The sequence below is a fragment of the Bufo gargarizans genome, chromosome 1 (assembly GCF_014858855.1).
Source record: "Bufo gargarizans isolate SCDJY-AF-19 chromosome 1, ASM1485885v1, whole genome shotgun sequence".
NCBI lineage: Eukaryota > Metazoa > Chordata > Amphibia > Anura > Bufonidae > Bufo > Bufo gargarizans.
The window spans coordinates 597,380,952-597,443,274 of record NC_058080.1 but is presented as its reverse complement, the minus strand read 5'-3'; the positions used below and the strand labels follow the sequence as shown (position 1 = coordinate 597,443,274).

Below are 62,323 nucleotides of genomic sequence, written 5' to 3'. Positions count from 1 at the left end.
AACATATTAAAAATAACTGGATCACTCCCAGGCTGTAGGGATACATGAAATGGAAAACGCATGTGCGTTTTCACTGCGTTTCTTTTGGGGGGAAAAAACTGACATGAAGACAAATATAAAAAAACAAATATCTATATATAAACATGGACCATACCACAAATTACATTAAAAAAAAGCTTATATAAAGAGAATATATGGGATTAGCAAATTTAATAGCAATCTGGAGAATTCATATCCATATTTTGTACCGGAGGTAAGTTACACATCAAATGTAACAAATATCTGCAGTGTTTTGTATTGTAGATCTGGAGGTAAAGCGATTAATGATGCTGTTGGCGAGGGAATCGCATCGCACAAATGTCCAGATTAGAGTCCAAAAGGATTTTGACTTCGATATTCTCATCCCAAGAGGTTTAAATGCTGAAATGGAGCTGTTTGGCTTTTTGTAGGGGTGTGGGCCTATTTAGGGACGGTACATCTGTGTCAGGCTGTTTTTCCAGCACCCATATCTCCCTTCCCGGGTGGGCCACCACACCCTCTACCATCACCAACAGCATCATTAATCACTTTACCTCCAGATCTACAATACAAAACACTGCAGATATTTGTTACATTTAATGTGTAACTTACCTCCGGTACAAAATATTGGATATGAATTCTCCAGATTGCTATTAAGTTTGCTAATCCCATATATTCTTTTATATAATCTTTTTTATGTAATTTTATACAGTTATTTTTAATATGTTCTTAATGTGATATATATTTTTATTTAGTGTGATATATACTTTTATTCATGTATTTATATGTGAGGTTGTCTTTCGAAGGGATAGGGACCTTTGTAGGGCACCAACCCCTAAGGTACATTGATGTATAGAGACTTTATAGTTCAATTCCGATCAGGAGCTGATATCTGTATTTCTGAAGATCCCTCACTGTCCCAGAATACACCGCCTTGGTTGACGGTTACCATATAAAAGGAAGCCTCCCTACATCTACTGTTCAGCCACTGAGGAAGGGGTTGCTTTTAACCCCGAAACTATTCTGTTACTGAACAGTGAGGGACTGAACAGAAGTGGTGTTTATATAATTGATTCCTTTGGAGACACTTACAGTACTACCCCTCTACATCAAACTGGGACTATCGCTCAATCTGTGGATTCAAAGTAAGTTCCTCCCGAGTCAGGTGACACATCACGGGGAGAGCTGCGGACCACGTGGGATGCCTCTTAGGTCCTTGCAGGGTAAAGCAGGAATTGGATCCTCTGTCTCCTGACCAGTTTCCAGCTATGGAGCTCTGATAAGTGACGAGACCTGGAATGGTAAGGCAAACTATATGAATGTGGAAATACTGATATTTATTGCAACTCCGGTACAGTTGAAGCACGGGGACTGGTACAAACTTTAATATAATCCCCAGTCTACGGAGTACTAACATCAGACACTCTGTATCCACTTATACCTTCAAGATTTATGTATCCAGTATCCCACAGGGATTGGTATAACCCTAACTACACCTTCCAACCGACTGGTCTCATATATGAAGTATTAGTGCTTGTTATTGCTCTACAGAGGACCTCTGCTTACAATATATATACAAGAGGAAATAGTATCCATTGAGGTCGTGTTTGCCAGATATCAAGTGCCCCCCCCACCTATTTATGTATTCACCCTATGAAATTTAATTTTTTTTTGTTTAAAAAAAAATTCTGTTATTGTGTAAAACATAAATAAAATTATAGTTATTGGGTATCGCCGTGTCCGTAAGAACCTGCTCTATAAAAATATCACATGAACTAACCCCTCAGGTGAACCGTAAAAAAAGTTTGTTTTTATATATATCTATTTTTTTTTCTCTTACACATAGAGATATAGATATATATATATTATATATATATATATATATATATATATATTATATATATATATATATATCTATATCTCTCTAATCGGTCACCTTAACATCACAAAAAAGTGTAATACCAAGCGATCAAGAAGCCATATGCACCCTAAAATAGTACCAATCAAACCATCATCTCATAGTGAAAAAAATGAGCCCCTACATAAGACAGTCACCCAAAAAATAAAAATAAACTATGGAGACACTAAAAAAATGCTTTATAATGTAAAACTAAAACAAACAACCAAAAAAAGTTTATTTAATATAATAAAAACTGTTCCAAAACAGCTATTTTTTGTAACCTTGCCTCACAAAAGAATAATAAAGAAGTGTAATAAAGAGCAACCAAAAATCATCTGTACCCTTAAAATAGTACCAACGAAACTGGCACCTTATCCCGTAGTTTCCAAAATGGGGTCATTTTTTGGCAGTTTCTACTCCAGGTCTTCAAATGTGACATGGCAACTTAAAATTATCCCAGTGAAATCTGCCCTCCAAAAACCATATGGCGTTCCTGTCCTTCTGTGCCCTGCAGTGTACAGCAGTTTACAACTACATATGGGGTGTTTCTGTAAACTACAGAATCAGGGCAATAAATATTGAGTTTTGTTTGGATGTTAACCCTTCCTTTGTTACTGGAAAAAAATTATAAAAATTTAAAATCTGCCCAAAAAAGTGAAATTCTGAAATTTCATCTACATTTTCCTTTAAATCTTGTGAAACATCTAAAGGGTTAAGAAAGTTTGTAAAATCAGTTTTGAATACCTTATGGGGTGTAGTTTCTTAAATGGGGCAATTTACGGGTGGTTTCTATTATGTAAGCCTCACAAAGTGTCTTCAGACCTGAACTGCTCCTTAAAAGTGGGTTTTGGAAATTTTCTAAAAATATCAAGATTCATAGCCTTCTAACGTCCCCAAAAGAAAATGTAATTTACAAAATAATCCAAACATGAAGTAGACATATGGGAAATGTAAAGTAATAACTATTTCAGGAGGTATCACTATCTATCTGTTTCAAAAGCAGAGAAATAAAATTTTGAAAATTGCTAATTTTTCCCAATTTTTGGTAAATTTTGTATTTTTTTTATAAATAAAAATGAAATATTTTGACTCAAATTTGCCACGGTCATGAAGTACACAGTGTGCAGAGAAAACGGTCTCAGAATGGCCTGGATAAGTAAAAGCGTTTTAAAGTTATCACCACATAAAGTGACACTGGTCAGATTTGCAGAAAATGGCCTGGTCCTTAAGGTGAAAACGGCAGGGTCTTAAACGGGTTAAGACGATTACCGTCCAGATTTGTATAAATTTTACTTGGTTTTACTACTTTTTAAAAGAATAAAAACCTTTGCAAAAAAACTATTTTCTTTGTATCGCCATAACTTTTGTTAAAAAAAATTCCCATCCACAGAGCTGTATGAGAGCTTGTTTTTTGCGGAATGAAGTAGTTTTGTCTACTTTTTGGGGGGACAAGATAACAAAAAAATTGCAAATCGCATGTTTTTATATTTTATTTTTTCTGTTTTGGCCTACACTGCACAGGAAATTTGTTATATTTTTATACTTATGTTTGTTTTTGTTTGTTTTTGTTAGTTTTTATATGTAAACTTGTTAAAAAAAAATTTTTTTACATAATTTTTAGCCCCCTTAGGGGGCTAGAACCTGTGATCTTCTGATCGCTTGTCTTATAATGGAGACCCATGACAGGCCTGGGAACAGTTGGCATTTCATCATGCAGGATGCTTTATTCTCGTTAGTTCTGACGCCATGGTTACTCCTCTACATACCACATGGCCGTGGGCAAGGTCTATGGTTAGACCGAAAAACACTAGTGTTCGCCTATAATTTTGTCTGTTTTGGAGTGCCTTTAATAAAACAAAGACATACTCAAGCATCATTTGAGTGCTGTGGTATTCTTATACATTTATGTGGTAACCTTCAGCAGGCCCTAGGCTGCCGTGGTGACCACTTAGAGCCTCACACTGCATTTTACTACAGGGGGCTGATCAGAAGACAGAGCCCCCTCCCTCTGCCTAATTCCACAGATGCTGCGATTACTATTGCCTGTGGCATGTGAGGGGTTAAATGACTGGGTTCAGCGTCGCTGCCGTACAGCTGGCCTCCGCTATGTATAGAGCAGGCTCAGCATAGCAGCCCACTCCCAGCATACAGTCCCTTACACATTATCATGTACATGTACGTGATAATGCTTGAAGGGGTTAATATCCACCTGGACATCCACTAACAGTTAGTCCATCCAGTTGGATAAAACGGTACCCTTTCATTTTTCTGTACCCGCGCTCTGTTGGAGGCATCAGTAATGCAGCAAGAAGGTCTACTGTGGCCGAATGAGTAGTTCGTGTAAAGATATTAACAAAACGAGCCGAGTGCATTGTACTTACTCCAAACGTATTTTAAACCTTTTGTTTTTTTTCCATTTCTTTGCTGCAGTGATGCTTTTGATTTCCAGTATGGTGTAGTTGTGATTCGTCTGAGAGAAGGTCTAGATATTTCTCATCTCCAAGGTCAAGGTATGGAAGTCTGATATGTGATAAACCAAGTACACTGTACAGAAATTATCCACAGGCCGTTAGGATAGAGAAGTTCTTGTTAGGCCCTGTCCACGTTAACAGTAATGGCCTCCATTTAATGTATACTTTGGGAAAAGCTCCCGACGTGTACCTTTTTAATGGAGGTCTGTGACATATTCCACTGTCTAGTGATACAGTGGGTTATATTACCCATAGAGTCCGATTGTACGAAAAAAAATGAATATCGCGTGGTATGCTTTTATTTATTACTGCTGTTATATAGAATGTAGAAGACTATGGCAAAATTCCATACATGCCTAACAAGCGGCCAGTGACGGGGAACGCCCATTACCCATCATTGCCCAGCGATATCGCCTGTCTGAATTGACGAGACTGGTATAAATGTTTGGTCCACCAGCTTGAGAGAGGCTGCTGGCATGATCTGAACAGGACCTTAAAAATATTCTGGGATCTCTTCCTTTTTTTTTTTTTATGCTTGTTTACACCTTATATTATAACCTGGCTGCGGCTATGTGATGACTAAAACATACATGCAAAAGAGGACCATATAAAAAAAAAAAATGTGATCTCGACTCTATTAGGGTCCATTCACACGTCCGCAATTTCGTTCCGCATTTTGCGGAACGGAATTGCAGACCCATTCATTTTTATGGGGCAGCACCGTGTGCTGCCCGGATACGGAATTGCGGACCTGCACTTCCGGGTCTGCAATCCCGTTCTCGAAAAAAATAGAACATGTCCTATTCTTGTCTGCAATTGTGGACAAGAATAGGCATATTCTATTTGTGCTGGCAAATGCGGAACGCACATTGCCGCTGTCCGTGTTTTGCGGATCCACAAAACACACACGGATGTGTGAATGGACCCTTATCCATCGTTTCAGCTCCTATTCATCAGTGATAAATTCTTGGGGCATCTCATGGCTTAAACGTTTGTTCAGTTCTCCCTTCCCTCCAGCAAATACCATGTTTATGACTTGATCAAATAGCTGCTAGAAACTTTCCTAATGTCTTGACATGTAGAGACAAGAATACCACAAAGATCATGACGGGGATGTCAGACGGAGGTGTGACAGGACGTGCTCTCATTGAAGGGTTTTCACCACGCCCTTCTGGCGTAGGACTGTACGACAGCAGCAGAGCGGAGGGTTACTCATTGCAGGGCAGGGTGGAATTGGTTCACAAAGACTTTGCTGACTGACAGCACAAACTGTAAATGTTACCTTCTCTCTCTAACGAGTAGACAATGGCGGGAATGTGTGACGTGGCAGATATGTTCGCCTACCCTTTCACTGCCGTGTGTCCTCAGCTGTTTGTGCTAAGCGTCTACATGGTGAAACTATGTGCACTGTAGAAGTACATATGAAAGTGTTACAAGTGTTCTAAGTATTCTGACGTCAAAAACATTCCACACAATTAAGCCAAATGTAATACGGCATACGTTCAGATGTGGTGCGAATGTATTAAAGGGGTCTACACATGGGTCCGGAGAGCTCCAGATTATCTTCAGCCTGGCAGGTGTGTCCTTTCTGCCACAGCACTCTCCCTCTAACAGAACATATAAATGGTGGCAGGTGAAGATCAAAACTGAGTGTATGTGACGGCCCAAAAAATAAGGAAAAGAGCAAAACTGCAGGTGGCACTGTATAGATACATTTACTCACTGGTTATAAAATTATTAATTGCATGCAATTACAAAAGTATTCAGATCCAGGTGCTGGTTTGAAAAATGTAGAATGTGTTCTGTGATACAACCCTTTTAAAATGGCTGCAGGTGGAGAGTCACGGGACTAGTCTTTCTGCCTCACCTGTCATCAGCGCCTGCGCAGGTTCTGTACGCCGGTAATCTCACAGACACAGTGGAGGATGCTGAGTGAATTTTCTGGTCACATGCCCCTCCATCAGCAGTCACCATATTCACCTATAACACAGATTTTATTAACGTGACAAACCTATTTAATGACACACTAACACTTTTCCAGTGCAGAGGCACCTTTCTGAGAGGCTTCATTTCCCAGCTCTGTAGACATGTGGCTGGGGGTCATTTGCACCGCTCTGGCCAGTCACTGGACTCAGTTGTGATGTGTCCATCAGCGGCACGTAACCCAGCAGTGATTGGCCACAGCTGTGCACATGATCCCGTCTGCAAGTGTACAGACCAAGAACCGGAAGCATCTTGGAGAGGAGCCTTCTGTGCTGGAACCAATAGGATTGGAGGAGGCAAGTGGGTTTTTGGTTTTGTTTTCTAAAGCTGGAATAACCCTCTTAGGTTGTGTTGAAGATTTAGAGGGGTTGTCTCATAAACACAACCTCCATCCGTAGGCCCTATTTTGCCATCTATGTTCCCGACCAGAGATCTTATCTGTATGACCTGCTCCAGTTCTGGTGGATTCAAGCCTTCTTTGTATTACATGAGCAGCCATTATCTGCTGCTTCACAGGGGTGCTAGAAGGAGGGCCCACGGCCATAAGCTAAACTCCTCAGCATCTGCTTTTTGAAAGGGGTTGTCTCTGATGAGAGGCAGTCTTGTCAGAAATGAAAAGAACTTGGCAGAGAGATTGTCCTTTTTTCTGTGTATGCATAAGCATAAACCCTTAGGGTGAGTTCACAAGGGAAACTACAGTGCTGAGATGAGTGGGAAAATGGAATATCCTGTGACAGTTTAGTTTTACGTGAACAGGGACTTGTTCACTGGGGAAGTTTGTCGTTTTCTGTGTTATTTTTTATTTTTTGCACAAACTTAGTTGGTAATTACTCTAAGATATTTACTTACATGTCACTGCACAGGAGGCTCTGGGGATTGCTCTCTGCGGATAGCTGAGGTATCCATAATATGGGGACCCTAATGCTGGCTCCCCTGAGGTTTAAATACCACCTGCACTTACCCCTCCTGTTGCCGCCAGGCTTCTGTTCTTCCTTCCAGGACTCATACTAGGAGAGTCAAATTACGTCAGACGCCCTGCGCCGCGTGCGCAGTCCCGGTGTCTGTTAGTGAGGAGTAGGAAGCCTGGTGCCCACAGCCCCTCCGGGGTTACGGCAACCAACTCCCCAGCCCACGGCCTACTTGGACTCTACCTTTCTATAGCCACTTGGCCATCAGGTACTGGAGGGGCTGGGGAAACAGCTAAGGGACCCCCAGTTTAGAGGGTTTTAGCATGGCACCTTAGCGGGAGAGGGAAGAAAAGGAACATGCCCCCTGATCCAACCCGTGCCAGTATCCAGGTTCAGGGAACCCTCTCTGTCCCCTCTCTGAACCTCTTTGTTCCTGTCCCAATAGTGGGCGGGGAGACCTTCTCCATGTGGGGCTGTCATGGAGGATGTCCTGGAAAAAATGTGTCCGTTTGGTCCCCGTGCATTCTGAATGGAAAGAGATCTGTTCAGGATGTCTTCAGTTCCAGCAGAATTCTGTTTTGTGACCGGATACAAAACCGCTGCAAGATGCGGTTTTGTGTCTGTTCATAAAAACAGAAGAAAAAAACAGATCCGGCACTCAAAACAATATGTTAATGGTGACGGATGTGATTTTTAGGAGCCTAAAAAAACCGGATCAGTCACCAACTGACTTTCAATGCATTTACTGAAGGATCCCTTTTTTCCTTTTTTTTTTTTTTCCCAGTTGTGATTTCACACAACCGCATCCTAATGGATCAGATGCATCCTGATGTGCAAAATCAAAATGGATCCATTTAATTAATCTACCGAATCTCAATACCGGAATTAACTATGCAAGTGTGAAAGTAGCCTTACCCAGCTTTTTAGTGACTTGCGTTTTTAGTTTTTTTTTGCAAGACAATTGATAATGAAAACTGGTTGCATATGTGGAATCTAGGCCTACAGCTGTTTAAGAGAAAAGCCCCTTTACACATTTATAGTTCTATGGCATTTTCTTTTATTCCTGGCAAATAGTTATCCACTGGGATTTCTTTACGAGCAGCTGCATCTGTGGCTTATTTATAGATGAATGAAATACCACAGGAAAGACTAGTTTCCGGCTAGAATAGCTATTGTGTGTGTTCAAAAGGCTGCAGTGACCGTTTTATGGGCGTGATATGATGTAGAAACCATGCAAGTTTTTCCCTATAGCTATCATTGTCTGATCTGGACGACTGTGCCTGCTTTTCCAGGAAGACGTTTGATGATTCACTTATTATTCTGCTACGTGTTTGTCTCCTAAATCGGGCCTACAAAGAGCAACTTGTGCGACTTCGTGTTTCAGTGTTTCTGCACTGCTCAGATTATTTGTGGTCACACTGTTCTATGGATTTGGTGTCCTCAACATCACATAAAAAATGGCAGAAAAGTCTAGTTAGGCCCCATTCACATGACCATGGACCGCCGTGCCAGTGTTGCTGACCGCCAACTGTGGGTCTGCAAAACACTGGCACTGACCGTGTAAACGCCACATCCCAGTGTGGACCCAATGACTTCAATGGGTCAGCGATCTGTAAGATCTTTTCCCTTTTGCGGCACGGACCCCGAAACATCTTCTTGAAGTCAATGGGTCCGCACTGCGATTCAGACTTCACACTGCTGGTGCGGTTTGAAGTCTGAAACAAGGGCACAAGGGTCGTATATATATATATATATGTGTGTGTGTGTGTGTGTGTGTGTGTATGTGTGTATATATATATATATATATATATATATATATATATTAGTGTGTGACACTAGCATCACACTGTCTCAGTGGAGCTCCCAATCTAAATAGTTTACTTGTCATTTTAATTCTGCCTGTGATTATAATGCAATAACTGCTGGAAAAAAAGGCTGTAGAACAAGACCTTTCAGCCATTTATAAGGCTCAGTGGGCAGTGTGTAAGCTGCAAAATTTGAGAATTTCTTTATGAAAATTCAGCATCTTGCTGACTCACCTTTGTGTCAACTAAGCACATGTGGCATTGGCAATCACTTCTCCAAGATGCTCTCTATAAGCTCTAATAAGGCACTTTCATATATTATTGATGTTACTGCCTTCTTGGTGGTGATAGTTGTTTCTCCATAGGCCTAGTCTTAACATATGATTTGCAGCATTCTTTCCATGCCAAGGAGGCTGAGATAGAGCTGTGACTTTGTCATGGCAGACATAGAGCTAAAATACCTACCATCCATTTTTCAAGAAGCCCATATGGGATATAAAAAAAAATATTGCAGGTCTCATTATTGAAATTGCAGCATCAAGAAGGACAAGCTATAAGGTTATGCAAATTGAGGAAGTAGCAGGATTTTCTTACATTTGCAGATCGGATTTTCAAGGACCTTTCTCCAATTTGTGGCATGTGAGAGGGGCATAAAAGCGAGATTGAAAGAAACGTTTTTTTTTTGTTTTTTTTTGCCACATGATCTGATTCTTGAGGTTTTGGCCTAGGCAAGTAGCGATAAACCAAGGGTCTCTCGGCTCAAGGATTCTGTCCCTATCAATTTGCAATAACTGGCACGACAGCAAACAGGAGGCACTGCATTATCACCCCACACGACATGATCAGATTTTTGAGGTTTCAAACAGTGTGGGGTGATGATGCTGTGCCTCCTGTTTCCTGACGTGCCAGTTATCGCAAACTGATAGGGACAGAATCCTTGAGATGAGAGACCTTGGTTTATCGCTACTTGCCTAGGCCAAGATGTCGGCACTCTTCATCATTGCATGTCCAGGTGGTTGGGAGAAAAATGGCAAACTGGAATGACAGCAAAATGTGCACCGAGGAGAACCTCTGCACGAATTGATCAAGAATGGAGCGTAGTCATCCATTGTATACTGCAAATGAAATTGGATGTCACATGCCAAGCCTGGGGCAGCAAACAGAGTCTGCACAAACCATCAAAAGACGTTTGCACTACATTTAAAAAACGAGACAGAAGTCCAGTTACAGGTGTTCCACTGACTTCACGCCACAACTCTCAAAGGCTATCAAGGTAGCACAGTAAGTCGGCAATGGAGGTCTATCCTTTTCAGTGATGAGTCACAGTTTTGACTCGAATGCAATGATGGCTAAAGATTGGTATGGAGGCCATGTGGGCAACACCATGAAGAAAGCAATGTCACGCCGGTCCTTACACCCAGGATTATGGTGTATGGTGGCATGATGTACGGTAGATAGACCCCACTAAGTCTTCATTTGATGTACACTAACAGCTCGGCTTTAAAGTTATTTGATCGTGGAATTAGTGGTGTGGCCATTTATCCATAGTGTTCCTGTAGAAATTTTTCAACAGGACAACGCCAGGGGTCGTTTTACTGCCTTTGTGTCTTAAACATGTGATCATGACTGCAGCGCCTCCAGGCTTCATTGGTATGCAATTGTAAAGGGATCTGCGAACAATGGATCTTGATGATTTGTGTGCCCAGTTGCATTCAGCATGGAAGAACATTCTTCAGGCAACTATTAATAACATCACCAATAGCATGCCAAGTTGTGGAAGTGTGTGATTGATTTATTTTTATTTTATTTTTATTTTCCGGCTTGCACTCATACTCAATACTGAATAAATAAAGATGTTTTTAATTTTATTTTTTATCATTTACTTATCATTAACATGTCTGTTGATCCTGTGATTTCCATAATTCCACAACTTTTCCTTCTTGGTGTTGCAATTTCAATGTTATGTTTGACATTGGGACCGTTTTGAATTGACATATGAGCCTGAACCTTGTCAGACACCATTCCCGGACAGACTGGTTTCAGTTGGCTGCTTATTATGGTACTGTCACTAGAAATGTGATTATATAGGGAGGTTATTTCTTGGAGATGGATAATTGGTTATTCTATCACTAGACATAAAGTAGGCCATGCTTATGTATTCACTTAATGGGCCGAGGATACGGCATTTATGAGGATGCACCAAGACATGAGTAGAGAGATTGATGACTCACAGCCTGCACATTATGTAGTAGAATTTCCTGCAGGAATATTTCTCTTTACCAGCCTAATTTATAGCTCAGGAGGAGAAGAAAAGAATTTCCTGTTGGTTAGTGTTGGTATGCGAATAGAATCTCTCCTTGGTTTTTTTTTTCATTGTCTTTTTTTCTTCAGAAAGTGCAGGATATTGTTCCCCCTGCAAATCTATACTAAGGAAGGTTTATCTTATCTGTCGATCTAAGGCTACTTTCACAGTCGCATTTTGGCTTTCCATTTGTGAGATCCGTTCAGGGCTCTCACAAGCGGTCCAAAACGGATCAGTTTTGCCCTAATGCATTCTGAATGGAAAGAATCTGCTCAGAATGCATCAGTTTGCCTCCGTTCAGTAAACATTCCACTCTGGAGGCAGACACGAAAACACTGCCTGCGGCGTTTTGCTGTCCGCCTGACTAAGCGGAACCAAAGGGATCCGTCCTGGCACACAATGTAAGTCAATAGGGTCAGATCCGTTTTCTCTGACACAATCTGGCACAATAGAAAACGGATCCGTCCCCCATTGACTTTCAATGGTGTTCAAGACAGATCCGTTATGGCTATATAAGACATAATACAACCGGATCCGTTCATGACGGATACATGCGGTTGTATTATTGTAACGGAAGCGTTTTTGCAGATCCATGACGGATCCGCAAACAACGCTAGTGTGAAAGTAGCCTTAGACACCTACCCATTTCACAATCCTTGGCGATAATGTAACCAGACTGGTTGAACTTTGCTCTTTGCACGACTTTTAGTGCAGATGAACACACCATGTCGAGATCAGGGGCAGAATGTGTGACTATTTTAGCTCCTGCTATGCTCTGGTTTGTCCTGGGAGCATTTTTTAATTGAAATCTTAATTACTACAAATCTCTTTAGCTTGTCTGAGTGGAAATCAATGGTGTCTGGTCAATAGCTGCCTGAGTCTGTGGATGTCATCGTGGCTTCAGAACGCAGTGGCCCAGATTTTATTCCAAACTTGCACCAAGTTGGGGATTTACTAATCTCTACTGCATCTGCTATGGTAGTAGTGCGTACATTGTTAGTATGTATGAAGGAAAAATATAGGCCTGTTAGTAGAAAGGTTTGTGGTGTTTCAGACCTCGGATAAATGGGAAAGCAGAAGGTTCTATTTTCCTTTTGTAGGCACTTTATTTACTTCTCATCTGATGTCAATGGGGGTCACTCGGATTTAACAAAGTCCTCTTTACTTATTCAAGCTCATGTGGTGTTTCTTTTCTTCTCCAGAGGAGCTGCTGTCATCACAAGAGAAGTCTCCAGGCACCAAAGATGTAGTGGTGAACGTAGACTATAGTAAAAAGGCAGAGTCTTCAAAGCCTTTCTCCAGTGACACCAGTCCAGTGATGAGGAAAGGTATAAATCACATTGGAACCATTTTATGCTTTATTTTTGATGGGTTTATCCAAATTCTGTGGGAACTGTGGTGGAAAATTAGCAGGTACACAGCTAATATTCTACAGAAAACATGACATAAAGTTTTGCTATTCCACGAGTCTTATTATCTATTAAACCAATTCTAGTTGTTTGGCAATCCCCATCCCTTTTGGGATCAGTACCAGGCTAAGAGGGAATAGTTTCTAGAACATCAGTATTTCCACACTTGGGTCAGAACACTCTTCTGATCTGTAGTTGTGTAATGTTGACTTGTAGCACCAGCCCAGAAAATGAGTCCTTGCTGTTCAGTCAATCATTTCGTTTTCATCTGTACATTGTAGAAAAATGTGATTCAGACATTTGCTACAGTACCTGTATGTTTTGGTTAGTGCAGTAGCCTTTATGTTGTGTGCTTTATTTAAATTTTTATTTTTTTTAGTTGTTTTCTCATAATTTCCACTGACTGTTAACACAATTAACATTGACTTTCATGTTTCTTTTTAAATAATATCCAGATGAGGAAGACGATGGAAAGGCACAAACTACACAACCTCTGTTGAAAAAAGGCAGGCATTATCATATTTTTTTTTTTTTTGTGCCATCCTTAATTTTGTCTTTGGTTCTTTTCCAGCTTCCTTCTTTTTTGTACTGTCTTGTTTCTTTCATCTTTCCTTTTCTGATCATGAAATACCGTAGAGGCTAAAACATACCTGATGTACAAAAGGCCCTTAAAAATACATCTAGAGACTTATCCACTGAATAGCTAATCAATGTATGATTGCCGGGACACCCGTGATCACTAGAACAGGGGTTGAGTGTTTTCCATCAGTCCCTTACACTTTAAAAGGAGCCTGAATGCATGACCACCAGTCCATTCAACTTCTCCTTGCCACAGAAATGGGGGACTGGAGATCTTTGTTCTATTGACCGTGAGGTCCCAGCAGAGAGACCCCCAGCAATCGTACATTTATTACCAAATGTTATTTGTGGGAAATAGATTTGGGAAGAATCTTTAATGCTCTGTAACTCCTTAATCTTGAACTGTTCTTTTTCCAGCTTATAGTTCTTCCACTCTTTCTAACTTTTGTGTGACTTTCTGTGAGAAGGCTTATCTTCAGACATTCTCATGTTATTTGTGTCATTTATACTGCAAGCAAGTTGAATTTGATATCTTTTGTATAATTCATGCTTGTTTCAACTAGATTTGAAATTCTTCACATCTAAGTTACTTCAAAAAGACTGAACATGTATATAACTATGAGGACTTGTGTGGGCGTATTATTTACTGTATATATAGCGCCAGCTTAGGCTTGTTTCACATTTGTGTGCACGCAGAGGTATTTTTCCGGTCGCTCTTCGGCATATTTGTTGGGTTGTGGCTGGCAGGGTTCACCTGCCCCCATTATAGTGAATGGGGCCGGACGGAATGCTGGCAGCGCGTGGCTGCGCCCGGCAGGGACGGATCTGACAGTGTGAAATAAGCCTTATTCTACAGCGCTGTACAGAGATTGTCTTGGCTTACATTGATCACTGTCCACACTAAGCGAATCATTCTCCATTTCATTTAACCTACTGGTTACAGCTTAGGGGGAGGTACTGGTGCTCCTTTTAAAGAGGTTGTCTCACGTCAGCAAATGGCATTAATCACGTACACATGACTACTCAATCTCATTATACCCTGTGCGTATCCATTGTTGCAGCAGTGGTGGTCGTGCTTGCACACTATAGGAAAAAGTTCCAGGCCTGTGCGCTTTCCCGTGGTACCAGCCACTAGGGAGGCTGGTGCCTTTTTCTATAGTGTGCAAGTACATCCACCACTGCTGGATTTCAGGGTGGTCATAACCCCTGGAAAAGAGCAGTGTATAATGTGATGGAAAAATGAATCAAGCCAGTAAAGGAGGCAATATGGACAATCACAATTCATTAGGAAGTTGCTTGTATTAACTTTCTCTACATGATAAATGTCATTTGCTGAAGTGACAAAACTCCTTTAACATTACCAACTGGGTATGGAGACTTAGTAGCAATGCCCCATTGGAAAATAATATGCACAGAGGTATCTCCCAAAGAAAGAGACCCATCTTTTATGTAGGAAACCTGAACTGACTCGTGCAAACATGGGGAGGATATCCAAACTCCTTGTAGATATTACCCTTGGGTGGATTTTGATCCAGCTCTGCAATGCAACATTGCTAACCAGTAAGCTGTGGTGCTGCCCATCTCTAAGGGATGTCATCAGAAAAGGTAACTCTATAGCCATTACCTACGAAAGTTCAATAGAGCTGAACTGCAATACCAGACGCAGCGCACGGACAGGTTTTAGCAACGTATCTGAAAGAAAGCAGCCATGTGTTTCTAATTCTGTACAGAGAATTAAAAGGGCATCTGTCACCAGTTTTATGCTGTCCTAGTGGTGGCCACCATTATCAATTATCTTTGGGAACTGAATGATCAGCACTTGTTCCTGGTAATCTTAAAAGAACTGCTGGCCTTAGAAACATCTTCAAGTGATTCCTAATATAATGCTTAAAGGGAATATGTCATCAGTTTTATGCTGCCTTATAATAACAGGGCAATAAACTGGCGACAGACTCTGATTGAAATGCCGGGTCACTTACTCATTTTAGTCCAGTCATTTTATGAAAATACCTGGTGAGAGCTGCACCTCCCCTTCCATTAACAGTGTCTATGCGGCAGGAGCTCAAAAATATGAGGACTCCCAAGCTGGTGCCCTGTATTAAGCAGACTCCAACTTTCCACTCCCAATGGAGCTGTTCAATAAGGATTTTAATGAGAACCTGGCACCACGAAAATGCATGAAAATTAAGCAGCATGTTATAGAGGAGGAGCAGAGTGACTGACGGCTATCTTTGTATGCACCGACCTAGAGGAAGGCTGTCAATCACTGATGGGATCTCCTCCTTGAGGTCAAAGCCCAGAATGAGCATACATTAGAGGGAACCTCTTTTTTTTTTTTTTTTTTTTTTTTTTTTTAACACAATAAAAGCACACAGAGCTATGGGGACTGGGTATTGCGGATGTGCTAGCGGCCATCTAGCAACCCATGTCCTCAGCTCCAGGTTAGGCTACTTTTACACTTGCAGCAGAGTGAATACGGCAAGCAGTTCCGTCGCCGGAACTGCCTGCAGGATCCGGAAAAACGTATGCCAACTGATGGCTTTTGTAAGACTGATCAGGATCCTGATCAGTCTTGGAAAAAAAAGGTATTGAAATGCCGGATATCTCTTTCCGGCATTTTTTTTATTTTTTTCACCCTATTTTTCTGCGCATGCGCAGACTGGAAGGACGGATCCGGCATTCCGGTATTTTGAATGCCGTATCCGGCACTAATACATTCCTATGGAAAAAAATGCCAGATCCGGCATTCAGGCAAGTCTTCCGTTTTTTGGGCCGGAGATAAAACCGTAGCATGCTGCGGTTTTATCTTTTGCCTGATCAGTCAAGAAGACTGAACTGAAGACATCCTGATGCATCCTGAACGGATTGCTCTCCATTCAGACTGAATAGGGATATAACTGATCGGTTCTTTTCCAGCATTGAGCCCTTTGATGGAACTCGGTGCCGGAAAAGAAAACCGCTAGTGTGAAAGTACCCTTATATAGAGCCTTTTCCCATACAACTATATATTATTCTGTTCAGCTCATTCTGCTATGTAATATAACTGCAGCCCATGTTCAACATGACTGATTTTGTTAAAGAAAATAACTGGGCCCAAAAAATTGTAAGTGACACTGCAGTCAGGGTCTTTCTCATCCGTTTATGCTGCCCTCAGAGCATCAGAAAACTGGTGGCAGATTCCCTTAATGTCATATGTTAGGAAACTCTTGAAGATGATACAGTTCTTCTAAGGTTATGAGTTAATTGCTGATAATTCAGTTCCCTAGCATAATCGATAAAGGCGGCTACCACCATTAGAATTACTAATGCTCCTGGAACCTACCAGTATGTCTACACAATCCATTAGCTGATGAAGCTGACTATTTGCAGTCACATCAGCTGCACTCATCCTCCAGAACTGTTATAGTATTAAACTGCTTTTATTTAGCCAGTGCTGAAGGGTAGCGGATTCCAGATGATGGTAGGAAATGTAGATTGTCGTCTTGGAGAACAATTCTGTGTCCAGCTGGCTCGACTGACCTTCTAAAGTAGAAAAGCCTTTAATATGGCTGCTTATTTGTCAACCTTCTGGCTAGGTCAAGATGTATGACGGATGGTGTGATCGAAAAAAATTTTCCCCAAAATGTTACTCCTTTTTTAAATAGATCTCTGCATACAACGTTATTCGACGTTATTAAAATGTTGCTTCTTTCTGCAGACTCTAAAGGTCAAGGCGTTGCTCTGAACTCTGCAGACCAGAGACTTTTGGATGCCAGCTTGCAGTTCCAGAAGACGCAAGGCAAAAGCACTATTGATGTGTGGTGGCTCTTTGATGATGGAGGTAGTGCCAGTCATATGGACTATACACCAAAATGACTATGCTGTTATTATAATATTATTGTCAGACAACACAAAGATGTTTGCTGTAGGCTAGGACTGCACGGCTACCCTGGCCATGCGACAGTAAGTCCCACAGCTATGACGTATTGTCTAAGGAGTATTATCACGGTTTAGTATTTGCAACACCCATTATACAGAAAAAAAATACTAAGTCTAGACTGATAAAATTGCATGTAACCTGCAATCAAAAATCCAGCAGGTTTGAATGTTTTGGGACCTGTCATGTCAAACATGGTCAAATTCAAAATCCGCACTTGCGATGTCGTAATACTAAAGTTGCCATATTGCCCTAGATTTACCAGATTCTATTGTATGTACTTGTGTACATTACTGTAAATCATATACAGGTGATCGCTTCTCTCCCCTCATTCTAGAGATCGTCGGGAGTCTCGGTGCTCATACCCCCACTGATCAAAACTTTTGATATGCCCCTGTAACACCTCAAACGTTTTCTGAAAGCGCAGTGACCCTTTAATGCTCAGCAGGCTTTGTAGATCTTGGCCCTGGAACAAATAGTCCAGTGGGGAAGTTATCTGCTGCTGATGACCATTTGGTTTATATTCAGCCGCTGTGCAGTTTTGACCTTCTTTACAATGTTACTCCCTGAGGATAAATTTGACTGCTTTTGTCGATTTGAAGCTGGAGTCTTTCTGTGCTTCCTAGCATAGGCTATGAAGCTTGTGCATAAAATTGATTTTTTGTTTTTATGCAATCTCTTTTGGTCAGTGCTGTCAAGTGGAGGAAGGCTTGAGTCATGTCAGTTTTATAATTGTGTGGCAAAAACTGTAGTTACATTCCTGTTACACGTTGAGTGGTAGTCAGCCAAACTACCGGGATGTCACTGCGGATGCATGCCTACAGGCGGTGTGTATACAGGGGAAACTTGAAGAATACCGTGCAAAGTTCATTTATTTCAGTAATGCAACTTAAAAGGTGAAACTAACATATGAGCGACTCATTACATGCAAAGCGAGATATTTCAACTCTTTATTTGTTATAATTTGGATGAGGTCCAACTCCTGGCTGATCAGCTGTTTGAAGAGGCCACAGCACTCTGGTGGCCATCGTGGCCTCTTTCTAGGCTAGTGATATCATATTTATCGGTTACATGACCTATTGGTAACTCAGTCCCATAGACGTGAACGGGCCTGGGGCTGTGATACAATGTACGCTGCAGCACTCACAGCCATGGCCTCCTAAAACAGCTGATCTGTGAGGGTGCCGGATGTCAAACTCCCATTTATCGAATATTCTTGGCCTATCCTATATATGAATACTATATTGCAAGATAACATTTCTATTAACCTCTTCAGGACACATGACGTACCGGTACGTCATGATGCCCTGGTACTTAAAGGGGTTGTCCCACTTTGCTTTTTTAATCTTATCAGCAGTAGATGTCCTGATAACTTCCTGGTTCTCAGGCAGTTGAGTGAAGGCCACGCCTCCTCATGACTCACCCTGCGTGCTCGTTCATGTGTATGAGGTCATCCACATGGAGCCGTATGTGAGGTCCCGCCCCCCCCCCAGTATAATAAACATTGAGTGCGGCCCCCCCCCCCCAGTATAATATACATTTAGTGCGCCCCCCCCCCCCCAGTATAATATACATTCAGTGCGGCCACCCCCCCCCCAGTATAATATACATTCAGTGCGGCCACCCCCCCCCCAGTATAATATACATTCAGTGCGGCCACCCCCCCCCCCAGTATAATATACATTCAGTGCGGCCACCCCCCCCCCCAGTATAATATACATTCAGTGCGGCCACCCCCCCCAGTATAATATACATTCAGTGCGGCCACCCCCCCCCCAGTATAATATACATTCAGTGCGGACCCCCCCAGTATAATATACATTGGTGGCGCAGTGGGAAGTGCCAATGAGGGTTAAAAAAATAAATAAAAAATTAACTCACCTCCTCCAATTGTTCGCGCAGCTGCCGGTCTCCTGTTCTATCTTTAGGACCTGTGAAAGGACCTTTGGTGACATCACTGTGGTCATCACATGGTACATCATATGATCCATCACCATGGTAATGGACCATGTGATTAGCTCAGTGACGTCACCAAAGGTCCTTTCACAGGTCCTAAAGATAGAACAGGAGACCGGCAGCTGCGCGAACAATTGGAGGAGGTGAGTTAATTTTTTATTTATTTTTTTAACCCTCATTGGCACTTCCCACTGCGCCACCAATGTATATTATACTGGGGGGGTCCGCACTGAATGTATATTATACTGGGGGGGGGGTGGCCGCACTGAATGTATATTATACTGGGGGGGGTGGCCGCACTGAATGTATATTATACTGGGGGGGGGGGGTGGCCGCACTGAATGTATATTATACTGGGGGGGGGGGGGGTGGCCGCACTGAATGTATATTATACTGGGGGGGGGGGGGCGCACTGCGCCACCAATGTTAATACAAATGCAGGAGGTGGGTGCCGGAGTGAAATAGCCGGCACCCGACCTCTATGATAGGGGGCTGCGATCAGCGGCAGTTAACCCCTAAGGTCCCGCTCCCTGTCATAGAGGTCGGGTGCCGGCTATTTGATTCCGGCACCCGCCTGCTGTATTTGCGCATGCGCGGGCGTGCGCGTACTTGTAGGAATGGAGAGGCGGCCCGAGTACTTGTTCAGCCGTTGTGCGCAGGCGCGGCACAGCGATGCGGCCGGACGAAAGAGGCCGTATCCATGGGATACAGAAAACAACAAAGGAATCGCTTTACATGATTTTTTGAATGAAAGGTAGCTTTTGGATAATAACATGGATAGGAAGATATGTTGTGTGGGGGTAAATAGATTAGATAAAACCTATTTTATGAAGTGGGACAACCCCTTTAAGGACACATGACGTACCGGTACGTCATGTGTTGTTCCGATCACTGCCGCCCGGCTGGCAGTGATCGGAACAAGGTGCCTGCACAAATCATTGAGCAGGCACCTAGGCTAAATGCGCGGGGGGGTCCCGTGACCCCCCCATGTCGGCGATCGCAACAAACCGCAGGTCAATTCAGACCTGCGGTTTGATGCGCTTTTTGCCGTTTCTGATCTCCGCGGTCCCTGACCGCGGGGATCAAAAACTTTACAATGCCCAGAATATATATGTTCTTCCTCCCCCTGCACCCCTGAATGATATTATGTGGGTGGGTGGTGCAGGGGGAGGGTTGCGGGCGGTGCGGGAGGCGGGCGGTGCGGCAGGCGGGATCGCGATCCCCCGCCCGCCTCCCCTTGAATAATCGTTGGTTTCTAGTGGGTATACCAGGGTGCCAGCACATTGCTGGCACCCTGGTATAAACGGCTGACATCGTTGATGCAATGTCAGCCGTTTAACCCTTTCCATACAGCGGTCCGTACGGACCGCTGTATGGAAAAGGTTAACAGCGCAGGGAGCTCCCTCCCTCTCCGATCGGGGGACTGCTGTGCCTTTGCAGCCCCCCGATGGGAGAGGGAGAGAGCCCCCAGACAGCCCCCCGACACCCCAGTCCTCACCCTTCCCCGTCTGCGAAGTTGTGGCAGACGGGGAAGGTTCCCATGGCAACAGGACGCCTGCTCAGGCGTCCTGCTGTCCATGGTGCTGAACAGATCTGTGCTGAAAGCATAGATCTGTTCAGTGTAAGTAAAATACAGTGCAGTACCCTATATAGAGTACAGTACTGTATTATACAGACATCAGACCCACTGGATCTTCAAGAACCAAGTGGGTCTGGGTAAAAAAAAAAGTGAAAAAAAGTGAAAGAAATGTAAAAATCAAAAAACACATTTATCACTGATTAAAAATTAAAAAATTTAATTCCCTACACATGTTTGGTATCGCCGCGTCCGTAACGACCTGATCTATAAAACGGTCATGTTACTTTACCCGAACGGTGAACGCCATAAAAATAAAAAAATAAAAACTATGATGAAATAGAAATTTTGCCCACCTTACTTCCCAAAAAAAGGTAATAAAAGTGATCAAAAAAGTCGCCAAAATTGTAACAATCAAACCGTCATCTCATCCCGCAAAAAATGAGACCCTACTTAAGATAATCGCCCAAAAACTGAAAAAACTATGGCTCTTAGACTATGAAAACACTAAAACATAATTTTTTTTGTTTCAAAAATGAAATCATTGTGTAAAACTTACATAAATTTTAAAAAAAGTATACATATTAGGTATTGCCGCGTCTGTATGGACCGGCTCTATAAAAATATCACATGACCTAACCCCTCAGGTGACCACCGTAAAAAAATAAAAATTAAAACGGTGTAAAAAAAGCAATTTTTTGTCATCTTACATCACAAAAAGTGCAATAGCAAGCGATCAAAAAATCATATGCACCCCAAAATAGTGCCAATCAAACCGTCATCTCATCCCGCAAAAAATGAGACCCTACTCAAGATAATCGCCCAAAAACTGAAACAATTATGGCTCTTAGACTATGGAGACACTAAAACTTTTTTGTTTTAAAAATGAAATCATTGTGTAAAACTTACATAAATAAAAAAATTGTATACATATTATGTATCGCCGCGTCCGTGACAACCTGCTCTATAAAATTACCACGTGATCTAACCTGTCAGATGAATGTTGTAAATAACAAAAAAAAAAACTGTGCTAAAAAGGTATTTCTTGTTACCTTGCCGCACAAAAAGTGTAATATAGAGCAACCAAAAATCATATGTACCCTAAACTAGTACCAACAAAACTGCCACCCTATCCCGTAGTTTCTAAAATGGGGTCACTTTTTTAGAGTTTCTACTCTAGGGGTGCATCAGGGGGGCTTCAAATGGGACAAGGTGTCAAAAAAACCAGTCCAGCAAAATCCAGCCTTCCAAAAACCGTATGGCATTCCTTTCCTTCTGCGCCCTGCCGTGTGACCGTACAGCAGTTTACGACCACATATGGGGTGTTTCTGTAAAGTACAGAATTAGGGCCATGAATAATGAGTTTTGTTTGGCTGTTAACCCTTTCTTTGTAACTGGAAAAAAAAATATTAAAATGGAAAATCTGCCAAAAAAGTGAAATTTGGAAATTGTATCTCTATTTTCCATTAAATCTTGTGCAACACCTAAAGGGTTAAAATTGTATGTAAAATCAGTTTTGAATACCTTGAGGGGTGTAGTTTCTTAGATGGGGTCACTTTTATGGAGTTTCTACTCTAGGGGTGCATCAGGGGGGCTTCAAATGGGACATGGTGTGAAAAAACCAGTCCAGCAAAATCTGGCTTCCAAAAACCAAACGGCGCACCTTTCACTCTACGCCCCGCTGTGTGGCCGTACAGTAGTTTACGGCCACATATGGGGTGTTTCTGTAAACGGCAGAGTCAGGGCAATAAAGATACAGTCTTGTTTGGCTGTTAACCCTTGCTTTTTTAGTGGAAAAAATGGGTTAAAATGGAAAATAAGGCAAAAAAATGAAATTTTCAAATTTCATCCCCATTTGCCAATAACTCTTGTGCAACACCTAAAGGGTTAACGACATATGTAAAATCAGTTTTGAATACCTTGAGGGGTGTAGTTTCTTAGATGGGGTCACTTTTAGGGAGTTTCTACTCTAGGGGGGCATCAGGGGGCTTCAAATGGGACATGGTGTAAATAAACCAGTCCATAAAAATCAGCCTTCCAAAAACCAAACGGCGCACCTTTCACTCTACGCCCCGCTGTGTGGCCATACAGTAGTTTACGGCCACATATTGGGTGTTTCTGTAAACGGCAGAGTCAGGGCAATAAAGATACAGTCTTGTTTGGCTGTTAACCCTTGCTTTGTTAGTGGAAAAAATGGGTTAAAATGGAAAATTAGACAAAAAAATGAAATTCTCAAATTTCATCCCCATTTGCCAATAACTCTTGTGCAACACCTAAAGGGTTAACGACGTATGTAAAATCAGTTTTGAATACCTTGAGGGGTGTAGTTTCTTAGATGGGGTCATTTTTGGGAGGTTTCTATTATCTAAGCCTCACAATATGACTTCAAACCTGAACTGGTCCAAATTTTCAACATTTGCTTCTAAGCCTTGTAACATCCCCAAAAAATAAAATATCATTCCCAAAATGCTACAAACATGAAGTAGACATATGGGGAATGTAAAATCATCACAATTTTTGGGGGTATTACTATGTATTACAGAAGTAGAGAAACTGAAACTTTGAAATTTGCAAATTTTTGATTTTTTTTTGTAAATTAGGTATTATTTTGTGCAAAAATAATAATTTTTGACTTCATTTTACCAGTGTCATGAAGTACAATATGTGACGAAAAAACAATCTCAGAACGGCCTGGATAAGTCAAAGCGTTTTAAAGTTATCAGCACTTAAAGTGACACTGGTCAGATTTGCAAAAAATGGCCTGGTCCTAAGGTGTAAAAAGGCTGTGTCCCTAAGGGGTTAAAGCATATAACATTAACTTAAAGTGGGAGGAAGATGCAACAATCACTATACTGTCGTAATGTGATTTTAAAGTAGAGAATGCATCCTAGACAGAAAAGGGAGATAAAACTTTCCATAATTTTTCTCCTTTGTTTTGTTCTGTGCACACCATGGCTGATTTGTGTTGTCTGCTATCACATTTCTCCTGTCTGTCCTACATTTTTAATTGATGGCTCTAGCACATGATTGTCTTCCATTTTAGTAACTCATGCATTATCACCCTTGCTCAGGATTGACATTGCTAATTCCATACTTGCTGACTACCAAAAAGAAGTGGAAAGACTGCAAGATCAGAGTGTTTATCGGTGGAAAGATTAACAGGATAGATCATGACCGCAGAGCGTAAGTTTGTTGATTTTGATAACATACATATATGTAAAGGGTTGTACTGTAAGAACTAGTAGAGCATATGGACATCCTAGGGGGAGGTCCTCCTCTCAGACTGTCTTGTAATACTAGTTCCTTCTACTGCAGCCAATATATCTGAGTGGTCCCCATTTTCCCAACAAAATCACCCATGGGATCCAGCAAATACTATGTTTAGGGTGTATTCACACATAAGTTTTTAGTGGCGTTTTTCAGCATTTGATGTCCAAATGTTACCTTAAAGTCTATGGAAAACATCTAATGTCAGACATACAGTGGTCCCTCAAGGTACAATATTTATTGGTTCCAGGACGACCATTGTATCTTGAAACCATGGTATGTAGAGTAATTGGTTCCAAAGCCCCAAAATGTCATCCAAGATGAGATCCAAGAAAAAAATGAAGAAAAATAAGCAGATAGCTAAGACAGATAAAACAAGTCATTACACATAACAATCGGGAATAGCGGCTAACTAGCAACTAATACAACTATTTTACCAGAGAAGTGGCCTGGATTGGTTGGGTCTGAGTCTCAGGCATTGTATGTTGAGTTTAGTTTCAACTTACGATTGGTCAGAAAAGACCTTTGTATGTTGAAAATATTGGTTCCTAATATAGTGTTTTCTACTGAAATTTTTTTCTCTGGTATTTTTTTATATATATTTTTTTTAAACTCCGCATCTTAAAGGGAACCTGTCATCTCTACTATGCTACCCTCATTGAGCGTTTCATGTTCATTGTGTTACCCTAAACATATAAATGACACTTTTAATTTCATTTGCAGACTAATTCAATAAGAATTATGCATTTTTGTACTTCCCGCCTTCTATGCAAATTAACATAAGAGAGTCATATCTTACTTGTGTGACCAGAGAAGAGTCATATTTTCAAGCTCAGACTCATCTCAGGTTAATTTGCATATGTATGAATTTTTTTTTTTCCCCCACAATAAAAGCGGATGTGCTAGTGGCGATCTAGCAAACCATGTCCTCAGCTCTATACATAAAATCCCGGTGACAGGTTCCCTTTAAGTAATGTTGTTTTTTCCAGCTGGTTTTCTATCTGCTTTTAGAGAAGAAAAACAAGCCATTCATGCTTTTGTTTTGGAAAAAAATGTACATGGTATGGAAAAATCTGCTTCTATGGCGGGAATAAAACACCATTTGTGTGTGAAGAAATCCTAAAGATGGTGTCGCACACACAGTAATGCATTTTTCTATGGAAAAAAGCACAGCTACAGAAGTTAAATGGAAGTCTATGGGAATTATTGAATACGGCACAGTTTTTTCACTTGAGTTGTGTTTTTTGGGGTCCATGGCGATTTTATTTTATTTTCTAAATCACAGAGATTGTAATGTCAAGTGACATTACAACGGAATACATACTTTCCTATATAAAATGTAAGGTATTCAAAAAGGTTGTTAAAACACTAGTGGGGACATTTATCAACACCAGGGTTTTATGACTTGCTCCCGATCCCTGAGGGGGGCTGCACTTGGATCTGTGCTCTATTGGAAGTGTATGCCTGTACAATTCCCTCAGCTGTATCATTCCCTTCATACATATTGGGGGAGATTTATCAAAACTGGTGTAAAGTAGAACTGGCTTAGTTGCCCATAGCAACCAATTAGATTCCTCCTTTCATTTTTTACAGCTTCTTTGGAAAATGAAAGGTAGAACCTGGTTGCTATGGGCAACTAAGCCAGTTCTACTTTACACCAGTTTTGATAAATCTCATCCAACTATAGCTTTGCCTATATAATTCTCAAAGCATAGTATTGCTGCTCTGGCTAGGTGCAGGTGATGGTGCTCAACTTTGTTGCACACTATAATTCGCAATGTTTCATCAGGAGCTTCCCGATAGTATAATGCCCTATCATCAAGCAGATCACGGTGGGCTGCAATGATGGTTTGCAGCACAGCCTCCGACGTTCGTATGGCCGAGGTCTCCTGAACTGAACACACTACTCCACATGTGGTCTCCCACAATTTAAATCAAATATGTATACCCTGTTAGAATATATATATATATATATATATATATATATATATATATATATATATATATACACAGTACAGACCAAAAGAATTTTCTTTATTTTCATGACTATGAAAATTGTAGATTCACACTGAAGGCATCAAAACTATGAATTAACACATGTGGAATTATATACATAACAAAAAAGTGTGAAACAACTGAAAATGTCATATTCTAGGTTCTTCAAAGTAGCCACCTTTTGCTTTGATTACTGCTTTGCACACTCTTGGCATTCTCTTGATGAGCTTCAAGAGGTAGTCACCTGAAATGGTTTTCACTTCACAGGTGTGCCCTGTCAGGTTTAATAAGTGGGATTTCTTGCCTTATAAATGGGGTTGGGACCATCAGTTGCGTTGTGGAGAAGTCAGGTGGATACACAGCTGATAGTCCTACTGAATAGACTGTTAGAATTTGTATTATGGCAAGAAAAAAGCAGCTAAGTAAAGAAAAACGAGTGGCCATCATTAGGTCAAATGAAGGTCAGTCAGTCCGAAAAATTGGGAAAACTTTGAAAGTGTCCCCAAGTGCAGTCACAAAAACCATCAAGCGCTGCAAAGAAACTGGCTCACATGCGGACCGCCCCAGGAAAGGAAGACCAAGAGTCACCTCTGCTGCAGAGGATAAGTTCATCCGAGTCACCAGCCTCAGAAATCGCAGGTTAACAGCAGCTCAGATTAGAGACCAGGTCAATGCCACACAGAGTTCTAGCAGCAGACACATCTCTAGAACAACTGTTAGGAGGAGACTGTGTGAATCAGGTCTTCATGGTAGAATATCTGCTAGGAAACCACTGCTAAGGACAGGCAACAAGCAGAAGAGACTTGTTTGGGCTAAAGAACACAAGGAAGGGACATTAGACCAGTGGAAATTTATGCTTTGGTCTGATGAGTCCAAATTTGAGATCTTTGGTTCCAACCACTGTGTCTTTGTGCGACGCAGAAAAGGTGAACGGATGGACTCTACATGCCTGGTTCCCACCGTGAAGCATGGAGGAGGAGGTGTGATGGTGTGGGGGTGCTTTGCTGGTGACACTGTTGGGGATTTATTCAAAATTGAAGGCATACTGAACCAGCATGGCTACCACAGCATCTTGCAGCGGCATGCTATTCCATCCAGTTTGCGTTTAGTTGGACCATCATTTATTTTTCAACAGGACAATGACCCCAAACACACCTCTAGGCTGTGTAAGGGCTATTTGACCATGAAGGAGAGTGATGGGGTGCTGCGCCAGATGACCTGGCCTCCACAGTCACCGGACCTGAACCCAATCAAGATGGTTTGGGGTGAGCTGGACCGCAGAGTGAAGGCAAAAGGGCCAACAAGTGCTAAGCATCTCTGGGAACTCCTTCAAGACTGTTGGAAGACCATTTCAGGTGACTACCTCTTGAAGCTCATCAAGAGAATGCCAAGAGTGTGCCAAGCAGTAATCAAAGCAAAAGGTGGCTACTTCGAAGAACCTAGAAAAAGAACCTTTCAGTTGTTTCACACTTTTTTGTTATGTATATAATTCCACATGTGTTAATTCATAGTTTTGATGCCTCCAGTGTGAATCTACAATTTTCAGTCATGAAAAAAAGAAAACTTTTGAATGAGAAGGTGGTCTGTACTGTGTGTATATATATATATACATACACACACAGTCACATTCAGGGATGAGATTCTGTTAGGCCCTAGGATAACATCAGAGTGTAATTCAAGTTGTCACTTACCACCGTCATGATTTTTAATGATTCTCATGATCCATTCTTTCTTGAGCAGTGTGGGAAAGCTTCTGTTCAAAGGGGTGTACACTCAGCTTAAAGCAAATTTAAATCAATTTATCACCAGACAATCTGCTGATGACATGGGAATGACAAAAGCATTAAGTAATAAACCCTAAGCCACCAAAACAATTTGTACCGTGACATTATGATCTATACGCAAGAATTTCTAATATATTATTTCAAACAGAGCAGAGAAGAAATGGCTTTGTGAGAAGAGCAAACCCTGAAAACCAGCACTTGTGTAGTGTCTGGGTGCACAGTAATAGCTATAGTTGGAACTTGCCTCGTTCATGTCAATTGACGGCATCATCTCTGGGGGAAAGTAGTAAATCGAGCAAAACTGTGGCACCCTCTTCTCCCTAATGCTATAATGCCTGTGTTTAATTTCATTGTCTGTAATGCTGATATCTGGCATGGTGTTTTTCCAGGATGGCAACATTGTTGAGCAAGTTCAGAATTGACTTCTCTGACATCATGGTTCTCGGCGATATCAACACCAAGCCAAAGAAAGAAAAGTAGGTTTATTTTTGGTTTATGACGTGTGTACCGGTGCAGGATCATGTGTGTACTTCTTTATAATTCCGTTTTTTAATATTGCAAGAGCATGCAGTTAATCCTCTGTTGCTTTTTTAGTTGTTGTGATTTTGTGAAGATACACAGATCCAAGAATACTGTATGCACATTTCGATTTTTTTGTTTCCTTCTTAAGAAGGTCTAAAGCCTGTGTTACACAGGCCTGACTGAGCAAGCTATTGTCGGGGAAAGAAACGATTGCTGTGCCATCAATCATCCCCATGCTATCTAGTGGTTTGCCAGCAGTAGATCGTAATTAAACAGTGCGATCTGCCACCGGCAAACTATGGTTTTTAAGCGTGCTTAAAAATCACTATTTACCGATGAACAAGCAATCAGCAGCAGTATTACACTGCAAGATGATCGCTAACAAGCGTTCAAACAAACGCTCGTTAGCGATCATCTGCTGAAAAATCGGCAGCCTTAAGTCTCTGAGTCACAGGAGCATTTCTTTAATTAATTTGTGTACAAGATGATATGTGTTTTCATGGGGTATAATAGATTTTATTTTTTTATGATAATTTTATCTGTGTGTGACAAAGTGTACAGAAACAACCCTCCCCCAGCAGTTAAAGGGTTAAAATGTTCAACAAAAATAAGGGCAGTTGTACATGTGGATTAGATGTAGTTGGCCAGAAATGCTGCTTAGTGGCAGAACCCAGGAAGAGTAATGGAATATATTGTCCTCCATCATGGATCATGTATATTTGTGGAAGTTACCTAATAGTGACCGGTAATCTACACTCTGCTGGTAGTCTGCACTCTGCAGGTTAACTGTTCCCACCGTGTAAGTATAAAGAGACATTTGACTGGTATAAATAATAGTAATATATTTTCAGAAAATATTCTTAGGCCGCTTTCAGACGAGCGAGTGTCACGCTCCGGACTCACATTGCAGCACCTGTCTTGAACTTCCAGCACATAGCATTATATTGGTTTATGATGCTATCTAACCCTTACAATTCTGCAATATTGGATAACACTGACAGCATTAGGTCAGTGTTATCCAATACATTCCAGAACTGTAAGAATCATAACTCGATCCCGGCAGTGCTGGAAGTTCACGATGGGGGGCTGAGCTGGGAGTCCAGAGCATGACAGTCGCTTGTCTGAAAGCAGCCTTATAATGCTTAAGGTTAGAATTATTGGCGTGGCTGCCGACTTCTTATTTTTTTCAACATGTGTTTGGGTACTTTGTAGGTTTAGAAATTGCTGTTACTTCCGTAATGCTCCATGACATACTATTAGGTCCCAGCAGCAGAGTTTTTCCCACTGCGTGGCATAATAGTACATCGTGGCAATGGAGTGGGCTCAGGAGCTGGGCCCGCGCCATAGTTTGCATGTTTACGTTATATTGCACATCAGGCATCCAGCTCTCACTGCTGGGATCAGAGAGAAATCTGATGCAGCAGTTTAACCCCTCAGGTGCCCCTCTGGATCTGAGCAGTTAGATGAAGGGAGCTCCCTCGGTCCTCTGATTTGTACCCCTTGAAAGCTATTGTGAGGTCCTGGGTACTCAGCTTGGCAGCTGGGGGCCTTCTGAAGAGCTCCAGGCCTGCCATGTTCAGGGCCACTATTACATCATGCCTCCAACATGATGTAGTAGTGTGCCTGTCAGAATGACTTTGCAATGTAATACAGGAGTGTTACCATGCATAGTACAAGCCATAAAAGGACTGCAGCTTCAGTTGACCCAATCTATCAAAATATCCTATTTAACCTGCACTGTGAACTCTGTAACAGGAAAAAATAAAATAAAAATGATCAATGTATCCAAAAATGGTATCATAAGAAATTATACCTTGTCCCACGAAAATGAGTTATGACACAGCAATGTCAGCAGAATATAAAAATGTGGTCAAATATGGGGAGACACGGCAATAAAAAAAATTTGAAAAATTGTAAAAACCATATAAATGGAATCACCTTAATCATACTGACCCACAGAATAAATGTCAAATATTATTTTTACCATGCAGTGAATAGCATAAAACAAAACACTAAAAACAATGGTAGAATTATGTTGTATTTTTTCAAACAGGCCCCAAATAAAAAACATTTCCCCAAAAATATAACTTGGGCCGAATGCACACGGCCGTTAGCGGTCCGTGGAACCGCGGCCTGGATTCCTGCTGAAAGCAGGAGCGCACGGCGTCATTGGTTGCTATGGTGCCGTGCGCTCCCTGCTGCCGCCACAGTACAGTAATACACTGGTATGATCTATACCAGTGCATTACTGTACTGTGGCGGCAGCAGGGAGCGCACGGCGTTATAGCAACCCATGCCGCCGTGCCCTCCTGCTCTCAGCAGGAATCCAGGCCGCGGTTCCACGGACCGCTCACGGCCGTGTGCATTCGGCCTTACCCTGCATAAAACAAACCCTTATACAGCTATGTTTTTTTTGTTTGTTTTTTAATAGCTTTGGGTAAATGGGTTAAAAGGTAAAGGTTTAGATAATCTGTCTGTGTTGTGTGTTCTTGTAAGGAATTCTATAATCTTATTAGCTGTAGATGTAAGACACTTCAAAGCTGAAGGTGGCACCTTCCATTTATTACGATAAAGAAGCCAGGAGCTTGCCAAGTATGTATCCCGATTTCTTGGCATAGTGTTTGAGCTGTGTTCATTAGCTGCTGTTGCTTTGTCAGGATCACTTTTGGCAAATCCTGGATTTGGCTTTCATTTCAGCATATCCCCCCCCCCTTAATGTTATTTTCCCTCGCCTGTAGCTTCAAACGCATCAATCGGATTTGTCATTTTGTAGAATAGGTTTGTATGGGAATGATCTGATTCCCATGGATGTCAACAAATGAAGCTCCTTGTCTGTTCACATTCAGTAGTGGAATGATCAATTGCACGTTTTGGATTTCCAACAATTAAACTGTGACTTTCAAGGTTTTTGGGAATCTGCAACTAAAACCTGAAGTGACATTGACTGTTACATTTCTACTACTACAATGAGATAGAATTGCGGTTAACAGTTTTTTTTTTCCCTCCGTTGCCTTCAGTGTGGCAGCTTTTGAAGAGATGATTGAACCGTTCAGGCTGCGGGAAGACGAAAAGGAACAGGATGTCGCTGACAAAATGAAAGAGGAAGAGCCATGGCGAATAACTGATAATGAGCTAGAGCTTTATAAGACAAAGGTACCTTTTATCTGATCAGCAATGCCAATAGCAAGATGTCAGATATCCATTTCAGGGAATGAACTCTTAAAGTTCTAGTATATTAAAGGGGTGATATCATAAAGACATCTCCTTTCTATGGTGTCCTCGCTGGGGACTCCTCTCTTCAGACCAGAATAGAAAGCTGATGTAGAAGTGTGCCTTCTCCATTGATTGGCCAGCTAATCATTCAGTGTTTATCAGCATGTGGCTTCCTCCAGCAATGCATGGGGTTTGAGAAGGTGGCTTCTTCTTAAAAAAGAGACAACTCCTTTAACTTACAGACACATGATGTATTAAACGGGGGTATCTGCCATCCAGTGATCTGTCATATGTCCTGTTGGCTAAAGCTTACAGCCAGCTTTGGCATTGGCGCACTGCAGCAAAATCAAATAGACTGCAATATGGAAACTGCAATGTTAAAGGGGTTGTCTCACTTCTGCACATGGCATTTATCATGGAGATGAAGTTAATACAAGGCACTTACTAATGTATTGTGATTGTCCACATTGCTTCCTTTGTTAGCTTCATTCATTTTTCCATCACATTATACACTGCTCCATGGTTACAACCACCCTTTAATCCAATAGCAGTGGTCGTGCTGGCACAGAATAGAAAAAAGTGCTGGCCTCTCTGGTGGCCAGGACAATGGGAGCAAGCATAGGCACTCATGCGCAGCAGCTCCCGTTCTGCGCTGCAGTGGTGGCCGTAATGAGCAGTGTATAATGGGATGGAAAAATGAATCCAGCCAGTAAAGGAGACAATATGGACACAATACATTAGTAAGTGCCTTGTATTAACTTTATCTAAATGATAAATTCCATTTGCTGAAGTGAGACACCCCTTTTTAATGCTTGTTTTCCTCTAAATGGCATAACTATACCTCACAATCTTGAGCGAGGTGCACAACTTTTTTCATACGAATGCTTTTTAGCGACGAATGATTATATTCCCCCTTAATATAAGCTTAAGACAATTGCTGTCATTTCATTCCAGCCATTTAACCAGTTTCTGGGAACAATAATGGCATTAAAGGGAATGGATAGGTCCCTAATTAGCCATGAGCTAGTTGATCTGAAGAGTATTTTACATTTCATACAATTGGCAAAACCTGGAGCATGTCAAGAAGAGTCTAAAATCCCTAGCATGAGGTGTTACTACCTAGCTTACTTTTACATTGACAATTCAGGATATTTCCTTTAAAGGGGTTCTGGCTTTTATTATTGATGACCTATAGGTCATCAATACCAGATTGGTGGGGATTCGATACCCGCGCCTCCAACGATCAGCTGTATGAGGAGACGGCGCGCGCAGTGTGCACGTGCTGTCTCCCTTCTATCTTCCTGCTCGCTGCTGCTTTACCATAGACATAGCAGCAGCAGAAAGACTGCGCACACAGTCTCCTCATACAGCTGATGGGCAGGGGTGCCAGGTGTCTGACCCCCTGCTGACCTAGCCAGGAAAATCCCTTTAAAAGCATTTTCCAGGTTATAGGTATTGATGCTTTTTCCCAATATCAGATCATTGGAGGCCGGACACCAATCAGCTCAGCAGCTGCCAGTGCAAGAACTTACACAGCAGATGGAGCCAGAAGCAGAAAGCGTCCTCTGTGCCGGCTAACTGCTCCCATTCACTTCAGTGGGAAATGAGCCGCAGTAACCCGGCATGGCCACTACACAGGACAGAACTGTTCTCCTAACCCCATCCTTTGTTGGTTCCGGTGTCAGCAGCTGCTGAGAACAGCCGATTGGTGGGGGTGCTGGCTGTTGAAACCCCACCATTCTGCTATGTATGACCTATCCTATGGATGTCATTAATATCTATAGCCCCGAAAACCCCCTTTAAACATAGTTTGATATAAATGAGGTGAGTAACAGCAATCTAAAGTAAATTTGCCCTCACTCGATGTTAATTCATATGGGAGGGCAAATGTGACGAGCCATCTTTAAAACTGTATGCTAACAGAATCTGTAAGACATGGTTATTGTAATAGATCTTCTGTTCCTTTTCCAACTTTGTTTCGTCTACTACATGTTGTTGAGTATTCACCATGTCTCACCCTCTGCCTTGTATTAGACTCATCGTCAGATCCGGTTAAATGAATTGTTGAAGGAGCACTCGAGCACAGCCAATGTTATTGTCATGTAAGTTGAAATATGATCTAGACTGCTATGTACATGCTGCTCGGGAGTGAGCTTTGCCTCTCCTATGTGCCAGTACTGTTCGTATGAGCCTGTATAGAAATGGGTCTGAAATACTTTAACAAGAATTCCAAACATGTTCTGCTTATACCATGACTCATGGCTCTGGAGAAAAAGGAAACTTGCCGAATTGTCACTTTCAGCTGTTTTTTGGTTCAGAGCGTTTGAAGCCAAATGTTTTATCTTTGGTGTAGTTTTCCCATCCCATAGATGACACAAAGCAAACCTATTTTAAAAAAAGGCGTGATGTGAACCTGACCTAAATGTGATTAAACACAACATTATGAATAATGGCCTACAATAATATTTTGAGTTCATGTGGTAGCGAAATATTGGGGTTATCTGGGACTATAAGAATGATGGTCTGTCTTTACCAGGCTCTGTGCCATACTTGTGCCCAAGGTTACTTTCACTACACCTTCATCTGGTTCAAGTGAGAGATACTAAGCTGTAATACCAGACACAGCTTCTACTAAAAGTGTGATGTGGGCCCTTCTATCCTAAGGATAGACCATGAATTTTAGAGTCCCAGTTAACTCCTTTTTAAAGGGGTTGCAACACTACAATATCCATGACTAGGGATGAGTGAACTTGTGTTTTACAAGTTCAAGGTTCAGGTTTTGTTACAATTCCGATATGGATTACGTTACAACAGGCCGTAATGGAAGGCCTTTAACCCCTTAAGGACACAGCCTTTTTACACCTTAGGACCAGGCCATTTTTTGCAAATCTGACCAGAGTCACTTTAAGTGCTGATAACTTTAAAACGCTTTGACTTATCCAGGCCGTTCTGAGATTGTTTTTTTGTCACATATTGTACTTCATGACACTGGTAAAATGAAGTAAAAAAAAATATTTTTTTTGCACCAAAAAATACCTAATTTAACAAAAATTTGGAAAAATTTGTAAATTTCTAAGTTTCAGTTTCTCTACTTCTGTAATACATAGTAATACCCCTAAAAATTGTGATGCCTTTACATTCCCCATATGTCTACTTCATGTTTGAATTATTTTGGGAATGATATTTAATTTTTTGGGGATGTTACAAGGCTTAGAAGTTTAGAAGCAAATCTTGAAATTTTTCAGAAATTTACAAAAAAACAATTTTTAGGGACCACTACAGCTCTGAAGTCACTTTGCGAGGCTTACATAATAGAAACCACCCAAAAATGACCCCATTCTATAAACTACACCCCTCAAGGTATTCAAAACTGATTTTACAAACTTCGTTAACCCTTTAGGTGTTGCACAAGAGTTATTGGCAAATGGGGATGAAATTTGAGAATTTCATTTTTTTGGCTAATTTTCCATTTTAACCCATTTTTTCCACTAACAAAGCAAGGGTTAACAGCCAAACAAGACTGTATCTTTATTGCCCTGACTCTGCCGTTTACAGAAACACCCTATATGTGGCCGTAAACTACTGTACGGCCACACAAGCGGGGCGTAGAGTGAAAGGTGCGCCATATGGTTTTTGGAAGGCAGGTTTTGCTGGACTGTTTTTTTGACACCATGTCCCATTTGAAGCCCCCTGATGCACCCCTAGAGTAGAAACTCCATAAAAGTGACCCCATCTAAGAAACTACACCCCTCAAGGTATTCAAAACTGATTTTACAAACTTCATTAACCCTTTAGGTGTTGCACAAGAGTTATTGGCAAATGGGGATGAAATTTGAGAATTTCATTTTTTTGCCTAATTTTCCATTTTAACCAATTTTTTTCCACTAAAAAAGCAAGGGTTAACAGCCAAACAAGACTGTATCTTTATTGCCCTGACTCTGCAGTTTACAGAAACATCCCATATGTGGCCGTAAACTACTGTACGGCCACACAGCGGGGCGTAGAGTGAAAGGTGCGCCATATGGTTTTTGGAAGGCAGGTTTTGCTGGACAGTTTTTTTGACACCATGTCCCATTTGAAGCCCCCCTGATGCAACCCTAGAGTAGAAACTCCATAAAAGTGACCCCCATCTAAGAAACTACACCCCTCAAGGTATTCAAAACTGATTTTTACAAAGTTTGTTAACCCTTTAGGTGTTGCACAAGATTTAATGGAAAATAGAGATACAATTTCAAAATTTCACTTTTTTGGCAGATTTTCCATTTTAATATTTTTTTTCCAGTTACAAAGCAAGGGTTAACAGCAAAACAAAACTCATTATTTATGGCCCTGATTCTGTAGTTTACAGAAACACCCCATATGTGGTCGTAAACTGCTGTACGGGCACACGGCAGGGCGCAGAAGGAAAGGAATGCCATACGTTTTTTGGAAGGCAGATTTTGCTGGACTGGTTTTATTGACACCATGTCCCATTTGAAGCCCCCCTGATGCACCCCTAGAGTAGAAACTCCAAAAAAGTGACCCCATTTTAGAAACTACGGGATAAGGTGGCAGTTTTGTTGGTACTAGTTTAGGGTACATATGATTTTTGGTTGCTCTATATTACACTTTTTGTGCGGCAAGGTAACAAGAAATAGCTTTTTTGGCACTGTTTTTTTTTTTGTTATTTACAACATTCATCTGACCGGTTAGATCATGTGGTAATTTTATAGAGCAGGTTGTCACGGATGCGGCGATACCTAATATGTATACAATTTTTTTTATTTATGTAAGTTTTACACAATGAATTAATTTTTAAAACAAAAAAAAGTTTTAGTGTCTCCATAGTCTAAGAGCCATAGTTTTTTCAGTTTTTGGGTAGGGTCTCATTTTTTGCGGGATGAGATTACGGTTTTATTAGCACTATTTTGGGGTGCATATTACTTTTTGATCGCTTGCTGTTACACTTTTTGTGAAGTAAGATGACAAAAAATTGCTTTTTTTTACTCGGTTTTTTTTTTTTTTTTTTTTACGGTGGTCACCTGAGGGGTTAGGTCATGTGATATTTTTATAGAGCCGGTCGATACGGATGCGGCGATACCTAATATGTATACTTTTTTTTATTTATGTAAGTTTTACACAATGATTTCATTTTTGAAACAAAAAAAATAATGTTTTAGTGTTTCCATAGTCTAAGAGCCATAGTTTTTTCAGTTTTGGGGCGATTATCTTGGGTAGGGTATGATTTTTGCGGGATGAGATGACGGTTTGATTGTTACAATTTTGGAGTACATACAACTTTTTTGATCACTTTTATTAACTTTTTTGGGAAGTAAGGTGGGCAAAATTTCAATTTCATCATAGTTTTTAATTTTTAATTTTTATGGCGTTCACCGTTTGGGTAAAGTAACATGACCGTTTTATAGATCAGGTCGTTACGGACGCGGCGATACCAAACATGTGTAGGGAATTTCATTTTTTTTTTTATTTTTAATCAGTGATAAATGTGTTTTTTGATTTTTACTTTATTTTTACTTTTTTTCACTTTCTTTATTACCCAGACCCACTTGGTTCTTGAAGATCCGGTGGGTCTGATGTCTGTATAGTACAGAACAATATATATAGTACTGTACTGTATTTTACACTTTGTCTGAACAGATCATTGCCTTTCAGCACAGATCTGTTCAGCACCATGGACAGCAGGACGCCTGAGAGGCGTCCTGTTGCCATAGGAACCTTCCCCGTCTGCTCAGTTATGGTCAGAACTGCGCAGACGGGGAAGGGTAAGGACGGGGCTCTGGGGGGGCTGCCTGGGAGCTCTCTCCCTCTCCATTCGGGGGGCTGCAAAGGCACAGCAGCCCCCCGATGGGAGAGGGAGGGAGCTCCCTGCGCTGTTAACCTTTTCCATACAGCGGTCCGTACGGACCGCGGTATGGAAAGGGTTAAACGGCTGACATCGCAGCACAGATGTCAGCCGTTTATACCAGGGTGCCAGCAATGTGCTGGCACCCTGGTATACCCACTAGAAACCAACGATTATTCAAGGGGAGGCGGGCGGGGGATCGCGATCCCGCCTACCGCACCTCCCGCACCGCCCGCAACCCTCCCCCTGCACCTCCCACCGTGCTCAAATAACTCAGGGGTGCAGGGGGGAGGGATGCAGGAACATTTTTGGAATCCTAAAGTTTCTGATCCCCGCGGTCAGGGACCGCGGGGATCAGAAACTGCAGAAATCGCAGCAAACCGCAGGTCTGAATTGACCTGCGGTTTGCCGCGATCGCCGACATGGGGGGGTCACGGGACCCCCCCGCGCATTTAGCCTAGGTGCCTGCTCAATGATTTGAGCAGGCACCGGGTTCCGATCACTGCCAGCCGCACGGCAGTGATCAGAAATACACAGGGCGTACATGTACGCCCTGTGTCCTTAAGTACCAGGGCACAAGGGCGTACCTGTACGCCCTATGTCCTTAAGAGGTTAAGAGGCATTCTGTTATAATAGAAGTCTACAGGCTGCAAAACAGATCCGTCTGGTTTCCATTATGCAGGAGTGGACTCCTGCATAACTGAAACCAGACATATCCGTTATGCGGCCCATAGACCTCTTTTATGACTGAATGCCTCTTAAAGGCATTCCGTCATTGAATTCCGTTTTGGCCCGTGGTAACGGAATCCATATTGGAATTGTTATAAAACACAAACCCTGAACTCGAACGTGTAAAACACAAGTTTGCTCATCCCTATTGATGAACTATCCTCAGGATGGGAAATCTATATCAGATCGTGGGGGTCTGACTTCCGGCACCCTTGATGATAAGCTGTTTGAAGCGGTAGCGGCACTCATTGGAGTGCTACTTCTGCTTCAAAATTATCTGCACGTCATCTTGCTCTTGCAATTACACTGAGCCGTCTCTATAAACAAGACGACACTCAGGTAATTTTAAAGCTGAAACAGCGCTTGCCCGAGCGCCGCTACTGCTTCAAACAGCTGATTGGCTGGGGTACCAGGTGTCGGATCCCCGCCGCTCTGATATTAATGACCTATCCTGAGGTGAGGTCATCAATATTGATTGCAGTGTGGCATAGCCCCTTTAAGGTGTTCAGTAATACTTCCTATGATTACCTATATTGCTCTGTTATTACTCTGTATTTCAGCCTAAACATATCTGCTTTACTGTTTTGTGACAGGAGCCTTCCAGTTGCGAGAAAAGGTGCCGTGTCCAGTGCACTTTACATGGCTTGGCTAGAGGCACTTTCTAAAGATCTCCCACCCATCCTGCTTGTCCGTGGAAATCACCAGAGCGTCCTTACTTTCTACTCCTAAAAGCTGACAGCCGCAAAGCCCCCAAAGAAATGGTACTTCAGTGGCTGGGATGCAGGCATCATCACGTTCTCTAAAGCCCCTGAACTTCTCTTTCTGAATTTCACAGACTTGAAAGCACATGGAGGAAAGTAACTTTTTCCACACTTGAGCATCTGTTGCAGTTTTACTGCTTCTGTTACATTACCGGTGGATCCTGGCTTCATAAGGGAGATTCCGATGTATGGGACTCGAATACATGGAAGTTTATTTCTCTGCTACTTGAAAAGCAGCAATAAAAGCGTGTTTCTTTTTATTTTGACCAGTGAAAGGATTCTAGATTTGTAAAAGCCTTTAGCCTTGAGGTGCCTTTTTGAAAATTAACCAAACTTCATCCATACCCCCCTTTTTTATAAACTTGTATAGAATGTACAATCTGCCTTTCAGCTAGGACTTTAGATCAAAACCTTTAGTTTCTAGTTTCTTCCATCTTGACGATAACTTATGCTGCTGCTTCGTCTTCCACCAAGCTATTCACTCTTGTATTGCGTCATAAATGTTATTATTTTTTTATATTCTTCTTCTTTTGAATGTGTTAGCAAAAATGCACAGGGTTTGAACAAGACAGCTATTCCAACAATAAAAACACGTGAAGCGACCATATGGGTTGTATTGGAACAAATGAGCAAGTAAAATGGACCTCGCTGTGGGTATCGCATACACTACTTTACTTTAAGTGAACCCCCATCTTTCCTGTTCAAGTTATACTCCACGTGTCACCCAAATATAATAGACTTCATTAATGGTGCGTAGGTGACTGTGTCTAGGGGTTTTTAATGGCGCTCGTTTCTGGCCTATCCAGAGATCTGTTGTACATGAATAACACAATTCAGGTCAGTTCTCCAAAAACATTCAATCTGTATTTATTCCTAGCATCTCTATACAAGGGGAAGCGGCCATACTGTGCCCTTCTCCCACTATTCAGCTTACTAATATACCACAATGAATGAATTGACTCATTTCTACCCAAAATGTCGGTCTCCAGTCACTGCAGCCCCTAAATGTTCAGTTTACTTTGTCGTACTTTTGTAATACAGGAAATCAAATTTTAAATGTATCTAGTCTGTCCTGGTCAGATGAGGGTGACATGGTGACATGCCACCATTTTAATGCTTGATTGAATGACGATACTCAGTACACTTCTACAGCTGTCTTTCTATGTTATATATGTGGATGTTGAGGTTTATGCCCAGAATGTTTGATGCAATGGCTCATGTGCAATAGCATTACTTGGGGGGGGGGGGGGGGGCGAGACATGGGGCTTGTCTTGAAAATGAGCGCTTTCTTGTTGAGAGATGCCTTTCTGCTGTACTACCTTGTAGCCCATAGACTTATATTATGAATACCTGTAGAAAAAAACACATTTCTGTCCACTTATGTCTTGGATTTTTCTGTGTTTTAAGTCTAAATATGTTTTAAGCAAAACCTCCTTACTTCACATTAAGGCTACATTCGCACGACGGCTGTCACATGACCGTTTTAACAACTATGATAGTCTATGGGGTTATTCACATGCTGTTTTTTGTTTGTTTTTGATGGGCCGTGAATAACGTCTATCCTATTTTGTCTATTTTCATGGGCCAACAGCCCCTTTACAATTACAATTACGTTTTTTGCCAGCCATCGTGTGAATGGAGCCTTACATTAGCTTTGCATTCTACAACTTTTTGAAATACTGTACTGTACTTTTTGACAGTGTTCAGTTGCTTTTATGTTTATCGGGCAGTACTTCTTTAGGACCGAGGAGAGAAGTTGATGAAACAGTTTATGAAGAGGTCTAGTCTGTGACTATTAGAACTCTGAAGACAATAACCTATGGTGAGAAGGTTCATCATTACAAGAAAGTGCATTCCAAGCTTTTCTAGTTGTAAATTACAGTTCTCTGGAACCAATCAGATTCCACCTTTCATTTTTGACAGCTCCTTTGGAAAATGAAAAGTGGAATCTGATTGGTTGCTATGGGCAACTAAGCCCGTTCTACTTTACACCAGTTTGATAAATTACCCCTATTGACTATCAAGCCAGTGTTGTACCCAGTGACGGGGTTCTTCGGCATAGTACAAACATCTGTTGAACTGAGCACAGGATATACAGACAATTTTGATGTGTTATCCAGATGTTCTGTCTCCCATCAATAATTAGGCTATGACTATAATGACTAAATACATGTATGTTAATCTATGCATACACATCCTGTGCTCTGTTCCATTAACATTGTGTACTATGCCAGGAGGTAATGGAGATATCGAAGTAAGCTCCTGTGTAGGTTATCAACCTGATGTATGCCGGTTTTCTTGGATAATGTATTGGATGAAATTGGCCCTGAATGATAAGATATCCCTGGCGTGTCAGGATAGGTTTGGAAGTGAGGAAATAGTAAGCTTGTTCATTTTTTATCTATAGAAGGAGCCTCAGTCATCACAGCATCCCCCCCCCCCTTCCCTGCAAATGATTGTACTGGATTGGTAGAAAGTCGATAGGGCCGTTTGTGAAGATGCTGTATTGGTGCCACAGGCTCTATGTGTGATATAATTAGAATACCCACTGATATGTTTTACCTGGGAAACAAGAATTGTCATGTGTAACTAATATAGTGAAATGTACAGTGTATTATTAATGTCTTGTATTCAGAGCATGTATGATTAATTATGTACTGGTCTGTTGTATCACTGCTCGGTTGAAGACCCCACAGCTATATTTGTACAGAACTTGTTTGGAAAAAATAATCTAATGTACGTGAAAATGCCTGAAGATCTGTAAAAACAATTACAGGATTGATGAGTTTGCAGTAAGTTGGAATGAAAGTAGATGAATATATACCATATCCAATTTTATAGTAACGTCTAAGGGTTTTTGCTGGTATTTTTGTGCACCTGTGGTTTTTGGTGTTTTTTTTTTTTGTTTTGTTTTGTTTTTTTTGCAGTAAAAAACGGCAACTCCAGAATTAGCAGGTCTATGGGAAAAGCGGGAAACTCAAGCCTTTTTTTTTCTATAGGTGGTTTTGTTCATTACCGTAGTTGCTGTGTTTTGTCTTTTTGGCTTTTTTTAAATCACCTTCTCTTTAGGGGTTGAGCATCTTGAAGTAAACGCTAGTGTGCAAAAAATGCCAGGAAAAAACTCAGGTGGCCTGAGCAAAAACATGCAGTTATTCTGCCTTCTCCAACCCCCCCCCCCCCCCCCCCCCAAAAAAAAGCCAGTCAAAACTTGTGTGTATAGGGACTCTGTAGCGGTTTTCTGGAAAAAGATACAGAAAACTACCTCAGGCTACTTTAATATTAGCGTTAGCAGGGTCCGGCAGGCTGTTACAGCAGGGGCCATGATGCCCACTGCACGCGCGAGCGGAGGTCATGCTTGCACAGTTCTACCAGCGCCGTACATGTACAGCGCTGGTAGCGAAAGGGTGAACTATAATGGGGACAGACCAGAGGTCCGGCAGCAGCATGGCAAACGTGCCGAGAGGAGGCCGGCCAAAAACCGAACCTGCTAATGTGAAAGTAGCCTCACTCTGCCTGAATGCTCACTAGATCTCAGAAATAATTATGTTTACTTTAATTTATCTTGCTTAACTCTTTATAGCATCTTTGACTCTGCCAGGGCTTCCTGTGAATGGTATTACTATGTAACGAACTGCAGTTCCCATGATACCACTCAACTCTTGCAAGCTTTGCATGTATTTACAGCTGCTTCATGCTCTCTATTTTTGCACACAGCACAGATCTGCTAATCACTTGTTGCTGTGCTGTTCTTAAACTGCATACTGCACCACCTTCTGCCCAGCATGTGAAACACGATCCCTATTAATGCCTCATTCACACGTCAGTGTTTTGGAGCCAAAACCAGATGCAGATCTTTCCCTTATGTCTGTGGAGGCTCCACTCCTGTTTGTGGCTCACAATCACTGATGGAAATCACTGACCAAAACACCAACGTGTGAATGAGACTTAAGACAGGAAATTAAGGAGTTTGGAAATCTAGGGAGCAGTAGAGGTAAGAGGCATGTGATTTGAGATGGTTCGTACTGTATAGTAGAGGGACATAGCACAAGATCACAGTGCAGGATTTCACCCAAGCAGCAGAACACCAGAAGCAGGGACATACAGAGACCCTTTAGCTGCATCATTAAAGGGGTTGTCTCACTTCAGCAAATGGCATTTATCATGTAGATAAAGTTTATACAAGGCACTTACTAATGTATTGTGATTATCCATATTGTCTCCTTTGCTGGTTTGATTCATTTTCCATCACAATATACACTGCTCGTATCCAGGTGTTACGACCACCCTAAAAGCCAGCATTGGTCGCCGTGCTTGCACACTATAGGAAAAAGCACCGGCCTCTCTGGTGGCTGGGATCGCGGGAGTGTGCATAGTCCAGCACTTTTTTTTTTTTCTATAGTGTGCAAGCATGGCCACCTGTGTTGAATTGCAGGGTGGTCCTAACCATGGAAATGAGTAATGTATCATGTGATAGAAAAAGTAATCAAGCCAGCAAATGGACAATCACAATACATTAGTAAGTGCCTTTTATTAACTTAATCTACATGATAAATGTCATTTACTGAAGTGAGACAACCCCTTTAAGTGCACTTGAACTATGGGGGCAACATTTTTAATGATCGGAAATCACCTTTTAAACTTAATAGATTGTTAAAAAATATATATTCCAAAAGCATAGATGCCTAAATTACATTTTTCAAGGACCGGATAAATAAAGCATTTTATTGGGGTTTAGGGTCAGGTACCTTTTTATAGAGGTTATTCCATTAAAGACATCTCCTGTACATATGCCATAGAGGAGAGCCTTCTCCAACTAGCTAATCTGTTTGGCAGGGTCTCGGGAACAGCAGCTCTCATGTTATAGGGGTTTTCTGGCTGTGGCAGGACAACTCTTTTAAAGGATAAATGGATATGTTACTGTTATAGAATGGCAATTTTTCCCCATATAATAGTTTAGCTATATCTTTAATTGAGCCTTCGGTATAGGTGTCAAGAATTTCATTGGGTTCATTTCATAGCTTTTTCTGTGATTTATTGATACCGTTGGGACCGGTGATGTGAAAACATCATAATTGATATTCGAGTGCCAGTCATTTTATGTTGGCAAATCACAACTAAAAGATTGTTTTCCATAGACATCCTTAAAGTCTCTGCATGCATGTGGTGCCATGGTGTATAGAATGGACCTAGTGTTACGGCAAATGTTAACATTCAGAGCATCAACAAGCTCATGATGAGTAATTCCTGCTGCCCTTATATCCCAGAACTTTCCCGTAGTCATGCCACATAATATTTGCAAGCACTATAGTGCATATGTGGTCTTTTCTGCTCCTGCTTTAGAAAAGGCATTGTATGGAATTCAGATTTCCCAGCGTCAGCACTTTGGAGAACTAGTGATACCTTGCTAGGTGCATGTGTGTTGAGAACAGGTAGTACTGATTTTGCTGTGATGAGCGGATGTTACATAATGGAAACCTAATCTGTAAACATTAAAACTTTTACTTCTATAAATCCTTGTAAGTGGATAGGAACCTCTGCCGACACATGAAGTGTATCTACTATCCATTACAAACTGGGTCCCTATTGACTTCTTATTCACCTACCTTCATTCCACAGAGCCCATCTCTGCAGTTAGTCTGATAAGTGGGGACCGTGACATAATCATGGATTTTCAAGAGAATGTTGAATGAACTGCTGACTTGTTTTAGTGCTGCTACCTTGTGTTTGTGACCAGGTACTTTTGCCGTATACACTTTCTAACTGTATTCTGGAAAGGTTGCTAAGGGTCCATTCACACGTCCTGTTTTTTTTCATCCTGAAAAACGGTCCGTTTTTTGCGGATCCGTTGTTCCTGAAAATGTTTCCGTATGTCATCCGTATGTCATCCGTTTTTTGCGGATCCGCAAAAAACGGAAACATGTATACATTTCAATAATCAAATAAAGTTGTTTGGATTTCTTTGAAAAAAAATTGAAAAAAAAAAATAAAAATAAATAAATTTGTTATGTGTTTCCAGGAACGGAATCCGCAAAAAACGGATGACATACGGAATGACATCCGAATGTCATCCGTTTTTTGCGGATCCATTGACTTTGTATTGTACCAGGATCCGATTTTTCAGGACAAGAATAGGACATGTTTTATTTTTAAACGGACATGCGGAACGGAACAACGGAAACGGACAGCACACATTGTGCTGTCCGATTTTTTCCAGGACCCATTGAAAATGAATGGGTCCAGATCTGGTCCTGATCTGTTCCTGAAAAAACGGAACAGATCAGGAAAGAAAAAACGGACGTGTGAATGGACCCTAACAGTGTGTATTTTAATACCCTTTTTATGGCACCGTGGTAAGGTCAGTTCACGGCTAAGCTCTCGCTGACCCCTTCCGGGACATAGTTGTGTGACACACTGCAGTGATCTCTATTGATGTTTGTGTGTGTATTCAGGTCATATTTAAAAAAACAAACAAAAAAAAAAGAAACCAAATTCAGTTTTTGTGTACATATTGAGATAAGATACTGCTTATGAGCAATTGTCTTAAAATGCAAACTTTGGGGCTTGGGTCGGTCGAATATATGCTTAGAATTACTCGGTGCACTTTCACTCAGTACAATTTTCTTTGGGCACCTTGACATTTTAAGCTACACCTATTTGATAACATTCGGTAGCGGTTGTATGTTCCATCATGTACCTATGTGTTAACATAATTCAATTAACACTGCTCTTTCTAGTACAAAGATTGTTATATATGCATTTTGCCTAATTTAATGACATCTAAATATGCTAGTAAGTGTAACAGCTAATTTATGATTTATATTTAAACACTGTGCTCTTTTATGTTTGAGATTTTTAGAACTTTCCTTAATTGCATTTTTAAAACTTATTTTTATATGCATTCCGGACATTGGACAGTAATAAAAACATTGAAATATGAAATTCAACAAAGCTGTGTTTTCTTGCTGTTGTCACGAGAACTTCCCACTTTTTAGAGTTATAGAATTTATTACTGAATTAACAAGCATTTTGGTAATATGGTTCTCAACCCTTCAAAGGAAACTTAATTCACATGTAGGTTTTTGCTGGTTGGTTTGCTGCACTTTAGCATTTTTTTTGTTTTTGTGGCTTTTTTTGTGGCTTTTTGTTTTGCAACATTTGTTGCTGTAAAAATGTTAGCTCTGGGTGTTAGCTGAAGGACTACGGGAAAGATAAAATGCAGGACATGGCATTTATTTTATTTTATTTTTTTCATTTTGGCATTTTTGTTAATTGGGTGGCATTTTATTTATTTTTTTGTCTTTTTATGCTTCTTTTCTAAAATGCAGTCTGCTGTAGCTCCTGATGATTTTTCAGGCGTTTTAACAATGCCTTATTTATAGGGCAAAACACCATAAAGAAAACGCGAGTGGTAAGGGCTCTTTCACACTTGCGTTGTTCTTTTCCGGCATAGAGTTCCGTTGTCGGGGCTCTATGCCGGAAAAATCCTGATCAGGATTATCCCCATGCATTCTGAATGGAGAGAAATCCGTTCAGGAAGCATCAGGATGTCTTCAGTTCAGGACTGGAATGTTTTTGGGCCGCAGAAAATACCGCAGCATGCTGCGCTTTTTGCTCCGTCCAAAAATCCTGAACACTTGCCGCAAGGCCGGATCCGGAATTAATGCCCATTGAAAGGCAATAATCCGGATCCGGCCTTAGGCTAAACGTCGTTTCGACGCATTGCCGGATCCAACGTTTAGCTTTTTCTGAATGGTTACCATGGCTGCCAGGACGCTAAAGTCCTGTTTGCCATGGTAAAGTGTAGTGGGGAGCGGTATACTTACCGTCCGTGCGGCTCCCGGGGCACTTCAGAGTGACGTCATCCATGCGCATGGGGTGCTCTGACGTCATTCTGGAGCGCCCCGGGAGCCGCACGGACGGTAAGTATACTGCTCCCCACTACTACTATGGCAAACAGGACTTTAGCGTCCTGGCTGCCATAGTAACACTGAACGCATTTTAACGACGGATCCGTCTTTTAAATGCTTTCAGTTCACTTGCGTTTTTCCGGATCCGGCGTGTAATTCCGGCAAATGGAGTACGCAACGGATCCGGACAACGCAAGTGTGAAAGAGCCCTAAGACGCACTGTATGCAAAAAAGGCCACAAAAACTGAAAACTGTAGGTTGTTAAAAAAAATAAAAGGCAAAAACACGTGATTATTCTGGTATTTTTTTATTACATTTTTTTAACGACTTCTGAGAATGGAGGAGTATAGACAAAATTGAGGAAATGGCATAAAATAACAAAACTATATTGTAATGAAAGGCCCACAACTGTATTCATTTGTCAGGGGAATTCTGTTGTAGTCCAAATGAGATGAATGTGAATTTGGGAGAAAAAAAAAAACATGAAATGTTCAGGTAAATATTTATTGCAGGAGTGTGGCTGAGAGCTGGAGCTCTTGGCATAGGGAGAGGGTGACTTTTGACACTTGAGTTTGGCTTGTATAAGCTACAAAAAATGGACATCCCAGATGAGTACCAACCACCGCATGCAAGGGGGGAGAATTAAGCCAGACACATTAATATTCCTTGACCTTTTTATTAATCTACGGCACAGTCACCAACAAGGGATCTGAATACTGATTCAAAAGTGGGCTCAAATTAGAAAAAAACTTGGGCTCACCATAAGAACAGAATTACACATGCGCAGGTCAGCCAAGATCTGAGTGTGTTCCCATATTTCCTTCGACCCACTCCCCCCCCCCCCACCCCCCCCAAAGAAGTCAGAAGAACTATAGCTTGTAAATTAGGTTTTTCATTTTTTTTATATCACATTTATTTTATAACTGTTTTGCTTCTTTTTTTTGTGTGTGTGTGTGTGTGTGTGTGTATATCAATCTACATACCAATCATGTGATCACACTCCACCCAGTGGGTGTGTTACAAATTGTGACAATAATATGATAAAACAATATTGACATAATAATGAAAGTGCAAATCAAAGAACAAGAGACATGAACATACATGTCATATACATTATAAGCATGGTGAAAAAAAATTGTCGATCAGAAACACAGAACTGAACAAACAGTGTGTCAAATAATTATGTGTCATACAGTGGGAGGAGCAGAGAGGTGATATCGCAGACATACCAAAAAACAGGGAGACTCATTTCATACCGCTACTTGGCGTTGTATACATCTCATTGCGCAGGCGTAGCGCAGCACCAATTAGGGAATGAGGACGAGAGGGGAACGTCCAGCGTCATCGGACTGGGCCGGCGCTCAGACGTCACCCCAACGTCATCCTATACAGCCTCGATGTCTTTCTCCAGGCGCATGCTCAGTGGAAGAACTTGCTCATAGTGCCATCTTGGTCTCTGGAAAACTGCCCATGAACCATGTAACTCGGTGTATCACATCCAACCTACACTAAATAGGGTATGTACAACTTAGAGAGGTAGTGAACTCCCTTAGAAACAGGGTGTCCACATACCCAACCCTGGTAGAAACCTGCCGCAACCACGGGGACCGTGGTTCGTGCAGAAATATCACCCAAGGTACCTAGTCGCCATCTCACCCGAGAGGGATCTCCTCTTGTAGGTACACAGATGCCACAGAGTGCAGGTAACATGTTGAGAAATTACATCATCAGGGCTGTTGTATCGGAATAAACCAATCCCACGGTGCTCGCCAAACCAGGCAAGATGAAATATGAAAAATAAAAACAAAATACAAAGCGTGTAGAATGACCCTCTCCTGTACGGTATGCTGCGACCACTTCATCCATACTTTCCATCCCTCCTGGTATTGAATATACGTGATCTATGAAAAAAGAACAACAACAATTGTTAAAGCAAGAAAAAATTTAGCTATACAACTCTTAGAACACTGAGTTACATCTAGTCTGACATAGGAGGCAAACCAACCCTCACAGAACATCACCAAGATGGTACTCTACATTTAGACCATTGGGTTTCAGGCTGTCCAACTTGTGGATCCAGCTGAGTTCTCTACGCTTGAGTATCCTTGACCTGTCTCCACCTCGTCTGGGTTGAGGTATATGGTCAAGTATCCAACACCTCAAATCACCTTCCTTGTGATTGGCTTCAGTGAAATGCTTGGATACCGGTAGATCCAACCGTTTTTTCCAGATACTCAAGCGATGATTGAGACGGGTCTTTAACTCAGTCGTCGTCTCGCCTACATACAGCAAATTGCACGGGCAGGATAGCACATAGACGACATAACTAGAATCACAGGTTAGATGGAATAAAATGCCAAAAGATGCACCAGTGCTGGAGTGAATGAAATTCCTCCCTTTACGGATGTATTTGCAGTTAACGCAATTCAGGCAGGGAAAACAGCCCAGGCCGGATTGCGTTAACGTAGTCTGTCTTAAGGACCCTTTTGAGCCAATGTCGGCTTTAACCAACTGATCCCTCAAATTTCTGGATCGACGGTAGGAGAGCAGTGGTGGACATTGAAATTCTGGAATTTCTTTGAAGCATGAGCCTAGCAGACCCCAATGCTTCCTGAGGATCCTATTTATTGAGGAGCTGTGCTCACTATATACTGAAACAAACTGAATTCTGTCCACCTTATGGACAGCTTTCCGTTTTACCAGTAATTCGGCCCTGTCCAGACTGCGAACCCTGTCAATATGCTCCTTCAGCAGCTGTTTGGGGTAACCCCTATCCTGAAATTTAAGGGCCATGGAGTCCAGGATCGCATCCAGTTTAGTCTCCTCCGACACTACACGCTTAACCCTAAGGAACTGGAAGAAGGGCAGTGATTGAATCATTCTCCTGGGGTGGGAGCTATACACCCCAGCACTGGTGCATCTTTTGGCATTTTATTCCATCTAACCTGTGATTCTAGTTATGTCGTCTATGTGCTATCCTGCCCGTGCAATTTGCTGTATGTAGGCGAGACGACGACTGAGTTAAAGACCCGTCTCAATAATCATCGCTTGAGTATCCGGAAAAAACGGTTGGATCTACCGGTATCCAAGCATTTCACTGAAGCCAAACACAAGGAAGGTGATTTGAGGTGTTGGATACTTGACCATATACCTCAACCCAGACCAGGTGGAGACAGGTTAAGGATACTCAAGCGTAGAGAACTCAGCTGGATCCACAAGTTGGACAACCTGAAACCCAATGGTCTAAATGTAGAGTACAATCTAGGTGATGTTCTGTGAGGGTTGGTTTGCCTCCTATGTCAGACTAGATGTAACTCAGTGTTCTGTGTATACACTAAGAGTTGTATAGCTAAATTTTTTCTTGCTTTAACAATTTTTGTTCTTCTTCTTTTTTCATAGATCACGTATATTCAATACCAGGAGGGATGGAAATTATGAATGAAGTGGTCGCAGCATACCGTCCAGGAGAGGGTCATTCTACACCCTTTTGTATTTTGTTTTTATTTTTCATTGTATCTTTTTCATATTTCATCTTGCCTGGTTTGGCGAGCACCGTGGGATTGGTTTATTCCGATACAACAGCCCTGATGATGTAATTTCTCAACATGTTACCTGCACTCTGTGGCATCTGTGTACCTACAAGAGGAGATCCCTCTCGGGTGAGATGGCGACTAGGTGCCTTGGGTGATATTTCTGCACGAACCGCGGTCCCCGTGGTTGCGGCAGGTTTCTACCAGGGTTGGGTATGTGGACACCCTGTTTCTAAGGGAGTTCACTAACTCTCTAAGTTGTACATACCCGATTTAGTGTAGGTTGGATGTGATACACCGAGTTACATGGTTCATGGGCAGTTTTCCAGAGACCAATATGGCGCTATGAGCAAGTTCTTCCACTGAGCATGCGCCTGGAGAAAGACATCGAGGCTGTATAGGATGACGTTGGGGTGACGTCTGAGCGCTGGCCCAGTCCAATGATGCTGGACGTTCTCGTCCTCATTCCCTAATTCGTGCTGCGCTTTGCCTGTGCAATGAGATGTATACAACGCCAAGTAGCGGTATGAAATGAGTCTCCCTGTTTTTTGGTATGTCTGCGATATCACCTCTCTGCTCCTCCCCCTGTATGACACATAATTATTTGACACACTGTTTGTTCAGTTCTGTGTTTCTGATCAACAATTTTTTTCACCATGCTTATAATGTATATGACATGTATGTTCATGTCTCTTGTTCTTTGATTTGCACTTTCATTATTATATGTCAATATTGTTTTATCATATTATTGTCACAATTTGTAACACACCCACTAGGTGGAGTGTGATCACATGATTGGTATGTAGATTGATTCACCTATATAATGCTGTTTTTTAAATTGTATCTTTGCTTGAAGAAGGCTCATGGTTAGAGCCGAAACGTTGCACCACCTTGGTGAATAAAAGGTTCACTTGCTTTTATCCATTGGAGTGCCGCTCTTTTTTTCTGGATCCGTTTATTGGGTTAAGAAGTCTATTCCCCTGGGACGCGCACCCAAACCTTGTTCCTTGAGCCAGTGCCGCCATTTTTCTTCAACTATATATTATCTGGGTTGCATGGTCTTTGTTGGGGTGTGATTTATGCTCTGTTTTAAACCCGAGGGAAAAGTCTGTGCAAGACTGAGTGGAGCAAATTAACCCTTCGCAGTCTCGTTCGCATCATGTTCTAGGGTGGTACATATGTGATAATTGTTGGCAGCAGTGAGATGCTGTATTTTTTCGCTTTAAAAGACACACCTGATGATAAGACGCACCCCAGGTTTTAGAGGATGAAAATAAAATAAAAAAATTATTTTTCAGACCTCATTTCAGATCTGACCACCATATCAGGACATCAGATCAAACCCACATATCGGGAACTCTGATCAGGCCCCCATATTGGGAACTCAGATCAGACCCCATTAGACCTCCATGTCAGACCTCATATGAGACCCCCATCAGACTTCCATGTCAAACTCCCATCAGACGTCAAATCAGAGCATAAATTCACTTACCTCTCTTGCTCAGCGCTCCCTTGTCTTCTCTGGCATGCGCTGTACTCAGTCAGGACAGTGCAGTGTGGCCCCAAGGAGGAAGAAAAGGAAGGGTGAGTATTGGCAGCACTCCCTCTGCCTCACTTCCTGCACCCACTGCATACTAGTGAGTACTTCCATAATGGAGTATGGAAGTATTAGTAGTACTAGTATTTGCTTTATAAGATGCACTGCCATGTTTTTCCCACTTTTGAGGGGGAAAAAAGTGCTTCTTATAAAGCAAAAAATACAGTAATTTCTTTTTTGTATTAGAGCATTAAAGGATACCGTATATACTCGAGTATAAGCCGACCCGAATATAAGCCGTGGCCCCTAATTTTACCCCCAAAAAATGGGAAAAATCGAGTATAAGACTAGGGTGGGAAATGCAGCAGCTACTGGTAAATTTCAAAAATAAAAAGATACCAATAAAATTACATTTATTGAGGCATCAGTAGGTTAAAGGTTTTTGAATATTTATTTCAAAGAAAAACAATATGGTATCAACAATAACTTTAACAGTACAAAAACCAACTAAAGCTAAAACAGCTAAAAGAGTTAAAATCCTTCAAAACTGGATTCCTCATCGTCTGTATGGCCAAACAGAGCTTCAACTGTAGCTGGTGTGAGGTTATTTTTTTTTTTTTTTATATTTATCAGGTTGTTTATTTTTTTATTTTTTGTTCCCCCCCTCCCTACTTCATACTTGGCCAGGGAGGGGGGGGGCTGTCCAGGGGGAGGGGAGGCTGTGCAGGGGCCGGTACTTACTGCCGATGTAAATCTCGCGGTCTGCTCCCAGTGTAAATCTCGCGGCCCGCGTGTCTCGCGAGATTTACACTGGGAGCTTAACAGAGGTGCCGCGCGGACGTGCTGGGAGCTGACCGGAGCAGCTGTAAAGGTAAGTAACAGCTTCTCCGGCCCCCAACATGTCATGGTCTGTATTATGGCAATGTAAGTTGCCATAATACAGACCTAGACTCGAGTATAGGACGAGGGGGCTTTTTGAGCACAAAAATGTGTCACATTTAGACCCTAATTTCAATTTTCATACAGTACAGACCAAAAGGTTGGACACACCTTCTCATTCAAAGAGTTTTCTTTATTTTCATGACTATGAAAATTGTAGATTCACACTGAAGGCATCAAAACTATGAATTAACACATGTGGAATTATATACATAACAAAAAAGTGTGAAACAACTGAAAATATGTCATATTCTAGGTTCTTCAAAGTAGCAACCTTTTGCTTTGATTACTGCTTTGCACACTCTTGGCATTCTCTTGATGAGCTTCAAGAGGTAGTCACCTGAAATGGTCTTCCAACAGTCTTGAAGGAGTTCCCAGAGATGCTTAGCACTTGTTGGCCCTTTTGCCTTCACTCTGCGGTCCAGCTCACCCCAAACCATCTCGATTGGGTTCCAGTCTGGTGACTGTGGAGGCCAGGTCATCTGGCGCAGCACCCCATCACTCTCCTTCATGGTCAAATAGCCCTTACACAGCCTGGAGGTGTGTTTGGGGTCATTTTCCATGTTGAAAAATAAATGATGGTCCAACTAAACTCAAACCAGATGGAATAGCATGCTGCTGCAAGATGCTGTGGTAGCCATGCTGGTTCAGTATGCCTTCAATTTTGAATAAATCCCCAACAGTGTCACCAGCAAAGCACCCCCACACCATCACACCTCCTCCTCCATGCTTCACGGTGGGAACCAGGCATGTAGAGTCTATCCGTTCACCTTTTCTGCGTCACACAAAGACACTGGTTGGAACCAAAGATCTCAAATTTGTACTCATCAGACCAAAGCACAGATTTCCACTGGTCTAATGTCCATTCCTTGTGTTCTTTAGCCCAAACAAGTCTCTTCTGCTTGTTGCCTGTCCTTAGCAGTGGTTTCCTAGCAGATATTCTACCATGAAGGCCTGATTCACACAGTCTCCTCTTAACAGTTGTTCTAGAGATGTTGTCTGCTGCTAGAACTATGTGTGGCATTGACCTGGTCTCTAATCTGAGCTGCTGTTAACCTGCGATTTCTGAGGCTGGTGACTCGGATGAACTTATCCTCCGCAGCAGAGGTGACTCTTGGTCTTCCTTTCCTGGGGCAGTCCGCATGTGAGCCAGTTTCTTTGTAGCGCTTGATGGTTTTTGTGACTGCACTTGGGGACACTTTCAAAGTTTTCCCAATTTTTCGGACTGACCTTCAATTATTAAAGTACTGATGGCCACTCGTTTTTCTTTACTTAGCTGCTTTTTTCTTGCCATAATACAAATTCTAACAGTCTATTCAGTAGTACTATCAGTTGTGTATCCACCTGACTTCTCCACAACGCAACTGATGGTCCCAAGCCCATTTATAAGGCAAGAAATCCCACTTATTAAACCTGACAGGGCACATCTGTGAAGTGAAAACCATTTCAGGTGACTACCTTTTGAAGCTCATGAAGAGAATGCCAAGAGTGTGCAAAGCAGTAATCAAAGCAAAAGGTGGCTACTTTGAAGAACCTAGAATATTACATATTTTCAGTTGTTTCACACTTTTCTGTTATGTATATAATTCCACATGTGTTAATTCATAGTTTTGATGCCTTCAGTGTGAATCTACAATTTTCATAGTCATGAAAAAAAAAGAAAACTCTTTGAATGAGAAGGTGTGTCCAAACTTTTGGTCTGTACTGTATATTTAGTTACTAATAACATGATATTCCAGAATCAGTTAGATGACTTACCCCATATTTAATAAGATTCACCCCTTAGCAACCAGTCTGCATAAAACTGCTATTTCACTGTTCAGTTAAGATGGCCGCCACTGCCCTCGCCCTGAGGCTAATCCCGCCTGCCCTCACTAGCCAGTAACAATAGCCCCCCAAAAGTGTCAGTAACCAGAGCCCTCCCCCCAAAGGGTTTATCTCCTGCAGCACAAAGGGGTCCTCTTACCACATGTTGCTTTCATTTATACACTGAGCAGATGGCAGATCTCCCTTCCCTGTTGTGTGCTGTTTCAACTCTGCATTCTCCAGCTCTGCTGAGTGAGGGAGCGTCTACCAAGCGCAGGGACATGGAGAAGTGCACACAGCCCAGGCACTGTTATCAGCTGCTGGGGAGGACCTGGCTTTAATCATTTACTTATAGTCCCTGGCTGTCTGTAATCTGACCTTGCACACTGCGTGCTTCTGCGTCATCCGTCCTTCGACAGATAGACGGACCATGCCTAGCAACCCTATTTTAAGCACAGGTAAAAGTAGGCAGTACAGGGAACAAAAATGTGAGATTAAGGGGTAATTGAATACACAGTGAAAAGTTGAAATAGGTCCACCAAGGTGATATTAATCACCACAATCCAATACTCCCCCCCCCCCCCCCAAAAAAAAAAAAAACTAATATATATATATATATATATATGACAGTTATCCTTTAAGTGCTGGTGAGAATCCTTGCAAGGAGTTTTTCTCCTCCCCCTTTTTCTTTTCAGAGTGGAGAGGGTGTCAGCAGTAAGTTTGTGTTGAAGTCACTGATTATTTTGCCCTTCCTCTGATCTGTCAGAACAAAAACCCACAAAAAACGGATCCTGTCTGAGGAAGCATACGCCTTCACTCCGTCAGCATTTGCTCAGTAATTGCTAATGCAAAAAAAAACAGGAGTGGATATAAAACAGAGATGACACGTGAAGGTAATATTTGCATGTCTTTTGTACCCACTCCTGCTTTTGGCTACCAAATCATAAGCCAATTCTGATGCGACCATACAGGCCTTACAGCTGCTACACAGACCGGATCCGTTGTGTGTCTCATTCTTCCTTCCTTCTGACCGATCAGAAGAAAGGTCAAATAAATGGTGATTTCAAGAAGGCCAGACAAGGACAATAGTGACCCCATCATAGAGTGGGGAGGGTGGAAGCAGCATGAGAAGACCACCAAGTTGCACAATGACAGGGTCTGGAGCTAGTGGCAGCATCGCTCTCTGGGGGGGGGGGGGGGGTGACTCCACACCGAACACAGGAGGGAAGCGGAAAAGTAACTGGGCCTGGAAACTAGGGAGGGTCACCTCCTAGACAACCCTAATTCTGGCCCTGACTACCTATCAATATGAATAGACCTTGAAGGTAGGAATATTCATATTCAGGATACCTAAGCCCTGATTTCTCTATAAGGCCCTGGAATAAGTTTAGGACCAGAGACAACCAATTCCTCCCCAGATGGACGAATGAAAGTCTCTGTCTCAGGCCGAGATATAACAAACACAACACTTAACTTCTGTAGAAATGGAAGAACAGGAAAACTAGAGACGACCTCACACCAGCTCAGCCAAGCCCAAATAAGCTATCTACCGCATAGTTAGAAGAGTGGGATCAGACTATAAAGGGTAGAAGTGATGACCACTGAGCAACAGCTGAGAAAAGGGAAGTGGTCATTAACCCTATCAACACTGAATAAAGAGAAATCAAGGAGGCAGTTAGATTCCTCCACGCTCTGCCAGTCTCTCTGATCTTCTGACACCAGTCACCTGAGGGACCGCCCCCCCCCCTTCCCCCCCTTCCTTCTACGGGTGAGCTCCGGGCACCGAGGACCGACCTTGTCAGGATGGGCTCTGTGAAAGGCCTTCACCAGATGATTCGCATTAACATCGGCCGCTGGAACCCACATCCTCTCCTCTGGTCTATAACCCTTCCAGTGGACGAGATACTGGAGGGATCTAAGGAAAGCTCAGGAGTCCGCAATCCTGCTGATTTAAAATTCTAAATTACCGTCCACCATGGCAGGAGCAGGAGGCAAGGAAGATGGATCAATAGGTCCGATGCATTTCTTCAACAACAACTTATGATATGAAATAAGTTATGAATTTTCAAAGCCTGAGCAAGTTCAAGACAGAAGGCTACAGGGTTAACAATGGCAGTGATCTTATTTGGACCAATAAATCTTGGGCCCAACTTCCAAGAAGGTACCTTAAGCTTACCGTTTCTTCTGCACAGCCACACAGACTCACCCACTCTCAGGTCCGGACCATTAATAGGTCTCCTGTCAGCCATACGCTTATACCTGTTGCCCATCTTTTTTAGGTTATTTTGAATTTTACGCCAAATTGAAGACAAAGAAGAGGAAAATTGTTCCTCCTCAGGAATACCGGAACTTTAAGAACCAGAAAATGTGGCAAACTGTGGATGGAATCCATATGCCCCAAAAAACTGTGACTTATCATTGGACTCCTGTCTACGGTTATTAATGGCAAACTCAGCTAAGTAACGACAAGAATGAAGACCATTCCTGATTTTCCGAAACAAAACATCTCAAGTAAGTCTTCAGATATCTGATTGTTTACTGACTGGTGCGCTCAGTGAACAATCAGATATCAGAGGATGAAAAGTCAAAGAAAAGGACGATTGTACCCCCAGTCAAGTACAGAACGCTTTGCAGAATCTGGAAACAAATTGAGTCCCCCAATCAGACACCACATCAGAGGGAATGCCATGTAGTTTCACAATGTTATCGACAAATACCTGTGCAAGAGTTTTGGTATTAGGTAGAGCAGGCAATGCTATAAAATGCGCCATTTTGCTAAAAACCGATTAACTACCACCAGGATCATGGTTGTTCCCGAAGAATTCTGTAAATCCGTGATAAAGTCAATGGACAAATGCTTTCATGGTCTGGACGGGACGGGTAACGGAAGAAGAGATCCAGAAGGCCGAGCATGTGTCACCTTAGCACAAGCACAGGTACAACAGGCTGACACATAGTCCTCAACACACTTACGCAGCCCCTGCAACCAAAATCTGCGTGAGATGAGATTGACAGTGGATCTACTCCCAGGGTGTCCAGCCAAGACAGTACAGTGATGTTCCTCAAATACCTTGTGACATAAGTCTAAAGGAACAAACAATTTCCCTGGAGGACAAGAGTCCGGTGCATCCTCTTGGGCCTCCACCATCTTAGCCTCAAGATCAGGACATAGGGCAGATATGAATTCCCCTTCAGACAAAATAGGAATAGGATGTTTAGAATCAAACCCCCCCCCCCCCAGGAAAGCTTTGCAAGAAAGCATCCGCCTTGACGTTCTTAACCCCAGGGTGGTAGGTGACAATGAAGTTAAATCTGGTGAAAAACAGCGACCATGTGGCCTGCCTTGGATTCAGTCGTTTAGCCGATTCAAGGTAAGCCATATTTTTGTGATCAGTAATTACCGTAATAAGATGAATTGCTCCTTCCAACCAATGGCGTCATTCTTCAAAAGCCAACTGTCATTTATTTATTTTTTGGGGGGGGGGAGTATTGGATTGTGGTGATTAATATCACCTTGGTGGCCCTATTTCAACTTTTCACTGTGTATTCAATTACCCCTTAATTCCACATTTTTGTTCCCTGTACTGCCTACTTTTACCTGTGCTTAAAATAGTGTTGCTAGGCATGGTCCGTCTATCTGTTGGAGGACGGAGCACGCAGAAGCAGGCTGCGTGCAAGGTCACATTGCTGACAGCCAGGGACTGTAAGTAAATGATTAAAGCCAGGTCCTCCCCAGCAGCTGATAACAGTACCTGGGCTGTGTGCACTTCTCCCTGTCCCTGCGCTTGGCAGACGCTCCCTCACTCAGCAGAGCTGGAGAATGCAGAGTTGAAGCAGCGCAGACCAGGGAAGGGAGATCTGCCATCTGCTCAGTGTATAAATGAAAGCAACGTGTGGTAAGCCTTTGTGCTGCAGGAGATTAACCCTTTAGGGGGAGGGCTCTGGTTACTGACACTTTTGGGGGCTATTGTAACTGGCTAGTGAGGGCAGGCGGGATTAGCCTCAGGGCGAGGGCAGTGGCGGCCATCTTAACTGAATAGTGAAATAGCAGTTTTATGCAGACTGGTTGCTAAGGGCTGAATCTTATTAAATATGGGGTAAGTCAGTCTATTAGTAACTGATCCTGGAATATCATGTTATTAGTAACTACATATATGAAAATTGAAATTAGGGTCTAAATGTGACAGTTATCCTTTAATGGCCAGCAATTCCCTATTACCCACGACATAATTTCTTTCAGCAGTCGAGAGGTTTTTTTTTAGAGAAAAAAGCAAATTGGCACCATTTACTAGGTGAAGGACCTTGCGACAAAACTGCTCCCATCCCTACCTTGGATGCGTCAACCTCTACAATGAATGGCTAAGACACGTCCGGTTGCACCAGAAGGGGCTGAACATTCCTTTACAGCAGAAAAAGCTTGTAATGCCGCCTCAGACCAGAGAAATAGACCCCCTTCCTAGTCATGTCTGTTAAAGGTTTAACCACAGTTGAATAGTTCAAGATGAGTTTACGGTTGTAGTTGGTGAATCCCAAAAACTGCATAAGTGCTTTCAGATTTTCGGTTCGATCCCAGTCCAACACCGCACAGACTTTCTCGGGATCCATACGAAAACCTGAGGATGAGAGCAGGTAACCCAGAAATTGCACTTTCTGAATAGCAAAACACATTTTTCCATCTTCGCATACAAATGATTCTTTTTTAGGATCTGTAACACCTGTCTCACATGATCCTGATGAGTCTCCATTTCTGGAGAATAAATTAGTATGTCATCCAGATATACAGTTCTGCCCATAATTATTCCTACCCCTGGCAAATTTTGACTTAAAGTTACTTTTATTCAACCAACAAGTATTTTTTTTGACGGGAAATGACATAGGTGTCTCCCAAAAGATAATAAGACGATGTCCAAGAGGCATTATTGTGGGAAAAAACAAACATTTCTCCGCTTTTATTTACTTTTTAACCAAAAAATACTACAAACGGGATTCCAAAAAAGTTGGAATAAAAACTGAATGCAATGATGTGGAGATGGCAAATGTCAATATTTTATTTGTAATAGAACGTAGATGACAGATCAAACGTTTAATCCGAGTAAATGTATAATTTTAAACGAAAAATACGTTGATTCAAATTTTCACAGTGTCAACAAATCCCCCAAAAGTTGGGACAAGTAGCAATAAGAGGCTGGAAAAAGTAAATTTGAGCATAACGAAGAACTGGAAGACCAATTAACACTAATTGGGTCAATTGGCAACATGATTGGGTATAAAAAGAGCTTCTCAGAGTGGCAGTGTCTCTCAGAAGCCAAGATGGGTAGAGGATCACCAATTCCCACAATGTTGCACAGAAAGATAGTGGAGCAATATCAGAAAGGTGTTACCCAGCGAAAAATTGCAAAGACTTTGCATCTATCATCATCAACTGTGCATAACATCATCCGAAGATTCAGAGAATCTGGAACAATCTTTGTGCGTAAGGGGCAAGGCCGTAAAACCATACTGGATGCCTGTGATCTCCGGGCTCTTAAACGACACTGCACCACAAACAGGAATGCTACTGCAAAGGAAATCACAGAATGGGCTCAGGAATACTTCCAGAAACCATTGTCAGTGAACACAATCCACCGTGCCATCCGCCGTTGCCAGCTGAAACTCTACAGTGCAAAGAAGAAGCCATTTCTAAGCAAGATCCACAAGCTCAGGCGTTTTCACTGGGCCAGGGATCATTGAAAATGGAGTGTGGCAAAATGGAAGACTGTTCTGTGGTCAGACGAGTCACGATTCGAAGTTCTTTTTGGAAATCTGGGATGCCATGTCATCCGGACCAAAGAGGACAAGGACAACCCAAGTTGTTATCGACGCTCAGTTCAGAAGCCTGAATCTCTGATGGTATGGGGTTGCATGAGTGCGTGTGGCATGGGCAGCTTGCATGTCTGGAAAGGCACCATCAATGCAGAAAAATATATTCAGGTTCTAGAACAACATATGCTCCCATCCAGACGTCATCTCTTTCAGGGAAGACCCTGCATTTTTCAACAACATAATGCCAGACCACATTCTGCATCAATCACAACATCATGGCTGTGTAGGAGAAGGATCCGGGTACTGAAATGGCCAGTCTGCAGTCCAGATCTTTCACCTATAGAGAACATTTGGCGCATCATAAAGAGGAAGGTGCAACAAAGAAGGCCCAAGACGATTGAACAGTTAGAGGCCTGTATTAGACAAGAATGGGAGAGCATTCCTATTTCTAAACTTGAGAAACTGGTCTCCTCGGTCCCCAGACGTCTGTTGAGTGTTGTAAGAAGAAGGGGAGATGCCACACAGTGGTGAAAATGGCCTTGTCCCAACTTTTTGGGGATTTGTTGACACCATGAAATTCTGATTCAACATATTTTTCCCTTAAAATGGTACATTTTCTCAGTTTAAACTTTTGTTCCGTGATTTATGTTCTATTCTGAATAAAATATTAGAAGTTGGCACCTCCACATCATTGCATTCAGTTTTTATTCACGATTTGTATAGTGTCCCAACTTTTTGGGAATCCGGTTTGTAGATGTTCTGCACTGTGGAAAATCTCAGAGGACGTGGTCGGAAGCCAGAAGTGACACATGTGCTGGCCAGGAGGATAGTTAGAGAGGTGAAAAAGAATCCAAGGATCACCACCAAGGCCATCCTGGTGAATCTGGGCTCTGCTGGTGGCAATGTCTCAAGGCAGACAATCCAACGGACACTGCACAATGCAGACCAAGGAGGATGCCACTTCTCCAGATAAGGCACACAAAAGCTCACTTGTCTTTTGCAAAAGCTCATCTGGACAAAGAAGAAGACTTATGGTCTTCTGTGTTATGGTCAGATGAAACAAAAATTTAATTGTTTGGTCACAATGATGTTTCCTTCATTTGGCATAAAAAAGGAGAAGCCTTCAACCCAAAGAACACCATCCCCACTGTCAAATATGGTGGTGGGAACCTAATGCTTTGGGGGTGTTTTTCAGCCAATGGACCAGGGAACTTAATCACAGTAAATGGCACCATGAAACATCAGGCACACCATACAACATCAGGCACACAGAAAAAGTGGTGAAGAAATGGTTAGCAGACAACAACATTGACGTATTGGAGTGGCCCAGCCAGAGTCCAGAGAATCTGTTTAGGGAGCTAAAGATCAGGGTGATGGCAAGAAGACCCTCCAACCTGAAAGATTTGGAGCTCATTGCTAAAGATGAATTGGCAAAAATACCTCTGGAGACATGAAAAAAGCTGGTCTGCAATTATAGGAAGCGTTTGATTGCTGTAATAGCCAATAAGGGCTTTTCTATTGATTACTGAGAAGGGTATGAATAATTTTCGACTGGACACTTTTTGGTCAAATGTAAATAAAAGCTGAGAATTTTTTTTTCCCCCACAATAATGCCTCTTGTACATCATCTTATTTTCTTTTGGGAGACACCAATGTCATTTCCGATAAAAAAATTACTTTCGGGTTGAATAAAAGTAACTTTAAGTCAAATTTTGCCAGGGGTATGAATAATTATGGGCAGCGCTGTACAACAACAAATCTCCCCACCAGATAATGAAAGATGTCATTGATAAAGTGTTGAAAAACCGCTGGAGCACTGGTTAACCCAAAAAGCACGACCAGATTCTCAAAATGACCCTCAGGGGT

The 62,323-nt window shown here is 41.9% G+C and overlaps 1 protein-coding gene across 1 annotated transcript; it reads left to right on the top strand.

Annotated features, from left to right (window-relative positions):
• The first annotated feature begins 4,085 nt into the window (after positions 1-4,085).
• LOC122928961 (solute carrier family 12 member 2-like) lies at positions 4,086-42,399 on the top strand. Its single transcript, XM_044282316.1, has 10 exons — positions 4,086-4,093; positions 4,349-4,428; positions 12,590-12,715; positions 13,252-13,302; positions 17,073-17,195; positions 23,895-24,006; positions 28,259-28,345; positions 31,409-31,544; positions 33,639-33,706; positions 38,769-42,399. The coding sequence occupies exons 1-10, from the start codon at positions 4,086-4,088 to the stop codon at positions 38,902-38,904; spliced, it is 927 nt and encodes a 308-aa protein (XP_044138251.1). The 3' UTR covers positions 38,905-42,399.
• The last annotated feature ends 19,924 nt before the right edge of the window (positions 42,400-62,323 follow it).

Excerpts from the sequence above, each read along its gene's own strand:
- LOC122928961 (XM_044282316.1), top strand. Across the intron at positions 13,303-17,072 it reads ACAACCTCTGTTGAAAAAAG|ACTCTAAAGGTCAAGGCGTT; the intron begins GCAGGCATTATC and ends TTCTTTCTGCAG. Across the intron at positions 33,707-38,768 it reads ACAGCCAATGTTATTGTCAT|GAGCCTTCCAGTTGCGAGAA; the intron begins GTAAGTTGAAAT and ends GTTTTGTGACAG.